We start from the raw sequence: 72,089 nt of genomic DNA on the forward strand, positions 1-72,089 counted from the left end.
CATGTCAGTCTTGGGGCACATCAGCTACAAAAGGGTCTCCACCACTGTGAGAATCTTTTCCAAAATTCAGCGGTTTAAAAGACATATCAGATGCAAAAAGAGAGACATCCCCCTCCCCCGAGATCACTTTAAATACTTGGTACATCGAGGTTAGCAATATTTACTCCTAAATTTCACCTCTGTGTATGTGAAAGATAGGGTACTTTTGCCTTTAAAAATTTAGTAGGCAACTAAACTGAACATTATACACAGTAAGCATCTTAGTATTTTATTCATTGCATCTTTTATACAGAATAAGCTTCACTGATATTTAATTCACTGCAGTATTCTGCTGATGTATCAACAAAAGATTACATTATAAACAAAGAACAAAAATTTTGACTATAAATTGGTTTTATATATGTGTAAATTTTTTTCAGTTGACAAACAGCATCACAACTACCGAAAAAAACCTGAAATAAGCAGGTAAGCTAAGGCCAATTTTCTTAATCTCCAATTGACAGGTTTTCTATATGTCTCATAAATATTGGAAGCTAAACTTCAGCAAGTAAAAATAAAAGTATCTATAATTTCCTAGCAACCAGAATTCAAATAATGGAGAAAACATACAACAACAAAAAAGTTTCTTTTCACTTAAGTTGACATCTGCGATATATTTACACTATATATGTTAAAATTCCACGAGATCACGGAGGGTAAGGAATTTTGAAATAACCTGTTAAGCTTTACTTAAAATGGCACTTTTGTAACTCTGGTCTGGGATTTTAAAATGGCTAAAACATTGAAAGACAATACACTGCAGTATGCCTATACCAATATTACATAAAAAAGACAAACTACTCCATAAAGTGTCACTGAGATGCTCAACCAAAAATAATATACATTTGTATCTTTATCAAGATAGATATTACTGTAAAAATGCTCACATTAAAAATATAGTTATTATTGTTTGGATTTGCATTAAAACTAGAAGGGACTACATGAGCCAAAGTATGAGGAATTTGTATATAATGACATGCTTCCTCATTTTACAGCACTAATAAAAATAATAATAGAGAAAGCTCTATTATAAATCTTTAATAATGATGGTATAATTTCCCAGTATCTTTTAAAAACTTTACTATGCGTGTGTATGTGCATGCAAGCCTGTGCCGTGTGTGTACACATAAACACACAAACACATCAAAAAAACCCAAACCGAAACAAAGTGTATATATTACACAGATGCACACGTATCCACATTCCTGCATAGAACACTTCTATAATGCAAACAGTATGCAGGGACGCTTCCATGTGACAATCAAGTGCCACCTGCCATGTTTTCTAATTATTTCTTCTTTATGTTTTATCCAGTAGATATAATAACACTCTCCTATTTGGCCAAATAGAAGTGTTAAGGTTTTTAAAAATCCTGAAGTGGTTTAGCCTTAACATCACATACAAGAAATGATACTACAAAAATCTTTGATCACAAGTTCAACAGGTAAATTCATCATGAAATAGACTGTAAATTATTCTAAAAATTACTATTCAAAGATCAGTTAAATATTATGGCAAACAACTTGGAATTTGTAGAAAGTTTAAAATGTAATTCACATTACAAAGACTGGAGATACTTTATAGGTAGAACTTTTAAATATGGATATGACTTGCATTTATTTGTAAGCTTCTCTTAGAAATAGACTGGCTTCCTGTACAGGTGATGCTTTGTCTATACCATATACAGTAGAAAAATAAATTCTTTAGCAACCTAGAAATAGTTTATAAAACTCTTGAAGTTCCATATTCTTTGCTAAACATGCCAAGATTAGACTGACAACTATAAATAAAAAGCCATATAGACAACAGGTAAAGTAGAACAAGTTAAGAATACTACAATTTACAGGACAGACTTTATTGTACTATTAATTCCTGTGTGCTTTGCAATAGGAATAGGGTTGACTTTTCTTTTTTGTTTATGTTTTCTTAGAAAAGATAATTACTTGCAAGAATATAACACAATATCAAGATAATTTATAATATATATATGTACTTGAAACAGCAGCTGGGTTTATGGTATCATAGTAATCTAGAATGATAATCTAAGTCGTAATTAGAAGTACAATACCTAGGACATAAGTGGGAAAGGCATTTTTTATTTTGGGAAAATGGAGCAAATCAAACTCTTAAAAGCCTTAAGTCTCAAAATCATCTATTTACTAAAATACATACAAGACGATCTTAAATCTTGTTATAAGTGAAGATTACAACAGTGACCATCAGAAAGCTTTTTTTTTTTAAACTACACAAAACATTCTAGCAGCTGAATGAGCCAAAACTGTTTTCTTCTTTGCAGGCCTAAAAAGGTACATTTTGAGCATGAAAGAAAAAAGCTGCTATGAAAAGTCTCACAGGTAGTGTTCATCTATGGTCTCCCCTTTGCTACAGTTTGTAACCTTCTAAATTTTTTAATACTAACAAAATATTTAACCAAAAGATTTGTTTAAATTAAGCAGCATTCTTTTACAGCAAAAATGGTACCAATGTAAAAGGAAAATAAACGAAAGAAAAAAGATAATTTTTAAAAATGGTGCAAAACAACCCCAAAAATCAGTCATTTGCATTTTTAGTACAACATACCACAGGAAAAAAAATATGAATACAAGTTTGTCATTTTATATATACACACTCCAAAGAGGTTAATTGTCAGTACCCAAAGTATTTATTGCTATGTATTAGCAATGCATTTTTGTATATCTTTAAAGGGTCACATAAAAATAGATTTAAAGAATAGATTAATTGAACTCCTAGATTAAAACATTGTTTGGTTTAGAGAATTTTACTACAACAAAATTCATGTTTATGTATGAAAAGTTATATAACCTTATATGAAAATGTCATGAACTATTTTCTAAACACTACATGTATTCCCAAGTGGGAAAAATTAAAATATCTAAAATATATTAGATTAAGTTTACAAGATCATCAACGATCTTTTAAACATGCAGCTGTTTACAGAATTAACAGTTTTACAAAATGCTTAGTTCAGCAACGGAACATAAAGAAATAAGTAGGCAACATCAAAATTTTTGTACAATATTCGAAACTCACTTTTACAACAACCATGTCCTTGGTATTGTGCTGTAAGAAATAATAAGCGGGTTCACTCACCCTTAACAAACTGTCCACAGGTTTACTTAACAAGTAAAGATGGATGCTGAGGGACTGTAAAATTCTCAACAGTGCATTTTGCATTCTTCCATAAACCATCCTAAGCATACCGTCACATAAGTAGCCAGGAGATTACAAAATAAACTATAGCGGGGCTTTACTTGTTTACACAGAATGCTTGAATGTGAATAAAATTGCCAAAAATAGCATGTTAAATAACAAAAACAGCCATAAAGCTGGCTGTAAGCATTGAATGTTTCATAAATGTAATTTTTAAATCATTAAATTTCTATAGAAAAATTTTATTCACAATATATTGTGACAAATGGTCACAGGAATGATATAGTGATTGCGATAAGGTATCATGCATCAGCAGCTTTGTACTTTATAGCTATTTTTGCTTTTAAAAATTAAACCTCTCCAGTCATGCTTATCACATAGTTTTTATCTGCAGTGTGTACAAATGAGGAACACAGTACGGGATATAACAAAAAGATGTCCAATCAGCTGGATGGGAATTATTTTCCATAAATATGAAGTACATTACTGTATCCTGAAACATGCACGTCTATAGCTTGACTTTACTGTCCAGTGCCAGGCTGCCTGCAATCATCTTCTATTTATATAATACCGAGAGGGTCTGCTGGTAATTGTGACTGTAGCAGCTGAGGCTGCAGCGGGGGCGGTAACTGAAGAGGTACCATTGGTTCCACCATCTGCACAGCGTTGGAAGGTGGTGGCTGACAGGCCACTGGGTTGGGTGCTTCCACAATCTCTCCATTGTAAAAGAAAAATTGACACTGTTGAATGAAGGTCTCTATAACAGATTGGTGGATTTTGGTCGTAGAAAGAAACTCTCTGTTTTCAAAATCAGGTCTCATCAAAGTAGGCCAGAAACAAATCGATAAGTTATCAGCAGTCATAAAGTTGGTTTTATATTGCTGACTAACCCTGAAATGAGAATGACATGCACAGAGGAATTAAAACCAGTATGCTATCAACTAAAAACATTTTGATAACTCTCTGTTAACATTATTATTAAACAATCTCAAGATTTTTGTTACTCTCCTACAGCTATTCATTACAACAATTGTTCTTGTTTTCTTTAAGCAATTACACAGAAGAAAATTTAGAAACCACGACTGTTCCATATTTGGACAGCTAACAAATATAAATCCAATTAAGCTTTTAATCAAGAAAGAAATACAACATTCCACCAACATTTTCATTTTCAAGTGACAATAATAAAAAAACTTCAAATATCTCAATGAGCTGCAAGATTTTGGAAAATTAAAATTTTATCTATTAAAATGTTTGGAAGAAAAATGGCAGAAATGGCTTCATACTGCAGGACAGTCAGGCATTAGCTAACATCTATGGCACTCAAAGAAAAGGGCATCACATTAGATCACGTTAAAAATAAACACACACACACACACAAAACATCAAGTGTTGATTAAGGCATATCTCTGCAAGTTTTCTTCATACTGACCAGCAACAGAATTTGACCAAACTGTAAAGACCATCATCAGTGGGAATGTCACTAATATCAACACACATTAATTTTGTTTTATTTTTCAACATATAATGCAAAGGTTTCCAATTGTGTTTCTCTTCCTAGAAGCTTCCTGCTTTTAAGCAGGTGCTGAAACAGGTTCTTCACTTATGATCTAAATTTGTTATTACAATACTATTTCCAAAAAACAAAAGAACTCCCCCAAAACCCCAAAAATCACTAAACCACATAAAAACCAATAAACAATCCTGTTACCCAATTTATCATAATGTAATATCACCATTTTATCAAGAAGTAATACTAGTGAGAGTTACATGAAAAACTGTGTGTTAATGTATCTGACAAACACCTAAGATATTCAGCTGGGAACATACAATTCCTACATTACAGTATATAGCAAAAAGGAAACTGAGCTACAGTCATCCTGCAGAAATAGACAAAAAATAAAACTTCATGGAGTTGCCAGTTACAGTTTTGATGATTAACATGAGCAGACTGCAAGAATTTCTGACAGCTGGCTGTAGTCCATAGACTCAAAAGCTGTGAAAACCATACTAAACACTAGAATTAATGCTATAAGAAAATATTTTCATTTGTTTACAATGGATATATAGTGGTAACTATAAAGGGTAGGCTTCCATTTTATCATGCGCATTACTTACTCCAAATAGTGTGAGGGTACACAAATATTGCCTCTCAATCTGTTTTGAGTAAGTTTGGTCTAAAGGATATTTAGACACTATTTCTGAGTAACAGTAATATTCATATTCTCTTTCCTAAAATAATTACACTTTAACTTCATTTATCAATTAAAAAAAGCCCTGAGAGTGTAAATGTAAGCTTATATTTTGCTTAGCATTTGTATTAAAGAGCTTTCTTCCTATACCAGATTCTTCTGTATATAAATTCCTCCTAAAGTATACCCTAGAGACAAAACAGTGAGTGTCACTGTCACCAAGAATTAAAAAAAAATTAAGTGTAAGACATTGTGATGGGGCAATGAATCTGTCAGAGTTTTGAATCAGAACTGCCACTACCTTTACCCTAAAATTAGTATAATGAAAAACACCAAAAGGGTTTTCAAACTCTATAACGATGCTTCGTTAGAGAACAAACTGCAACATGGTAAGTTATAAAATTGGGGAAAAAAAAAAAATCGCACCTGCTTTGTAAGAAAGCTGAAACAAAAGCCAGATCATCTGTTTTGGGGGCTGCTTCCTTCCTGTCATTTTTGCTCTGAACATCTTTCGAGGGGCTTCTTCAGTTGCCTAGGCTAAAATATATACCTTGCAACATCCTTAAGCACCCCTAGGATTTGATTACATGTTTGGTCTTCTCATTAACCCTTTTCTCTCCCCTTGTCATGAGTTCACTGTTTGCTGTCTCTGTCATGTTGTTCTTAAATCTAATCTGATCTAGTTGTAGACTGCTGCTGCTGTGAACAACAGGTGAAATTTCATTCTTCCCTTCTTCACCCTCTCCACCAACTTTCTGATTATCAGACCACAGGGTGGCCATAGGGTCTCTGAGATCAGCTAGTGTATGCTGTAGAAAATTGGGTTTCCCCTCTTTCTGTTTTCCTTTAGAGCATGCTATAGCTAAAGACTCATTAATTAGAGCCAACAAATGCCAAAGCAGTGGAAACCTATAGCTAGAAGTGAGTAAAAGTGCACCTCCTTCCCAGTTGCAGCTCACAAGATTAAATATAATGAAAAATCAACTTTATTCTCTTCTGTGTTTAAACTTTACCTCTGTCCTTCCTAAGAGTAAACAAAAACCTACCAACCTCTATGCCATCTCCTACCAAACTTTCCCAAACTACATCAGAAACTTCTTCTAAGTGCTTACGAAATGTCTATTCACCTCCTTTTATGTTCATTCAAAATGAAAAATGAAGATTGATTTTCTTGATCCTGCCACCTTCCTCCACTGCAAACCATTCAGGAACTTCAGGCTGTAAACTTGCTCCATGACCTGACTTAAAAAGCTATTTTCCCCAGACTTTAGAAGCATAATATGCTATATGAGCCCTTATGTATGAAGGGAGAAATTATCAGAACAAATGTAAAACAAAACCATTATCAAAAAAGCCAATGCCAATCCTACACTGTCCTGTTTCAACCTTGTCTTTTAAAACTCACTTCTGCTTCAGTTAACCAACCACAGTTAGACAGCTGATATGCTCTGAATAGTGCTTATCACACTAAAGAAAAAATCTCACTGTTGTAACTTATGATATTCTCATGGTTATTTGTCTCTCATATTTCAATAGCAAACTCATCTGGATAACACTTGTATTTTCTGTTTCAATAACTAAGTCCTATGCTTGTGGACACACCACAATTATATCAATCACCAACCGATATTAACAATACAATATCATATTTCTTACTCTAATGATATATGGTGTAAAAACTAAGCATTTAAAACACCAGTTTGTGAGGAGAACTCTTCAATCATATGGAAGAGTTTTTTACCCCATTTAACGAACAACTCAGTTGACAAACATTTCCATTTTAACTATATACTCGCAGTACTTTACCAGAAAATACACACTGCAAAGAATTTAGTTACAAGTTCTTTTTAAGACTCTGTATCCACCTATATCTACTTCTACAGAGATACCTATATGCAATTGGTTGTGCTCATGTTGCTCATGTGCTTCTTGCTGAATGGAAGGTAACTACCTGACACTGCAAATGAGACAAAAAAAAAAACCCAGCCTTTCTTACTTAAGGAAAGTTTGTTTTGCTACTAGCAACCCGCAATGTAAATCAGTCATTATTAAAAGAAAGAGGCCATGCGAGAGCAAAGACCAGACCAGTGTACATCACTTGTGTTCTCCAGTAAGTTCTATGATTAATATATTTCATTTATCTGTAGGTAAGCATGCATTACAACCTATTCAGGATTTTTTAGAATTATATTTAGCTCTCTTAATTGCAGCAGTCCAGGTACTTGACACTGTACATTCAGCTGTGTTATGCAAACAGGTGACCAGATGAAGACTTCTGCCAATTCAGAGATTGCGACTCTGCCACTCAATCCAAGTGACACAAAAAGAACTACTGAAACATTTCAGATGACTAATAACTGTGTGAAGTTTGAGATGTTCTGTTTTACTTCAGATATACGAAACATATCTTACAATTTGTAATATGTAAATGCATGGATTAATTATATCCATTAATATGATTTTATTTTTTTAGGGCTGAATTTGTATTTGGCGAGACTGCAATAGAAAAATTCATCAATTTCCCTGTAAAGGAAAATGGGTAACTTTATAAAGCTTTAGCAAGTTATATTTGTGATGGAGAGTAGTGTAAAAGTAGGTGCCTAAATCCTAAAGTTTCTCATACACCCAGTGAAAAAGAGAAGACTCCTTCCAAATTGCACCTACTTTCTCTCTGTTGACTAAACAGGTAAATTAAAAGTTCTTATTTCTGCTTCCATATTGAATGCCCAATTAGATTGTTACAAATACTTGCAAAGACACAAAAGCACACACTAGTCTGGAACAATTTAACAACTTCAATGTCATGCAAAGCTTATCGGTGTATATGAACAGAACTGTCTGGCTGGAAATCACCACTGGAAAGGAGGACCTGAAAGTCCTGGTGGACAACAAATGGAACATGAGCCAGCAACATATCCCCACGCAAAGGCGGCGCACGGCACCCTAGTCTGCACCAGGAGTGCTGTCAGCACCTCCAGGGGAGCTGAGCTTTCCCCTCTACTCTGCACTGCAAAGGGCATGTCTGGAGCACAGGGTCCAGCTCTGGGCTCTCCAGCACAACAGACATATGGACATAGTGGAGTGACCTCAATTAAGGGATATGGAGATCATTAAGAGACTAGAGACTTCTCGAATGAGGAAAGTCTGAGAAAGTTGAGACTGCTTAGCCTAGAAAAAGCTCAGGCAAAGTTTTATCGTTGCTTGTAAGTATCAGATAGGAGGGTGCAAAGAGGATGGATTGAGACTCAGAAGTCTGAGTGGTGTCCAGTCACAGGACAAAAAGCAACAGGCAATAGCAAACATGGGAAATTCTGTCTGAGCGTAAGAAAACATGTTTTTAATAACGTAGTTAATGTGATTTCAGTGGAATTCAGAAAATAATCCTCTTTTGGCTGAAAAAGAAACATGAGTAAGCTGGTCTTTTTCTTCCCATTTTTTATGACTGAATATTTTATACTCGTGCACAAAAAGGGTCAGATTATGAAGTAGCATACTAATATCAGATTATTTTAGTAAACAGAGAAATTAAAGAGAAAAATCATTACATTTCCATGCAAGAGGCAAGATTTAGGAAGCAAGTGTAACCAATTTACTGTTACTTATAGCTTTGTTCTACATTTAACTTACTCAGTGGGGTTTTGCGGTGCCACATTTTAGATTCTAATTGAAGCTAGCCCAGCTTTAAGGACTGGGGGGAGGGTTTAGGCTAAATGACTTTAAGGTCCCTCAAAACCCATATCAGTCTATAATTTTAATAGCTACTTCCTGGCAAAGGGTGGGCGTGCACCAGGAAGAGGGGGAAAAAAAGGAGGGGAGATCTGTAACTATGGTGCATAGTTATTCTTTCATGCTTTTTCGCTCTGTACATGAACCATTCTTATAACTTTATAGTAGCAATCATGCCAAATATTTATACAGCAACAGCACCTGAGGACAGAATATACAAACCTTTTCTAATCAACCTCTAACTTCTAGGTTCATTTTCCAAATTTATAGTAACACATGAGCAATGCAGCATGATTTTTTCAATTTTTGGTAGTCAATTCATTGTCATTAACATAATCTTTTTTGCAATTGTTACAACTTATACAAAATTTTAGTAGAAAAATACTAAACCTGTTCAGATGCGTTATGATATATTTGAAGACATCATAGTTCACTGGGTGGAATTTCTTCACAATTTCTTTTAACTCGTGTAGCCGTTCTGTCTTATCCGAGATTTCTATAGAAATAAGTGACATTTTGTGATACATCTCAAAGGACATACTGAAAAAAGTGTTCCTAAGTCTTTTTACTAGTATAATGGTACAGATAAGATACCCAGAGAGAAATATCAAGTGAGAAAATATCTGATAAAATTCCTATGTGCTTATAGAATTGGATAGAATAACTTCTTTGTTATAGAGGTAACTATCTAAACACAAACATTTTTCTGTATTTAAGCAGAATTATTTATCTGTGTTTAACAGGAACGAATTGCATCATTAGCTCAATGTTAGCTTCTAGAATTATAACTACCAATGTAATAGGGTAATATCTTGTTAGATTTTCCTTTGCTTGCAAGATGTTATGACTTAGATACATAAATAAGATTTAGTGAGACTGAAGTTTCATAAAGATTTTGGGGAAGGAAGACATTCACATGAACTTAGAATACCTTAAGCTTATCAGTTATTCCAATAATTTAAAAAAATACCAGTGAGCCTGGTGCAGCTATTTTCAATATATTTTTAGGGGATTTTGACAGCCCCAAAGGACATTAATTATGCTTCAAAGAGGAAATAAGCAACATGTAAGAAAGGACTATGGAATAATATAACTTTTTTAAGAAAACAACTAATGCTGCTGGTAAAACACTTGTGGAAAATATCACTCAAGTATTGTAGAACCAAACATGCTGCAGAATATACTGCAGAAAAAAGGAATAGAAGCTTAGCTCTAAAAATACTGCTAAAAATAAATTTGATATACCCTAGTACCATAGAAACAATGTTAAATATGCTCTGATATAACCCAAATAGAAATTTAAAGCAGTGCTAATGGCAGTTTAAGACAGTAAGTCCACAAGCTATTGCAGGTTTTGACTGAAATTAACTGATATACTTTTAAGAAAAAATAAAACCTAACATTAAATAAGCAATTTGTCTGAAAAGTACAGTAGAAATAGCAGAATTAGGTATCTACAGATACTGTCCAAAAATACTAATGAACTATATATTAATAAAGTCCAGGCCCAAGCATTAGGTTTACACTAGTATTTTCACGTTTTGAAGAAAAAAACACTAATACTGTGTGTCACAGCTGTATCTTGCAAAAATGCGCAGCAGTCTTTCTGAAGCAGTTTGCTGCCAATACAAGACAGACACTCTTTAAAAAAGGGAACAATCTAGTCATTTGACTTGGAACTGCTTGAAAAATGTTTGTGAGGCAAACAAAATTAAGCATTTGATCTTATAAGGATTTCAAAAAGAATGTGAAAAACATCTAAAAGCGAAATGCCACAATAGGCCATAGATGTGCCTGATTTCTAAAGCCTACTTTGAATGTAAGACTTTATGAATTCAAGGTGTTTTTCCCCTGTTAGCAACTGCAATAGTTCCAAGAGCTTTCATCACACACAGCACTAAGGCAGAATGGGAAAGAAAAAAAAAAAAAAATAAAAGATGATTTCTCCAATTAAGATTTCTAGGAAAAGTGGACCTAGTAAGCCACAACTTATTTAGAAAAAATAACTTCTGTTTAGTTCATCATATAGTTCTTTTAATTTTAAAGAATAGAGAAAAATGTACATCTGAGCAATTCTAAAAATATTTCAGTGCAGCTACTCCTTTCAACTTATAACGAAGTAAAAACTGCAATAAGGAGAATCAAGATAACATCATTAGATGAAGACAATTTATTACTTACTTGATGTTTCTAACAACTCTTGATGCAAAGAATAAGGAATTAACGGATCTGGCAGATCTGCAAAAAAAGCTTTCAGAGCCCCAGCCACTGCATTTACTGTTACTCCCATAGATTCTAGACTGATATTATGATCTGTAAAACAAAATAAAACAGCAGTGTAAGTAAAACTACACTTGTTCAAAAATGCACTAAGAGGTGAACCTAAGGATGAGCTGCCATGACTTTGACCTACATGAAATCAAATAGAAGAAAATCTGACAGTATAAGAAAACAGTAGAAAAACAGAAAAATGAAGTTATCTAATTCTTCATGCAGACTTAAACGCTTTTCTCTTTGGCATTGACTGGCCTCTGCTTAATCACTTTTGCCCAATAATCAGTTTTAAAATCTATTTCCCCAATATTTTTTTTAAAACAGTCCTTCAATTTGCAGAATTCATGTGACTGTGTTCATGTGAGCACATGAAAATGTAAAAAAGGACAACAAAAGATACCAGTGACCACACACGGACAGATCTAGTATTATGCTCAGATTATCTGAAACAGCATAGTAAGGCATAAAAAAAAAGAAATAGTACATTTATTTTCCTTATCATCTAGGAGGAATTTTACTTTTTTTCACAGGCTCAGTTTCATTATTAATATCCAAGCACTTTGAAGAAATTAATTATCAAGATTTGTCAGTCCATATTATTCAAGAGAGCTTTCAATAAAATAAGTATTAAAAAGTACCATATTCTGAGAGGATAAGGGGGGGAAGTGAATGCCTTATGCCTAGGATTGCTTATTAATACAAGGAGAAGCTAGGACTGCATTTAAACTATTTTAAACACTAGAATACTACCAAAAAATTATTTTAACAGCACTTAAAACCATCTGTAACAAGAGTCTGTCCCATCTTTGGTTTATACACAGCTTCATTGGTAATAACCTGGACTATACCAATACAGTCTACCAGAGCATTAAGTACTCAGTGCTATGGAAGTCAGTTTGAAAGTACAACCCTTTTATATTGCACTATGATAAATTCACAGAGAACTGAAGTTCTGTTTTGGCTTTCAATAATGAAATCTGCCATTACCTTGATCAAACTGTTTCTGAATGTTGTCTTGATCTGTCTTATTCCCACTAACACGGTACAGGCCTTCAGTACATAATCCTTAAAAGGGGAAGAAAAAAAAGATTTAAAAACAAGTGTATATCCTATACAGCAAATCAGAGCCACTCATAATTACTAATTCAGAAAAAAAAAGTAGAAATAGAAGTCTTAAGTGCCTAAAAAGTCACACGTTTACCATTATAGTGATTCAAGACCACCAAAACACAAAATACCACTTGTCTATTGAGTCCACTATTCCACTTAATATGAGTCAGAGGAAACCACATTGTAAGATAACAAGAACCTGACTGCAGGCATTTGTGGAATAATTTACCCAAAATTGTCCTCCTCCTCATCTCTACAAGACTGCTGTTATTTCCACCTTTTTTTTTTTTTTAATCACCAAAAAATCTCAATTCTGGGGCTTGCTACCCACAGAAATTACATGTTTAAAAACTGTCTTCACAATTTGCGTTTAGCAATTTATTATGGCAAGCAAAAACACACTAACAAAATGCTCTGTAGGAAAACCAACCATTTTTAATTTATTCCCGATTTTTTTATTTCACAGCGTAACACACTGTATAAGACAAGGACTTAATCTTCTAACATACTTTCCATTTTACTGTTTATATTTTATAAACTTTACATCCATTTCTCCTCACTTCTTTCCTGAGGCAAATTATCGCGTCATTTACAAGCCTTTCTTTACAGGGTGGGGAAAGAGAGGAGAGGGAGAACAGTGTTAGGAAGCAGAGCTTCTCCAGGTCTTTCATTATTACTTTGTTTTACTATGCGTTACGGAGTCATCATAATTACAGCAGTCATTCTAGGTAAACAATATTAAAAAAATACACCTTTTTTATGAACACACACACACATACACGTACATATACACTCACTCCACTCCAGTGATTATGCTTCCTATCACATTGCTATGTTTTTCTGCCCGCTCACTGAATGAAAGCGTCCATCCCACCGATCACACAATTACTCAAGATCTTTTGCTTTGTTAATGTAGAACCCTTTAAGGAACACGGGTAGTTTACAGTTCCATAATTCTCCAAGTCACCTTTATGGGTGCAGAATTATCTATATCATAGATCTCCATAACAGTACATGCTTCTATTTAATAATTCTCAAGTTTTAGAGCTATATGAACTCTCTTGGGTGTTTACTGTCACAGCCCAGTAACTGAATGCATTTTAGATTATCAGAGCAATATATACCTCCTCTGTCACACCACAGTCACCAAGTGTGCATTTAAAGTTACCAAGAAACACTAGGAATCCTGCTACAATGCTCGAAGTACAGAAAGCACTTAACTGTTTCATTCTGCTAGGAACTTTATACCAATTAATTTGATATCAACTCTTCTAACTCAATTTTTCCTTCTTAATGCCTCAACAACTCACATGTCTCTTTACTGGCTGCATCAAGGATATTTTAGTAAGCTTCTCTTCAATAAACTTTCATACCTACCATTTAGCTTTCCAAAGCCATAGCCAAGAGTGTTTTCCTGTAAATATATATACCTGAACAGTCCTTTCAAAAAAGCTGAGCCTCATTCACTGACATCCTCAAAAAGCACGAGGAGATATCATTTGGTGGCACATGGCAAAAAGTGGTTTCAATGATTCAGTAGCTTCCATAGCCAGAAGAGGTTTCAAACCTTTCTTCAAAAGAATGCCCTGAATGTGCTACACGCTATCACAGAAACACTTTGCATTCATCTTCCAGAAGTCGTAAATAAAGAAATACAAAAAAATCACTGGTAGATAAGAACAAGCTAGAATCATGATTCTCTTTGTTTAGTATGGGAGGATTCTCAGTTGGAGACCCTACAGCCTCTAGGTATTCTGTGTTTTATTGAAATACTATTCAACTTCTTACTGCACAAAATGAATTGAATGTGTTGCAATAGCATTTATTTTCTGAGAAGCCTGATCCAGTCACTGTTTAGTAGGAGCATTTAAACCTTGAATAGTTGAACTGGGCTACTTGAGACAGAGATGCTCTATGGCGCCTTTTTTTTCTCTTTCCTGTTTCATCACGTAGTAGACATCTCTTTGCTCAGACCAGTACAGCTCTGAGAAACAAAGGCGACTTACAGTACTTCAGAAAATTTTCAGGTTAAACAAGGAGATGCCTACTGAATTTAGGTATCTTCCAAAAATCGTTAAGTGTTGCAATTCTGGATTAAGCAAACACATTTGTCTTATAAATTGCTCAAGCAAAAATAATTTTTCTTACTTGTATGTTCTAGAAAGTAACACTTCATGAAACAGTTGGTCAACTGTCACTACACTGTTTCTATACGGCACAAAAGAGACAAGTTTCATCTGTTTGTGCGTACACACAACTACAAGTCTGACAGTATAATTTTTAAGTAATGTTTCAATTCTCTCTGCTTTTTTTATTATTATCCAAACGGGTCTCTGCAATGCTCGTTACATCAAGATCTTCATCAAGTATAAGACACACTAGTTCACTAGATTTGACTTTTAAACTTCTTGCATATTTATAACATATATTCGCATTGAGAGAGTACGCTATTTTTTCTTTCTTTTTGGCTGCTTTTTAAATAATCATGTCCTTCATCTGCAAGCCCGTTGATTTTTTTTGAATTCTTATCTATTTTCTTCTCCTGCTTCCCTTCTGGTCCAGTTGTAACTGTCAAAATATCCTGACCAGACACGATGGCTGTTTACTTTATATTTCAGAATAATCAGATCTGTTTCTCTGTCCTGCTAGCTTTACTGCACCTTTAGGTTTACAGACTTACATCCTCCTCATTTCAGGTCATGACAGCCTATGTATACTTAAAGACAGAGCGCATGTCCATTGTCTAGATCAGAAGTGTCAAACTCATTTTCACTGGGGGCCACATCAGCTCCCGGTAGAAGTAGTTACAGTTACACAGTCCTAAAATTGCATTCAGCCCTTTGAAGGCAACCGCGAGGCTGATGTGACCCCGGTAAAAATGAGTTTGACACCCCTGGTATAGACTATTCTTTTCTCAATGTACATCCTAGTGCCTAATAAATTCTCTTCTTGAGCCTTATTTTGTGCTGCCAGTTGTGATCAGGGTTCCATCCCAGCTACCTGAAACTTCACATGAGATTCAAAGCATTTCAAAGAAAATGAGCAAAGTGGATCTGCACCTATATGCAATTAGTTTGTAGGACACTTCCCTTCTTAGGCACCAACATATTTCACAACTCTTGATTCCATCATAGAACATATTAACTTCAGCATGAGACCACCTGGTACAATATTCAGTTTCCACACCAGTAGGTAGTATGTGCTTGAGAAGAGAGGTAGGAAGAGTAAGGGGAAAAAAAGATAATAATTTTTCTGTGGTATATCCTCCCAGCTTCCTGCAGATGGTGGCTTACAGAGGCTTTTGCATGAAGTGTTGCAATAGCCACTTGGGCATTGATCCTCCACTAATTCATTCAAACCCTTTTAAGTCATCTATTTGTGATCTTTACAACAACCTGTGGAAAAGGCAGTTTTGTAATTCAAGAATTTATATCATGAAAGCACACGGGGCTTATGCTCAGTATCTGAACTTTTAATTAAATTTTTTCTTGATTAACAAGACGCAGTAATTTATCTACTCTTTCCAATAACCAGTTTCCTAAATTTGTATCATTTCCCTTCCTCAGAAATGTTCTAAACTAATCAATTCAGTCTCTCTTTATCCAAGAGTTACTATTATTGTCACAACCAATATCTTTTCCACTCTAAGACAGACCGACCTGAATTGTAACCAATATTCAAACTGTGTGCATACCCTGGAATTACATAATAGTATGATTTTTCCCCATTTCATTCACTCTCATAATTCTTTTAATTCCTTTTGCTTGCTATATAGCAAGCTTTCAGACAGTTGTCCATGATGATTTTAAAGCCCATTCCTGAATGACAACAGCTATACTAATATTTAGCCTGCTGAAAAGTCACACAGAATCTGCCAACTCAGCACCTGGAGCCACGTTCCATTATCACTGTTCTGCCCACATGTCTGAATATGTGCTACCTAATCACAGCAAGTCTGTCCTCTTCCCAGTTTAAATCCTTCCTCTACAGTGACCAGTCGAACTTCTCAGGAATCATTCTCCACTACAATAGTTCAGACTATAATTTCCACACTTCATAAATCTCATTATCATTCTATTATTTTATTCCATAAATTGATCTGGTGTACATCTTCTCAACCCATATGCTACCCAGACTACACAAGACTATGGGAACCACCACCTTACTGATCCAGAATTGTAATTTCTACATACGCCTATAATGTATGTAATTACAGTGCAAAGAATCCAAACTCTTTTCAAGTAAGAAGAGTCTAGCACTAAATTTACTTAAATAAGATACATTTAAAATTCTACATTTAATGCACTCTTATCTGTGCATATCAACACTGGCATTTAAATATCCATGACATTCAATTCACACACTGAAAACCAGAACCAAAACTAAGCGTCTTACGGCTTCTTGTAATAAAAAAAAAATTATAGAATATTGAAATGTTCAATAAAACGTGTAAGAAAATAAGCAGTATGTTTAGAAAGACTCAAAAAAAAGAAAGCTGTCATCCAACACCGAATTAACATTTCTATAATTTAGATTAACCAATTATTAAACAAGCTCTCAATCACTTTATGAAGTGTCACTCAATCACATATTTCATGCCCTGTTCATTTCATAAAAGAGACTTCAATTATTATGATGTGACAAATATGCCTAGGAAAAGGTGGTGCATTCTTTACTTCCTTAGAAATGTGTAACATCTGAAGATCCTCTAATTTTCCAGGCATATTAGCTGTTTGGTCACTTTCGAGCCTTGAGAAAACTAGGGGAATAAGAGGATCAGCATAAGTACCATACATATTGACATCTTGGTCCTATCTGCATTGTTTAGGAAATCTTTACATAATTCCCATGATGTTTCCTTTGAAGAGATACCTTAATTAGCAATACAGCTCAAGTGCACAACGTGTTTATGAATATTTCAAAACATATTTGCTTACAGCTCTCAGTGATCCTCACACACAAATTAATTCACGTGCTCCTCTTCCATCCGTCTGGTAGTCTGTCTTCCATTAGGAGAAATAACTGATGCCTGTTTATCCCTCAAGTTTGGACAGGGTTTCCTCCCTGTTGATTAATTCCAAACTTGCAAAACAAAAACTACTGTACAGTTTCCTAAATACTGAAGAAGCCTATTATATGCCAAATTTGAAGTGATCAGAGAGGGGATCCTCGGGAGGTCATCTAGTCCAACCTCCTGCTCAAACATGGGTCAAGGCTGAATTCAGATTGGGTTGCTTATCTGAATCTGATTGTTAATATCTCCAAGGAGAGAGAGAGCCTAGTCTCTCTGGGCAACCTGAAGTAGTGCTTAAATAATACTCAGTGCAAGAGTTTTTCCTTTCTTTCTAGTCGGAACATGGTATCTTAATGATCATTGTCTCTAATCCTCCTGCCTTATACTTCAGTACTTTAGACTGGCTGCACCTTCTCAGTAACCTCCTCACATCTCGTCACCCTTTCCCTCTGCAAGCTGAACAAACCCAAAGGCCAGGAGCTCCAGCCCGACCCTCTTCTGCTAGACTCAATGAAGCTTGTCAACACCCTTCTTGTAGTATTTCAGAAGAGGTCTAACAAGTAAAAACAAATAATCACTTCTGCTGCTTTAGTGTCTACCCTTCTGCTGGGACAGTCTAATACAAAAGGCATTCTTAGGAGGACACACTACTGACTCCTGTTTAGCCTATTCTCTACCACTATTCCCAAATCCTTTTCAGCAGCGTTGCTAATCCAGCCAGTCCAGTCTTCAGCATGTACCACTGCAGGGGTTCAGTCCTTGCAATTCTACTTGCAGGACTTGGTGTTTGTCCTCACTGAATTCCATAAGGCTCCTGTTGTCCCATTCCTACAGCTTGTCTACATTCCCCTGAACAGAAATCCTGGGCCTGAATATATTAACCACACCACCTGGGATCAGTCACAACTTTGATGAAGGTACAAAATGTACTGTAGGGCTAGTTATGTCTATAGTATATCTATCTGTATCTATGTATCTGTACCTATCCAAAATCAAGAGCAACATGGCCTACAGCATCATGGGCAGTTGAGTCAACTGATCATTATGACTGAAAAAGATGGTCTAACTCCCTGTCACCTCAATCACTGTTTCTGTCCTTTCACTGCTCCTAGCTGCATAGTCCTGCTACCTGCCTTGCACTTGTTTTGACGTGTATTTGACCCTGAACTCACCAGCTATAATGTTAAATAGCAGGAACTTGTCCATTTTTGCTGATGTAGCTCTCCAAGACAGTGAACACTCCACTGACTCAGAGCCCTCAGACAAGCCTTCAGAATGAAAAGTGGCAGAAGTGGATCTCACTGGCTGTTACACTGTTTCTTATGAAACTATGCTGAGACTGCCAGGTGTCATACACCAGGCCGAGTGGGATGGCCACTCCTGTCCCCACCTGTTCTCTCTGTCCAACAGAACAGACTCCTAAAAGCCACTAGCTCTCCCAAGCCCTTTGAATAAAAGGGGGGATAATCCATCTTGAATTTCTGGATTTTGCAGCCACTATGAATGTCTTTCAATTATTTACCAGCCTTTTTACTTCAAGTTGTGCTGCCGACTCATTTCCTTTGCCTACTTCTACACAATACTCATTCTCTGGAGAGAAACTTTGCATTATCTATACTTCGAATGGCAACATCTGGCCTCATGGCAGATTTGGTGTAAAAGATCTGGGTATAACTTAGGTGAGAAGGAAATTCACAGAAGGCAATATTATTTCACTCAAATTACAAAAGCATTACAAAAAGGTATAAATATCAAACCCAGTAATTATTGTACACATACCGAGTAAACTATTTTTAATTTCACCTACAGCTTTTCACAGAGACCATGTGAGACATTAAATGAGATGTGGCTTTGTCAAATTCATTCTTTTTTCTTAATACCACTCCTTGTCTCACACAAAATGAGTAATTAAATTATTAAAACACATATTACTGTAATAAGCTTCTCTTTCCTCAATGGTTTCATGTAGAATTAACACTATATTAATGCTATCCATTTTCTATGAAGTATGTAATCTAAAATTTCTGATCTTGTCAAATAAGCCCATGTATATCAACATTCTACAAGGATTTTTTTTTTAATTGTTTGAAAGCCTGAAGAAAAACCATATTAAGATATTGACATTAACAGTAGAGTTGAATATGATAAATCGCTAAATTTATTAAATGGCAAAACTGTGCTAGTATTCATAATATTATTTTCATGCCTCCTTCCTTGGTAAACAGAATGAGATGTAATTTATACCAAAGTTTGTAGGCATAACAATGCATACAGAAAATAAATCCAAAACACCAATTAAAAGAATACTAAAATATTTTTCAAATCTCGTATGCTAATACTATTAGTTAGCACGACCAATTTTTTCCCAAATTACTTTAAGTTTGAGAAAGTAAAAAATAATCAACAGCAAACAAACAATACTTCAACTTATATTGTTGGCCTGTGAAACAGCATAAAAATCTTACTAACAAAACACTTGAGCTACAGAAACTTAAACCTTTTACACTTAAAAATTCGACATTCAATAGGAATTTTTACACGGTATTGCAACAAAAATTCAAATCATACCAACATTTTGCTGAAGTTAAACATTAAATTAGCCTTCAGAAATCCACATTTCTCTCAAACTATCAGAATATCCTCCTTACTCTACATGATAATTCTTATAGAAACACAGAATTCATGCTATCTCAGTTCTCCTGCCTACATTTAGAAAGCATGAGTTGTACTAAAAAAAAAAGTAATAGTCTACATCAGATAGAATTGTTTTTAAAATTAGTCATTTTTTTCTAGCACATCTTATAATAGCACTATTACTTCTATGCAAATACAGTCACTAAATTTTCCTTAAAAAAAACAAAGCTGAACTCTAGTTTCTCTGCAAAATACATTTCCATAAATCTAGTTTCCCTGATAAATACACTTCCATATATTTAGTTTCCAGAAAACCAAGTTCATTTAGAGTGATGTAACAAAATGACCTTCTATTCAGTTCATTAAAAGAAAGCAACAAAATACACCAGAATAACTGTATCATCAAAATCTTTTGGAAACCCATAACTCAAAAGAACTACCAATGTCAAAAAGTCGAATTAAGTAGCTGCCCTCAAGAGCAAGTTACATACTGATTTGCCAAGAATGCAACAGAGGTAAAAGCAAACAAACACCAGCAGCTTATATATTATGCTATGTCAGTACTGATAAAAAGTGTTTACATAGTCTGTAAAAGGTTACAGATAAGAACACAATACCTCTATAGTTTTCCTGAAAACATTATACATTTATACCAAGGTGTTTAATGGAAAACTTCGTAGCTCACCATTATCAAGTTACTTACCTGAGATATTAAAATTCTTTTGATCATCTTATTCAATGAACCAACAAGAAAGAGCTATGATAACCAACCAAAGGATTACTCATCCTGCTATAATTACAAAGAATTAAAAAATTAAAAGCGTGGATAGAGAAAAGGTCTTCCAATAATCATGGACAATCTGTGAATACACAAGCAAAGTTTGCTTATGATATTTAGCCAAGATTTCCTCATGCCTTATCCAGAAGTGACAGTATTATTAAATTTAAGATTATCTCACAATTTTTTTTTTAACCAATAGGTCCCAACAAGACAAAGTATTATGTGCCATTACTATTTGGTACTATTAGTATCAGCAACATTACACACTGTTTCCAAAATGCAGGTTCTGATACATACTGTTTATTAGGTTTAGAACTGCCTAAGTATTAACCACTTTGCTCCCTCAGTTTCTACTTTCAGTACTATCAAAAAGATTGAAAGGGATTCAAGCCCTTGGTTATCTTTCAAAAACAGTTGACTCCATAAAGCTAAACCAGTTCAGAATAAAACTTCTTGCTGGAAAATATCAAACTAAACAGAAACACACAGAAAATACCTACATCTGTAGGCCCTGGCTTAGGATCTCTTATCACAACTGTATCTCACTTTACCCTGACAGGATCCATATGGCTGCTGCAAAAGAAAAATCTATTGATTTATAAAAAGCTAGAACGTTTCAGCTCCTGGATTTAGTTAAATTTTTCCATATTGTCCCTCTTGTACTGATGCACACATTTTTTTGGTGATGATATTCCAGAACAGTGTGGTAAAACAAAAAATCTGATGGTATTTTCTGAATGTGCTCAATTCCTTAAAGTTTATGGTGGAGCAAGAATCTTCAAAGACACTTTCTGATATTATCTTCTCATCTAAGTATCCAAAACAAAGCAGAGAAAACTGTTTTTCACACAGTGTATTTCTTAGCCTCAGTCACAATTTAGATGAGCAGATACAAAAAGTGTCGTCTTGTATAATTTCATAAGACAGAGATAGGGAACATCAAAAATTAATATTAGGTCTTCAATTTGAGATTAACCATATCTTAAAAAACCCTGCAATTCAGTCACAATGCAAATTATATGTGGTAAAACACAGGGAAGGAGCTGAATTCCATGAAAGTACCTTAAAAAGAAAATCTACACAAATATGTCCCCTGTAAGGGAAATAGATCGATTAGCCTCATTCATGAAATGTTGGAAAATACTGCATTTCTTGATTAAAAAGAGAACAATACTGAACACTGGTATTCCACTCAGTACCAGCAGCAGGCTGACTTGCTGAGAGACAGATTTATCAAATAGGAATGGTACCATTGCGGACTCCGGCCTGAAACCAATAGATCCTGACTTGCCTTCTGCAGACTGATCATCTCCAAAACCGTATTTGTGGAATTTTCTCTCAGACTCACATCACTGACTTTGGGACTGTCTATCTCAGTACAGGATTTCAAGGCAATACAAGTTGCCTCTCTCAAAGGCAACAAATACATTCTGCCAGAACACTGCTTGAAACTCAAATACCTACAGAATATTAACCCAATATAAAAATCGTACACACCAAAGATAGAACTCCCACAGCCAAATATAGAGGTTGGAAAGAACAACCAAAGCTAGTTACATAGAATCCAGAGTAGGAGAAAGAAAATTGTAATGCAGACCAAAATGTAGTTCTCTCTTCACCAAGTGCTTAACAGAAACAGCAGAACTGTCTTCACAGTCACAAACAAAGCATGCAGATGGTACATTTGTCCAGCTTACATATATGGTGAGGATTAAAATTCTCCAGCTTTCAGTAGCTGCACAGTAGCTGCATCCTAGTATGAACTAACATATACTGGGACCGGCTAAAGGAAAAGCAGCACCTCCCGAGCCACCACTTTTGAGGAGCCCCTCACATTTTGAACACATCAGCAGCTTAACTAAGCATCTTATCCTTCAAAGACGGGTTATTAGAGGAGAATAAAAGTGTTAAATCTTCTGGGTGCTTGAGTTATTTGATGACTATGAGGAAAAAAAGAGAAAGAATCATGTTCCCACACTATTATAGTTCTCTTTCTCACCCCATAAGGTGGTGAAAATCCTTTGGGAGAAATACTAGACTTTACAAAGTCTACCACAAAGATAACAGATATCAGACAACATTATGTTTAAGCAAATACAATCTTCTTTACATCTGGCTTTATTGAAAGTATTCTTACTAAGTTAAATATGTTTAAATTTAAGATATTACTTCTAGATTCTACAAACTCTTCAAAAAGACCTTTAGTCTTCACTACTGGTGAATGTCTGTTTTGTATATCTATACATAGTACCTGTATGTGGCCATTTTTAAAGACGACAAATCTAGACAGTCACCCATTAAAACTATGGTGTTTTGTTTTTTTGATTTTTGCTGCTGATGCTGTTGTTTTGTTTTGTTTTTTGGGGAGGGGCATTGTTGTTGTTTTTTTCCTTACATACACTAGCAAACATATATGTTAAACTGCCTATACCACTCTGTTACTCCTTGCCCTTTTTCCTCCTTCCCCATTTTTCCTGGATGAGGTAGGAAAAACAAAAGCAAGGAGAAAAACACAACTCCTACCTTTAGGCAAGGAACCAACAGGAGGCGAATGTTAAAGCCATCTGTGACTCTCAAAAGAGCAGTGCCTGAGGTTTCACCTGATTTTTATGATTGCAATAACACAGTATATAAGTCTTCAAAAGCAGCTATTGGGCTCACCGCTTGAAACACTACTCTTACAGATGGGTGTAAAACTGAATTTTAGTTTAAGAGAGAAGACCCCTCAGTTTTACTCTTTCTAACACTGTTATTGTCATCCTACAGCCAAAACTGTATTACAGAACTAAGAAAATGTTGGAAAAAGGTGCTGTTTTACTTTGAGCTAAACAATATCAAACTGTAGACACCCCTCAAAAGATGGTCCTGCTCATGTTTCAACTCCAGTCAGTCTCACACTCTCATTTGCTTCAAATGTAGCAACACTGCATTTATGCAACTTCAGAGCAAGCAAGATCTAAACACTAACCAGAAACTTGTGCTCACCATCTCAAAAAACAAAAAAAAAAAAAAAAAAAAAAAAACAAAAAAAAAAAAAAGAAAACAAACAAAACCCAACCCCAGGTCACTCCCAAACCTCAGAACTCCCCACTCCCAAACATACTCTTCTGTTGAACCAGCAAGATCATCGTATTTGCCTCACAGTCACATAGTAAATAGTCTGAAAGCAGCAAGTGAGGGGACAAACACACAACCAGGGAGTCAGGGAGAATGGAGATGAAAACCATACTGTGAAATTTCACCCTAACGCAAACACATATATGTTAATATTTTACCTAAACTGGAAATCTGCAAGTTAAACAAGTTGCTCAATATTTTTCACATAGAACTACACAGTATTTAGAAAATAAATGTTTCCATCTCTGTAACAAGTTACAATGAAAAACTAGGTTTACCAGCAAAATAAAGCAAGCTGACTAAACAAGCCATAACCAGTTTTCTGCAATTGGAAAAAGCGGATTTCAGGGCTTTCTAATATATGAAGTAAAATAGTGGCAAGTCAGAAATGTAAGACTGAAATGTCACTGGGTTAAAAGTCACTTGACAGTAAAAAGTGAGATCAGTTCTTTAAATTACTGGAAATAAATGTTAAACTTCAAATGTTTGTCAAAAATAAATTAAATATTTGTGTAAATAAAGACCATCACACACTAAGCATATAATTAGAGAACATACTATACTTCTGAAATGTGCTCTTCTCAAAATTTATTTCTAGAATAAAATTCTAAAAGTACTTTAAAACTCCTATCTTACCTGTATCTTCAATGAATTGCACACATTTTTCAACAAACAGAGGTATCGGTTTCTCAGGCGTAACCAGATCCTGTAGGGGCATCCCAAAGTAATTACTCTCCCAGTTTCTACGGATTGGAGGATTGAATGTCTTAGTTTTCTTTTTTGGCTACAACAAAACAGAGTTATTTAAGTAATACTCAAGTAATACTTTAACTAACTCATATGTAACCATTCAGTATAAACAAACAGATCATACATCTATCAGACTTCAAAATTCCTCTATGACAAAGTGAATAAGCATACTTTCAAAATACCATAGATTAGATAAAAAGCACTCAACTTCTAATACATCTGGTTATTTTTCAATCACATTAGGAATAGGATGATCCAATGCACCACTAATTGAAATACTACAGGAACAAAAATAAACATTCTACTTGTTCAGAGTGTTACGACAAGTCTTTACATACTAACTTTCAGCAACATTCACAAAGGAATCTACATGAATCACATTTGAACCACACCTCTACAGAAATTTTTAGGATAGGATTGTGAAGTGTCATGTCACAAAAAAGGCGTCTTCTCTATGCATCTCATTAAAGAAACTAAATCATTATACTGCAAGTATTCTAGAAACCTGATGCAGAATGTATAGCAATCAATTTCAGAGTTAGAGTTGCAGGTGCTCCTATTAGGTATGATGGCTTTGTTACAGGCACAGGATTTCAGCCTAAAGGAGGTTTGCACCCAACCAAATCTAATAAGATGATGAGTTTCACATGGAGTTTTCTTGCTTGCTTTTTTTCTTTTGTTTTTCCTGATAGGGATTTTATCAGTCCACCTGATAAATCACCTTTGAATGATTACAAGAATTATATTGTATCAGACACCATGCTTCATCTCTAAATGTTGATCAAAATATTTGGAGACGGACATTTAAAGTGGTCAATTGGCTATACAGAGGCAACTGAATGTGGAAATTGAATGAACGTTGCCATTAAAATCTAGCATTTTATCTTTAAATTTTAATACAGTAAGAAGTTAAAGGAAGTTACATTTTCATACACAGGTTCTTCAGTCAACATCTAATAGCACAAAAAAAAAAACCCAAATAGCACAAGAGCCAGATTTAAATTTAATAACAAGGTTTCTAGAATTTTACTATTACAGTAAGACTACACCTCAATAAGACAGAACGTCTCATTTCTACATTTTGTATCTAGAAATGTCTTGAATGTCAATCTCTTTGTGTAAAAAACCTCAACGGGTTAACTTCTAGACTTTTGTACCACCAAATGTACTTAATCAGTACTTACAGACAACCTAGAACTTCAAGTTAGCAAGGTACATATTCATGATTGACTTGTCCACTAAGAATTAATGAGATGAAGTTTAACTCCATGGGGGACAGTGGAAACTACAGCCTGAAGAACATTTCTCCAACCATCACCCTACAGCACTTGTGGAACTCCTCCAACACTTGATAAAAATATCTGTTAATCAAAGATTTTTAATAACCTAATTAAACAAGTAAGGCTCTTGATGAGAAATGTCTTTGCAAGACAGCTTCTGCTTCTTGAAATCGGCAGTAAAGGACCTGTTATTGACCACAGTAACAGAAGACTAACAAAAAAATTAGACATCTTTCAAATTTTGGATTTCTATAAAAGGTTGGGCACTTCTAATTTATAAGGAAGGAACATTTACTGGAGTTTTTCAAAACACTAAAAAGAAATTTCCCTCCAGCAATTACTTTCCCCCCATGTTTTACTTTAACTGAAAATTTAATAAAAAAGTTTAGAGAAAAAAAAAAAAACAAAAACAACTTAGAACAAAATTTAAAGATAAACTTCCATGGCTAAAGCAGACAATATCTGAAAGCATTCTTTTCAAATGTCAACTCTTTGCATAACTTTTATTCATCTTAGGTAAGATATCAATGGTTCAACCAGTATGTGCCTTCAGATTAAAAACTTCCTTCTCACTGCAACGATCCCCTGCTTTGAAGCCCCCAGTACTCAAGCTAGTTCATTCGCCATTTTCTTTTCAGCGGCAAAGTCATATTTATTTAGGCAATAAATGTACCCAGTTCAGATGATCAGCAGCTGAAAGGGCTTATCTGAAGCTAAAGTACATGTAAAACTAAGTGAAAACATTTCTGTAAAATGTTACATGAAAGATAATTTTAGAGGTGTGTAGATTAATGCAATGAAAAAAGCAAAACCAAATTGAAATTGTTTTTTTTCCACAGTGTTCAGTGCACATCCCACCATCTTAGAATGGAGTAACACTCAGACTGTGTATTTCAGACCCAGCAGACAGAAAAACTCTGTGTGTGTCTCTTTGATTAAGACATAATATTAGCATAACATAATTCAATATAAACAAATTTTGTGGTGTGAATGGAAAGCAATCTAGTTAATGGAATAATAAACTAGAATTTAAAGACTTTTGTAACAATTATAATAGTAATTAATATTATTATCTGTGTAGAATATCTGGAAGTAGTATGAAATATCAAATACATCTGCAAAGCCAATATAATGTTTTTCTCTAATAATTGTCCTATGTTTAGAAGAATGGTTGTAAGGAACTAAGATACCAAATATTGCATTATACACTAAAAAATGCAGAAATGCTTCTTAGCTGCGATGTCCACCTGAAACAATCAGTTTAATCTCCAATTTGGAAAATTTAAAATTGTCTAAAGAATTTGAAGAAGAATAAAAGAGAAAGGAAGGAAAGGAAGGAAAGGAAGGAAAGGAAGGAAAGGAAGGAAAGGAAGGAAAGGAAGGAAAGGAAGGAAAGGAAGGAAAGGAAGGAAAGGAAGGAAAGGAAGGAAAGGAAGGAAAGGAAGGAAAGGAAGGAAAGGAAGGAAAGGAAGGAAAGGAAGGAAAGGAAGGAAAGGAAGGAAAGGAAGGAAAGGAAGGAAAGGAAGGAAAGGAAGGAAAGGAAGGAAAGGAAGGAAAGGAAGGAAAGGAAGGAAAGGAAGGAAAGGAAGGAAAGGAAGGAAAGGAAGGAAAGGAAGGAAAGGAAGGAAAGGAAGGAAAGGAAGGAAAGGAAGGAAAGGAAGGAAAGGAAGGAAAGGAAGGAAAGGAAGGAAAGGAAGGAAAGGAAGGAAAGGAAGGAAAGGAAGGAAAGGAAGGAAAGGAAGGAAAGGAAGGAAAGGAAGGAAAGGAAGGAAAGGAAGGAAAGGAAGGAAAGGAAGGAAAGGAAGGAAAGGAAGGAAAGGAAGGAAAGGAAGGAAAGGAAGGAAAGGAAGGAAAGGAAGGAAAGGAAGGAAAGGAAGGAAAGGAAGGAAAGGAAGGAAAGGAAGGAAAGGAAGGAAAGGAAGGAAAGGAAGGAAAGGAAGGAAAGGAAGGAAAGGAAGGAAAGGAAGGAAAGGAAGGAAAGGAAGGAAAGGAAGGAAAGGAAGGAAAGGAAGGAAAGGAAGGAAAGGAAGAAAGGAAGGAAAGGAAGGAAAGGAAGGAAAGGAAGGAAAGGAAGGAAAGGAAGGAAGGAAGGAAAGGAAGGAAAGGAAGGAAAGGAAGGAAGGAAGGAAAGGAAGGAAAGGAAGGAAAGGAAGGAAAGGAAGGAAAGGAAGGAAAGGAAGGAAAGGAAGGAAAGGAAGGAAAGGAAGGAAAGGAAGGAAAGGAAGGAAAGGAAGGAAAGGAAGGAAAGGAAGGAAAGGAAGGAAAGGAAGGAAAGGAAGGAAAGGAAGAAAGGAAGGAAAGGAAGGAAAGGAAGGAAAGGAAGGAAAGGAAGGAAAGGAAGGAAAGGAAGGAAAGATTTATTAAAATATCTCTCCAATAACAGATCAAATCTTCCTGGAAATATCACTATCCTCACAATCTTCACAAAAAAGTACTTCTGCAGTGAAACCATAAGGTATCTCCTGATTTCAGACTTCCATACTTAAGTTGCATGTCTAGACTTCTTAAGCGGAAAACTTGTCCTGAATGAAAAGGCATATTACTGTGAAAAAGACCTGATCTTTGTCAAAAGATCAACTGACTTCAGGAAAAAAATACAGGTCTTATGTCTAACAAAAATAAGCTTTATTGAAAGCTTTTTTTAAATCTCTGTTACCCACTCTGAGAAAACAGCAGCTTTTTCTGATCCACTCAATCATAGCATGGAACTTTAAAATCTGCTAGACACAGTATCACAGTATGTTTGGGATTGGAAGGGACCTCAAAAGATCATCTAGTCCAATCCCCCTGCTGGAGCAGGAACGCCTAGGTGAGGTCGCACAGGAACATGTCCAGGCGGGTTTTGAATGTCTCCAGAGAAGGAGACTCCACAACCTCCCTGGGCAGCCTGTTCCAGTGCTCTGTCACCCTTACTGAGAAGAAGTTTCTTCTCAAATTTAAGTGGAACCTCTTGTGTTCCAGCTTGATCCCATTACCCCTTGTCCTATCATTGTTTGCCACCGAGAAGAGCCTGGCTCCATCCTCATGGCACTCACCCTTTATATATTTATAAACATTAATAAGGTCCCCCCTTAGTCTCCTCTTCTCCAAACTAAAGAGACCCAGCTCCCTCAGCCTTTCTTCATAAGGGAGATGCTCCACTCCCTTAATCATCTTCGTTGCCCTACGCTGGACCCTCTCCAGCAGTTCCCTGTCCTTCTTGAACTGAGGGGCCCAGAACTGGACACAATATTCCAGATGGGGTCTCACCCGGGCGGAGTAGAGGGGAAGGAGAACCTCTCTCGATCTACTAACCACCCCCCTTCTAATACACCCCAGGATGCCACTGGCCTTCCTGGCCACAAGGGCACAGTGCTGGCTCATGGTCATCCTGTTGTCCACCAGGACCCCCAGGTCCCTTTCCCCTACACTGCTCTCTAATATGTAATCTCCCAACCTATACTGGAACCTGGGGTTGTTCCTGCCCAGATGCAGGACTCTACACTTGCCCTTGTTAAATTTCATTAGGTTATTCCCCGCCCAACTCTCCAGCCTGTCCAGGTCCCGCTGGATGGCAGCACAGCCTTCTGGCGTGTCAGCCACTCCTCCCAGCTTAGTGTCATCAGCAAACTTGCTGATAGTACACTCAATTCCCTCGTCCAAATCGTTGATGAATATATTGAATAATATTGGCCCCAGCACTGACCCCTGAGGCACTCCACTAGATACTGGCCTCCAACTAGACTCCGCACCATTGACTACCACTCTCTGGCTTCTCTCCCTAAGCTAGTTTGCAACCCACCTCACTACTCTATTGTCTAGACCACACCTCCTCAACTTAGCTGTGAGGATGCTGTGGGAGACTGCGTCAAAGGCTTTACTGAAGTCAAGGTAGACCACATCCACCGCTCTGCCATCATCCATCCACCTTGTTACATTCTCATAAAAGGCCATGAGGTTGGTCAAGCATGACCTACCCTTGGTAAAGCCATGCTGACTGCCCCTAATAACCCTCTTATCCTTGATATGCCTTGAGATGGCACCAAGGACAAGCTGTTCCATTACTTTCCCAGGGACAGAGGTGAGGCTGACCGGTCTATAATTACCCGGGTCCTCCTTCTTGCCCTTTTTGAAGACTGGAGTGACATTTGCTTTCCTCCAATCCTCGGGCACCTCTCCCGTTTCCCAAGACTTGGCAAAGATGATGGAGAGCGGTCCAGCAATGACTTCAGCCAGCTCCCTCAGCACCCACGGGTGCATCCCATCTGGACCCATGGATTTATGGATGTCCAGACTAGTTAATTGCTCCCTAACCCAGTCCTCCTCGACTAAAGCAAACTCCTCCATTGACCTGGCTTCATCCGGGGTCTCAGGGATACAGGGCTCCCCAGGACAGCCTCCGGCAGAGTAGACAGAGACAAAGAAGGCATTCAGTAATTCTGCCTTCTCTGTATCTTCTGCCACCAGGGCACCCACCCCATTCATCAGTGGGCCTACATTGCCTCTGGTATTAGTTTTATCTGCTATGTATTTGAAAAAGTTCTTTTTGCTGTCCTTGACCCCTCTTGCCAGCTGTAATTCTAAGGAGGCCTTGGCTATCCTAGCTGCCTTCCTACATCCTCTAACGGCAGCCTTATATTCCTCCCAAGTGGCCAGCCCCTGCTTCCATGACCTGTAAACTCTCCTCTTGCTAAACTTTAAGTTATTAATTTATTTAAACAGCACCTGGAAAAGAGGCATTTTTCTAAATTCCTAGATATTGGCTGAGAGATTATGATTTTACCACGGCTATTTTTAGTTCCGTAGTTCTGCCCAATACACCTACTCCCCATGATACAGCAGTCACCTAATCCTGCATGCAGTGAGCACTAATCTAGGAACAGTGAAAGACAATTTTCTATGCTGCTTCTACATCTTAATAAAAAAGGACTAATAGATGTCAAGTTAAGAGAAGACAAAAAACAGCACAAAAGTTTTGTTAGTTAATCCTAGCAAAAAGCTCATTGTTGCACATACCAATGCTTCATGTTAGTAATTAAAACACAAGCCCAACACCATAAAGCTGAAATCCTTCATTTTCCTACAAATCTGGTTTGGGAGGTTGGGGGTGAGGGAGTGTCTGTTTGTTTTGTTGTTGTCGTTTGTTTAAAATAATTAATTGCTGCACTAATGCTGGGCTTTCCAGCATAGGTTTCACCACTTGCTTGTTGCCAAGGACAACTTCCCTTCATACCCTAATAGAGGTTAATGCCAAACCTCCAGCTGATCTTCATATATTTTGGCAGTAAAGTATTTTAACTCTGAGAATCCCACACTTCCCTTGTGTTGCTGATACCAAAACCATTTACCTGCAATACTGCTTTAATTACAGTACTTTAATCACCAAAACATGTGTTGCAAAAGATCAGCTGAAGTCTTAATAAAAGGTAAACGTGAAAACATGTATTCTAGCACAGCACAGTATCCAAATCTTGATTTCAAAACTAGAAATATTATTATAAAAAGCACAAACCCGTGAAAATGTAGATTTAAAGTATATGCAAGATTAACCCTCTTGACTGTAGGTACCAGAGAATGAGCTAAGCAGTGTTCATCTTCCAGAGAGAAACTAGGCTGAGACTTCAGCCAGCTGTGAGTCTTGAGAGTACAATGCACTTAAATACAAGCTTTTAAAATTAACTTTAAAAAAAAAAAAAAACAAAAAACCAACACACACACACAAAAACCCCTGCCCAAACCTGTCTATCAAAGCTCTTTGTGGATGGGCTGCTCATTCTAGCACGTCATCTCTGTTGAAGAGGGGTTCCCCTCCTTTTCCTCTCACTTGCATCCCACCAGAACTACCATAATAATTCATTTAGCAAAGGGAAAATTCAGCCACTTCTCCCCCTCCCTCATGCTTCACTACTACTTTTAATACAAAGGAAATTTTCTGCCCGCTCCATTTGCAGTCAGGCCTGGGGTCATGGAGGGCAAAGTCAATATTTTCAGGACTATTAAAATACTTCATAAAACCATGTACCATGAACAGTATTCGTTTTATAAGCTTAATAAAGTATTTGTAATCTCTAATTCATGGCTAGCTCATCAGAAGCTATACAATGTATTAATAATGCAGATGATGGTCCCTAACATGGTTTCTCTTTCTTCTCTTTATGCCTTCTGCCATTTTCAGAGTTCCAGCTTGTTGCACTGAGTTTTAAACCAGAGAGGCTCAAGAAGGCATATGGTTCCAAATACACATTTTAAGACTGCTAAATTTGAACAGATGAAATAAAGTACAGATTTTGATATTTCCTACAAAACAAAACAAACAAACAAAAAACACTCACTGCACATTCCAGTCTGAAGTAGACAGTACTTTGCTAAGCCAGCCATTGAATTTATACAACAACTGAAAACATGTGAGCTGATCTCCCACCTGTCAGTTACCATACTCTTATTAAAACTGAGATCAACACACATGGGGTATACAGTTAGCGACAGTATTTCAGTAATAGTTTCAACGTAAAATTTCATATCGTTTTGAAATTACAATCAAAGTAAACAAAGTTTAAACAAAGCAAAATAGATGTCTCTACTGTACTACTTGTATTCTGAAACAAGTCAGAACAAGTTACACAAAAATTCATCTAGGTGCTAGTGGATTTTTCTTGCTGAAATACTGAGACAAGTTTTAAGATTAATTTAAATTAAAAGGCACCTTACAATTGTCTTGGTATCCAGGAAAACAGAACATAAATCATAATCTTCTTCGGAAGCAACAAATGTTGCTTGCAAACAAGGTTACAAGGCATAATGTTTAAAGCATTGTTTTTCAGATTTAATTTAACAATACAGCTGTTAACTCCAGCCACTTTGGGGGAAAAAAAAAAAAAAGTCAGACCTCAAATAATAAAACTATTGACTACTGGTCAAAAAACTTTTTCAGATTTCATAACTTTTAACAATGGCATATCAAAGAACTGTCACTGGTCAGTTAATTTACTATATTGTTCACAAGATCTCTGTACTTAGGATTTGTTTTCAGAAGTACTTCAAATAATTTCTTCCATACAAAAAAATGAAAGATGCTCATACTAATCTTATTCCTACTTTTACGAATGTATTAAAAAAATAATTCTTCTATAATTAGGCAAGAAGCCTGTAGAATTTATTTCAAGATGAGGCTCTGCCTTTTCCTTTTCAGGAATCTACTCAGGATACTTGCTGTCCTTGGGGTGCTCCGGAAAATAAAAACTAAAACAACTATACTTTATAGGAGGGAAAAAAATACAGCCTAAATTAGACACTCGAAGTGTTCACAAAGAGCTCTAAATTAGATGGGTAAATTTTTAATACTCATCAATTCCATAGTAAAGATAAATAATAAGAGTATTAATTGTAACTATATGGAACAGCTAAAGGTTTCCAGACCAGGCAGGCTTCCTGCTGTATGGGGAACTACTAAATTAAGAGAATGGTCAGAAATAACTTGCAATTACTTAATGTAGCAATAATAATAATGGCTAAATCAATAATAGTTGATAAATAATTTAAAAATATTTCTATCAAGCTTGTTTAGACATGAGAACAATGAGAAGTCAGGGAACACTTAAGTTTGGGCTTCATATCAGTGCATAAACTGCATGGCAGCTGCAGCTTTAGGGTTATTGCACACACATGAAGAGGTTCCTCCTGTCTTCTGAGGTATAAGAAGGCTTCCTCCAGCAAGATCTTTAACCTCTAGGAATGTTCACTGCCCTCTCATGTCCTGAAATTTCCTACATTTTCTCTCTGTTGCTCCATATCTTTAAACTCATCAAGGAAAACTAAAGAGAAAATTAGTTTATTATATGGCCTGTAAAGCTGCTACTTTTAAAAAGACTAGTGTGTACCAGCACACAATAATGTTCTATACAGCATTAAAGAGTCTAACGGAGATAAGCATCTACTTTCAGTTCCCTCTCAGGACTTTTTAAAAAGACAGAGAGATGAATGCACACGAATGTCAGCTGCAGAGGTCTAACTTGGCAAGGCAAACACAGCTGAGACAAAGTTGCCCACGAACATCGTATTCTGTGCTTAGTTCCTTCAAGATTGTGAACACTGGTAAGGAACCAAATAATCAAACATGGAAAGCATGTTGATACAGGGGAGAACTCCCCCTGGAAAATGCATTTAATCTGAGAGAGACCTTGCAGAATAATAGCAGAGAAAGACCAGGTGCTTTTTCATAAGAGGAACTTTTACAGAAAAAGTTCTGTAGGGTAAAGAAAAAGAACATCAGAGCTTGACAAATACTGGTATACAAGGTGCACCTGAAAGCTTTCAAGCAAAGTGTGCACATGCAACTCCACACCAACTTGGCTAAAACGTACTATGATTCTGAGGCCACCCTGCTTTCTTTTTAATCCTTCTCTCCACTTTTCTTCATATACTTCCCTATCAGAACAAGTTTAACAGTCAACTTGTTAACAGCACATGCAAGACCATACAATAGTATTTTAAGAACATTTAGAAACATGGTAGTAACATGAAACAGGATAAAGGTGGGTGTACGGTAAGTTGGACTATGCTAGACTGATTCAACCTTCTTCAGTGAAAACATGTATTCTTTTCTAGAGGCAAAGAAACCAAACACTCGGTTTTACCAATCTGGACTTTAGTAAGGCATTTGATGGTGACATATAGAAAACCATTGTGATGACTGGACAACTGGAGGATGATATTCAACAAAAAGGACAAAGTCATAGGCTAATGGAAAAATCATGCACCGAAATGTGCATGTACTATAATGTATTATACATGTACTATGTGTATGTACTAAATGTGCTTGTATGTACTATAATGTGCATGTACTATAAACCACCTGTACTATATGGTAGGAAGTCATTACCTGGAAATTAACAAGGATAGGAATAGGCCAAGAATAGGTTCCTAAGGTAACAACAAACATTATTATATGATGCATCACTATAACATTCTTTGCCATACCATAAAGAGTTTCAGTCATCCTCATTCAAAAGCATAAATTCAGAGTGAGTTACAAAACCTTTTTTAATCTTTTAAAACTCAGGTCAAGAAACAGCCATATTCTGTTCACCTGTTTGGAGGTGGCAGACATCACAAAAGGAAAAAACACTTCAGGAGAAAAGTTACCACAAGGAAAGGTGAAAAGCATAAATTGCAAAACAATTCCTCACCAACAGAGAGGAAAGAGAAGTTCTGGAGGAGTTTCACAGAATAGCGAGAACAAAGGGATGAAAGTTTTCAGAAGAATTATTTCTGTGATAGCTGAAAACAGAGCTCAAGGATCGTTCTTCCAGTTCCAACTATCACTATATAGAAACAAGATTTGAGAACACAAACATGGTGTTCTCGACAACAACAATGGGCAAATAATTCAGGCCAAAGCACACTTATTTAAGATATCTCAGTTTTAAATGGTTTAATTTCCTTGGGAGGAGGCAGTGTTAGAGGACCTTACAAGTAACATTACCCACTCACCATAGATTTGTCATTGCTATACTTTCCACATTAAAATATTTTAATTTATGCTTCCTAACAGCAACAAGTAAAATAATTCTGAGTATTTAGTTCTGCCTTCAGTAACATGTTCTTAATAGATTTAAAAAAAAAAAAAAGTACAGGTTGGGGACATATCAGCAGATCAGTCAAACTACAGGGTTGTAAAAAGGAATTATTGTTTTTCCTATTGTATTGTTTGCTAAAACTCACTTCCTCCTTCCTACCCATCCAGCTCTTGCCTCTTCCCTTTGATTTTTTAGCTGAATCACTCTACACACATCCCCTCCCTCCCTGTATCTGTCCTCATGCCCATAGCTTTCTATGATTTCATCTGGTAAATTGGCAGACCAGGGTCTGAAAGCATCAGGACAGAATGAGCATCCTTCAGCAAGGTCACGTGTCTTTCTTGAAACACATTATCTTTAAATGTTTTCTTATTCTGGGCCTGCCTTTACAACATTTTCCAGAACCTCTAAGAGGAAAGTAAACACCACTTTAAGAAACTTTCACTGTGTTTTAACTTCAAAGTAATTACAATAAATGAGGGGGTCGTGGGGGCTTGAGGGGGAAGCCAAACCCAAAAAAGCACCAATGCATCACAACATAATTTTAAAAAATAATTATAAATGTAAAGATCTGCATAGGCAAACATCCCTCATATGGAATAAATAGCACTCAACAAAGCAGGTATCATTTGCATAATTTTTTAGTTTTGGCAATTAAAAACTGCTAGCTGCTCATCTAAAACAACACAGGAAAACATGGTGAATAAGTTCCAAAACTAATAAAACTGCACCTCTCTTAGGAAGAAAAAAAAATAAATAAATAAAAAATCAACAGTTGAAAAAAACAAAGTAGTATACTACAAACTAGAATGACACATTAAATTAAATGGAACTACTCTCACTTCAACATAATGCAAGTCAACACACACAGAAGCCCCTACTTACCTAACGCACTCAGTCTTCATAGATATTTTGAGTGCTTGCAAACATTTTAGCTATCAAGTTAAATTTGCTTTCTCCATCATTACAATAACTTGTACTTCTACTATTAGAAGTTGTCTCTGATTAACTTGAAAGTATCAGCCTTGGACCACAACTTGGAAGCAAAAAAAAAAAAAAATCCTTGAAACAACTCTTGTACTCCTCAAGAGTCCTAAACACCACAAAAATTTAGAACAGCCTGAAACTTCTGATTCAGGCTGCCAAAAGCAGAGGCTTTGGTAAAGATACCAAGGGGTTTCCTGACACAATGCCAGGAAGAGAAGATTTCACTATAGTAGGTCTATACAGTTTAAACATAAATATCCAACTCTGAATTCTCTGTACACTCAATGCAGCTGAGACAGTAGGAGGATTAAAAACACTATATTTCAATGTCTGTGTAGCAAGATTATTTCCATCAAAAGTATATAAATTATTGTTTTTAAAAACATTCAAGTTTCCAAAAAAAATAACTTCAAAGTATTTTTAACCATATGATTTTATACCCACAAGACATCATTATCTATGCTTATGAGTATGCCTTAAGAATATTTAGTGCCCTTTAAATCAGTCATGTGTAATTCAAATCACAGCTGCATACCATGAAGTACAATTCAGAATTTCATCCATTAGTAAAATTTAACTAGGGTCTACTTGAACAAAACTTACTTCTAAATGCTATTTAAGTACTATCAGATTAAGCTACAAGGCACATTTTTTAAATGCTACAAAAGACAATAACAGAAAGGTAGATTTATTTTGAGACAAGAAAGAAAATAATCTAACTAACCAGGAATACTCCTGATATAATGTTCAACAAAAACCTTATGCAATGTAATAATTGCTAAAATTAAAGTCTAAACTATTAAGAGTACACATCTAGTATCTATACCACAAAAATACCTCGATATAATATTTTTTGACTTGCTGTTTTAAAAATCAAGTAACTATCAAGCATAAAAATAAAATGTCTACATTTTTCAAGCAGAATGTCACACTATTATTTAGAAACCCACACTGGGCAGGCACTTCATTCCCTTTACTTTGTTTGAATAGAGAATTGTACAGGTTGCACAGCTTTCAACTTGATTATTTGCTTGCCCACACTAGGAACATGCAGCAGTCGGTAAAACCACAGTACAAAGTTTCCTTCTCAGGCTCTCATTTCAGAGTTCCAGGTGGACAATTAAGAATTATAAAGAAACCACTCCTTTATTCACCAAGTGTAAACTTCATTCCAACAGCCAGAACTGCAAGAACTGAAAGAACCAGTTCTACTCAAGAACTCATAAAGCATTTTTTTTCCTTAAAAAAAGTTATGATTAACAAAGGATCTGTGGACCAAATTCTGCCTTAACTTATTCCTATGGGAGTGACACTGCACATGTACATACAGAGGTGAAAAGAACTGAAATTTACTTGAAACTTACTGAACAGCTGATTAGATAGACAAACCACCTCATTCCCTCAGGTCTGCTAGCTCTGAACAAGTCAAGTAGAAATTGGACAAAAATCAAACAATGCTACGCCAAAATTTTAAATAACCTGTTCTAAAATAGGGTGCAACTCTTGCATATATTGACTCATCCCTCCTTACAATGCACCAGAAGTTCTAAATAAAATTAAATCAATTGACTTACCTTCTTATCTTCTTTTGCTTTGTGGGTCTTCTTTTTCAATTTTTTATCATCCAATTCTTGATCCGATGTAATTGCAGGGTTATCTATACCACCCTTCCATGTTTCAACAGGTGAAAGAAGCGGGTCTTCCTCACTTCCACGATGTCTTCCTTTTCGTTTAGTTTTAGAGGTGGTGAAAGCCTCATCATCACTTGCATCTGAATGTGTTCTCCTATAGTAAGACTTAGCTTTGCTGAACAGAGTCTTAGACTTATATTTGTATTTTGAAGGCCTTCTTTCCCCATGACTTTTGGATATTCTATCAGAAAACCCATTTTCTTCCTCACCTTGGGTATTTATAACAATTGAGTTTCGAACTTTAATAATACGATTCTGGCTATCATCTGGAACCGCGTAGATATCATCTGCAAAGCCTTTATGTTTGAATATAGTGTCAATAGGTTCAGCATAGTTGTCAGATTGGTCTACATCTTCTGGTGGTGCCGCAGGCACTCGAGAAGGTTGTTTCCTGGGGTTTTTGCCAATACCTGCCTCAATTGTTTTCAGGAGGTTAGGGTCCAGTTTTTTTACATTTGTTCTTGGAACAAGTGGTTTCGGTTTTATTGGAGGAGGCACTTTATGGTTGCGTTCATGGTCATGACAATTGAGTGGTGTACTGTGAACAGGATACTCATTTCCTTCCAAATCCAGTCGGTACTTTGAACGGTCACTAGGCGCTGGGAGCAACCTTACATCATCACCAATTGGACTGTAAGGTGGTGGTCCTTCAGTATCATCCTCAGAATCTGGATAATTATAGTCAAGGGAACTTCCTCTGGGAGATCGTGGAAAAACATCTTCACTTGTATGCGTTGTTTCCCTTGTGCTGTCAGACAGGTAAGAACTTTCAATCATGTTTTTCTTCTCTAATACGTCACTGAAGAATAACGTGAAAACCTCAGTTTGACGATGATATTGAGATAACGAATATAAAGCTGTGAACTTAGCAGTAATCTCTGTTGCTATGTGTTCTCCTTCAGTCATGAGTTCCTTGATTGCTTCATTCTCAAAGAAATCTGCTTGACTATCAGTAACAGCCACTAACTGGACAGGAATTGTATCCTGAACTTCAGAAAGAAATGCCCGAAGCATTCCCATGGATGCCTTCCGCTTCGCAGAGTAGACCAGTATGTATCCGTGAACAAGTTCATCTTTTCTTACGCCAATTGAAGAATGATATGATAATATAGTTATCTGTATTCGACGCCTCTTTTCACCTATTATTTTATCAAGCATCAAAGAATTATTCTGGCCAGCCTGAGCAGCACTGCACAAGTGAGAGTCAAGGAAGGGTGAAAGAATAAGATCCACACTAAATGGATCACCACACATGGCACACATGACAATCCTTAAGTCAGCTTCTGAGAGATCTTTAATGGTGGGAACTGGACTCACAACATCAAAATTGTGTTTAACTGCTTCCAGTACGCCCCTCAGAGCTTGTTTTATTTGTGTCTCATTAAATTTGCGTGGATATGTACCAGCAGGCACATCCACAAAAGGACACTGTAATTTGTTGGCCAATTGCTGTCCCTGATGTCTCAGAATGGGTAGATTCTTGCTAACACTGTCCCTCTGGTTAGCCAGTATTAATGTGAATGGAAGATTAGCCATGTACTTGTCTCTCCTTATCTGAGATGCTTCAGCCCTTATTTTTGCAATGCATTCCCCAATAAAATTCAGTGATTCAATAGAGTTAAACACACAGAAACAACCGTGTGGTTTGAAGGTTGAGGTCCACAACTGAGTCAACAGGTATGGGGATTTTGCATCCACTGGCCTAAGATCTAGTTCATATATTTTTCCATCTAACGCATATTCATCATCAGTGGATTGTGTCCGAATTTCATTTGCCAATTCTTGTGCAAGGCCATCTTTGCCCAAAATGAAAAGATTGACTTTATCAATGTTGGCACTATCATGGTATAAATTTGAGCGGCCATGATCTAGTTGCAGAAGTCTGTTGGCAAGTAACTGCTCCACTTTAATGTCCATGCAATTTTGGCCACTGAGACAAGTTTCTTTAGTAGGGTGATAAACAAATCCTATGTGTTTAAGCAGAAGAGATTCTCTATCAGGTGCAAGTTTCTGTAAAGCTTTGTATCTAGGTTCTTCACTCAGAACTGCATGAATTTCACTCATTTTATCTGAACTCGGTGTTGCATTAAGATCCAGGTCATAAAACAGCTCTGAATGTTCAAAAAGCATTTCCTGAAACTCCTCTTTGGCTTTTTCGACAATCTCCCTCTGATGTCGACCGTACACTTCCTTACTATCTGCATCAGTGATGTATTTGAATGCTTCATCCTCCACTACAAAACATATAACTTCTTCCCACGGCTGTCCGGGTGAAATGAACTGGATTTTCTCCAGAGTTTTTTTGAATTTCTCCTTCATTTCAACCCTCCTTTTTTCAGATATGAGATGCTGCACATGGTTTTGATAAACTTTTTCTGCCTCTAGCGTAGTGAGAAGGTCAAATGGAATCCTTCTGTCATTCACTTTATCTATATGGTCAGTTTCATCCCAGGGTGTTTTTTCCAGCACTACAAAACAGGACTGGAAGTCAGGCCTTTTCTCCATTAATTTCAAGGCTTCTGACCAGCTCAAGTGTTCAATCTCATCAAGATTTGACAGAAGAGTATTAAGGGCTCTTGGCAATGCATTAATGTATTCTTCTTTTCTTTTTCTAATATGTTCCTGTTTAAGCTGCTCTATGTGTTTTGAAAACGTATTTTTTGCCTTTTTTGTTCCTTCCAAATTTATGTACTCTTCATAATCAGGATGGTTTTTCAGTTTATTACTAACAGTTTTCCAAGTTGCATGATAGTCTCTCACAGTTTGGACAAGTTTTTCAAACTTATCTGTTGCTGTAACAACTAACTGTCTTTGAGTTTTATAGGCATCCAGATAAGGGATTATTTTAGGTTTACCACGAGTTTTATCCATCATTTGTACCAGTGCAGTAAAACATGTTTCAACATTGACATTGAATCTTGCCGATGTTTCCACTACCACAAGGTTCTTCTTATTTGAAGCAAAAGCCTGAACCTCTCGCAGATAGTGATCCACACACTCATCACATTTTGTTGCTGCTATTATTATGGGTTTTTTAGATTTTGAGAGCTGGATATAGAGATTATTCACAAATTTCAGTTGATCATCAAACTTCCTATTGCATCCTTGGCTTACGTCAATGCACAATAAAAACCCATCTATGCTTAATTTCCCTTCAGGCATTTGTTTTTGCTCAAAGTCTTGCTCCAAGCCTAGCTGATCTGTGCAAATGTACATTAGTTTTTCTGCTGACTGCAGTTTGGAGGCAGCTGCACGTTTTATATATGGTTGTAAATTCGTACTCCGATGAGGCAAGAAAGTCTGATCATCAATGAACTCAGTCTGTTCAATTACATGAATTCTGCACTCAATTCCATCCTCACCACTTTGTGTTACGTCACCCCAGTACAAAAAGTGATCATTGTTAACAACTCTTCCTCCAAAGTCAATTGTGCTAAGCACAGAGGTATGCTCAGGATAATATTCATCTGCTTTTGAACGAACAAATCTATTGCACAAACACGACTTCCCAACTCCACAATTACCTTTATCCTTTTCAGTTCCAGACAGTCCAACAACACTAACAGCATAAGATGGGGGACGTGGCTCTTTGTTTTTTGCCATCATAACTTTCCTCTCATCCTTTTGCAATTATCAAGGTAACTGTATGTGGTTTTCATTCTGGAAAATATCCTACAAATTTAAGTTGTATATCCAGGGCTCCAGAAATAGCTTTCAGTTGTTCTTGCGTTAGCTTGTTGTTGAGAGAACCTCAGATAACTAGGATGAGGAGCATCATCTTCCTAATGAAAAGAAAGAGGAAAAAAAAAAATTTAGAGATTGCAGGTATTTCAAAAAATCACGAGAAATTTTGAAAAGCACTTCTGCACTCTCACCCTAAAATTGCTTTCTATGTATATGAAAATTTTACCACAACTTTAAATGAGATCTTAAACTCATAATTCATTCATATTAATGTTATTTATATTATAAATTTTAAGATAAACAGCTTTCAGGTGCAGTTTAGTAAAAGATCATCACCTATTTCGAGAGGTGATCAGCAGATGTTTAAAAAAATTTAAAAAAAAACCACAAAACTCACCACACCCAAAATCCCAAATTACTGGTCTCCTTCACAGCTTATGGGCAGTAGGCACCAGAAAGCATTTTCCACTACAATAAATCCAACACAAAACCTCTAAACCCAACCCAATATTCACATACACATACTTTTATTCACACTCATACTTCCACTATATAGCACGTTTACCTGCATGAATAACACTATTTTTCTGTGCATTTGTAGGTTTGGTTTCAGATTTCAGTAAAGAAAATTTCAAAATAAGCTGTAGAATCAGGAAGTTGGCAATGTGGCTCAGCCGCCACCTACTCGCAGAAGTAATCTACTTTATCTGTATGCTAAAAATAAACTCCTTTTAAGAAGTTTCTAACCTGAATTCTACAAAGAAATACAAATATTGTCATACAAATACTTGGTACAGAAAAATAAGACTTATATCTGAGATTCAAAGATTACAACGTAGTGCTGCAAATGTAAAGACAGTTCCTGTTTTAGAACAATTACATTAGAAGGAAAACATTAAAAAATTGAATGGCTGAATAACTGGGCCCAGCAGATTGTGATCAGTGGCATGACACCTAGTTGAGGGTCAGTAACTAGCAGTGTACTCCAGGGGCCACTACTGGGTCCAATACTATACAACATCTTCATTGGTGACTTGGACGGTGGGATCGAGAGATCCCTCAGCAAGTTTGCTGATGAAAAAATTGGGAGGAGAGGCTGATGCACCAGCAGGTTGTGCTGACATTCCGGGAGACCTCGACAGCCTGAAGACACAGGCTTTGCACACTGCGAAGTCCTGCATCCAGGGAGGAATAACCCCATGTACCAGTACCATGTATTCAGCTTTCTTTGTTATGCATCTCAAAAATCTGCTTTAATACTTGTAAAACTACTTCACAACTGCTAAAACATATCTGAGTTTGAGAAGTATTCATATCACTAAAAGTTGCAATTAAAGGTAAAAATACTGAAACCTTAAATATCTTATATAAAATCAATGAGCTTTTCAACTTGAATATCCTGATCAGAAACACAGTATTTACCTAACAACATCTGTAACAAAATTCAGTGACAGATGTATAAAATAAAACCCACATACATAAAACCAGCTTTCAGTTATAGAAATTACAGTCAAGGAAAGCATCTTTTTTTATAACGAAGCCAATTTCATTACAAAATGAAGAGAAAAGTAAACTCAGTCTAATTTTTATACTTGAGAGTTTTTATATTGCAAGAACTGAAACTTTTTTGCCGTGTTTTAAAACAAAAAAAAAAAAAGAAAAAATAATTCCTTAAATCGGTTTACTTGAAGACATTCAGAAAGAGAATGTGTATTTTAAATTCTGCTTTTTACTGTTTCCACTGTGTTTTTTATATTCTTAGAACACAAAATTTACAGCAAAAGCAGTGTTTATATTACTACAAACAAACGCAGTGTTTTCTTTCTAAAGCAAAGCTTATCATAGTAGCATCATTCAAACTACTAGAATGAGAAGTTTAGTCAGCACTTCCACTATAAAACATGTTCTGTTTACCATAGCACAATACAGATTTGACGTGGGCTAAACTTGAACAGAAAAATCTTAATCCATGGGATTATCTCGTTTAATCAGCAAGACGCTGTCAATTTGCAACTAGTTGATAAGGAACAATCAATACTTTCAGATACTCCACATCCTCATGTAGCACAGATTCTTACTTTTTCAACAAAGGTTTTGTCAAACCAATACATTTTTAACTGAGTAAGTACAAAGAGTAAATTGAAACAAGACACTGACAAAGTGGAAACAAACACAGCTTCTCACAAAATTTCTGACATGGAAGATTTTCACCATAGTGGGAGTTGAATCACTGAAGATATTTAAAACCAGTGTGGTTTTCTTTTCATTTTTTTATACAGTTTCTATTCTGCAATGATTGTACAAAGCAAAGACAGAACAAAATCTATGTTAATTTAGCAATAAACCTGGTAGAAACCTGACATCATAATGGCTTCACATGTAATATGTAACAATTACTAAATTGCTCCCGAAATGGAAGGTTATTCTTTTCAGTACACCACTAATTTAAACATAATTTATAGTTTTTTACAGTTTCAAAATATACACACTGGAAATTCATGGTAAGTTAGTTCAATTATCTTACTTCAAACTGCCTAATTCTGTTAAAACAAATTGAAAACAGTGCAATTCATTGCCCCCTGCCTTCATCTTTGTTACAGATTCAAAGGAGGGGTTGCTTGATTTCCCCAACTAATTTCAGTCTTTGAATTAAAATAATAGAGCATTTCTGTGTTTAAATAGAAAAATTCCAAACAACTCCTGAAGACACAAAGTATATGACATCACTGCAGGAACAATCTGTGACCTTCTGCAGTCACACCAAAGGACCTTGTCTCTACAGCCTTAGATTTCCAAACAAAGTTATAAAGAAAATAAGGTGTATCATCTTTTACTTAGTCACCCAGCTCCCTCCTTAAACACAAGATTTTTAAAGACCTAAAGCGCAAACTTACCTGCAGGAAAACAAGGTGCAAAGCAAGATGATTATCCTGCTGTGATCTTCCTGCAGTAATGTCACACATTTAAACAGTGTCCTTCAGTAAGTCCTTCCTGAGAGATCTGGAAAAAAAAAAAAAGTAAGAAACGTTAATAACTTTAAAATTATGAAAGCAGAAGCTGCCAGAGAAAGTACAACACTTCTCCTTTGCACGAGGATTGTTTTAAAAAAGCCACAAACAACTCAAAGCTCAAGCTGGTCTTCCTCTGAACTTAGAGAGGGTTTAAATCCTGTAAGCACAGCTATTAATACTTGGGACAAAGCAGGCACAGTTCTTCTTAAGTGACTGTGATTTCATAAGTTCAACTTGATATTTAACAATACCTAGGTTGCAGAAGCCTCTTCTGAAAAAAAAAAAAAATGAATATAGTGTCTCAGGTAATACACAAAATGCAAGCCATAAAAATCACTAATCGCTTGTGGAAGAACTTGGACTTTTAAAATATCTAGGACATAGTTCTGTAAGACGAAGTCAGTATAGTCAGTAAGTACAAAATACATAAAAATCAATGTATGTCTAAACACATGTATATAAACTTTATTACCAGAAAAAAAGTATGGTCTACCTCAAAACCCTTTTATCTGTAATACAGTATTTCTAAATTAAAAGGTCTCACAGACTGCGACAAATCAGACATTGAAAGCATAATTATATTTTAAAATTGTGAATTCTCAACTAGGATACAAATTATTAGCATAACCTTGATAAGTGTTGATTTTATGGCAGGGATGCTGCTACAAAGTAACCAAAAATGGAACTCTCTTCTACAGAACTTCTTCAGTTTGCATCCACACAAAACCCAGACTTTGAATGTCAGGACAGTGATGCATATATCAAGATGCAGAAAAGGAAAGGAACTTGAGGCACTTGCACTGGATCATGATGTAAGCCACTTTTATCTAAGGAAAGGTGTCATTTTTAAGCAAGATGCAGCAGCATGCTGTATGCGTGCTAAACATAACATCAAGAAGGTCTGGCAGAGCTTTTTCTTGTTTTGTCGCTTATGATTATATTCTTTGTAATTTCACTTTGCTTTGAGAACAGTATAGCTAATTGAAGAAAATCTAAGCTTTAGCAAACTTTCTTCTGGATGAAAAAGGTTCAACAATGGTGATAAACAATGGATCAATACCTCAATAATAATGTAATTTTCAACTTGTGGTACCAAACAACATCAAAATCTTTAGGCAGCAGACTATCAGTCCTGCACTAAGCCTGGCCTAGCTGCAAAGCTAAATTCTGTCACTTGAAAGACAGGAGGTAAACCATACTCCCTGCCCTTAACCTCCTAGCTGTGGAATTCCTCTTTGTCCACAGCTAGGTGAGCAGAGTGGAACATGAGGAAACAGGCTATGCAAGTCTAATCTAAATACCTTCCAAAATTGCTTTCTGAAACTAAAAATGCTTACCATCTGCAGACCTAACATGGTTGAAGCAGAAATTTTGTCTGTAACACTCCACAGAATTGCTCATGACCATAATTTAAGCAGCTACCAACAATGCCAACAGGGAAAGTAAGAGTGTTCTCCTGCAGTCCTTTACTCACTCTGTAATGTTATCTAGATGCAACAGTTCATGGACCCATATTTTTCAGCGTTAGTTTCAAATACCACATTCTTGTGATAGTGTTTGTGAATTGGCTGGTCAAGTAAAGCAAAGCACACATGAAAACAAGGGCGATCGCAGTCTAGTCTGCTTAGGAAGGTATATGAATATACCAACAGAAAGTTACTGTAACCTCTACAGCAGATCACAAAGTAAATTCAAACACATTAGACATCAGTGAAATTGTTTGTAGGATTATTTTTGAATGCACAGCACTTTAAAATACCAAAGACCATAATTCCAAGGAAGTTACAGCTCTGGATTCAGGTTACTACTGACAGTAACTTTTTATAACGAGTCATCCCTCACTTCACACTTTCTGAGAACCAATACTTGGCACTGGAAAATATTTAGTATGGTGTCTGAATTCCCAGACCTATCAGCACATCAGTAATAACAGCTCTACCCAAAACATACCAGAATAATAATTCAACCATTTTCACTTCAAGAGCCAGTAAATAATCTAATGTTTATGTAGCTTAATGTTGTTGTTTCTCATTCAGTATTTACCAAGAGGTATCGTTTTCACTCAAACAAGCATAAGAAATCTCTTCAAATCACTTTTTAGAAACTAAACCAGATACAAAGTATACCAATGTCATTTTACCAACAATTTCAATTCACCAAAGTCTGCTGAGGTCCTATCCTCTTTAGTACCATGCCAAAATTGCACCTGCCTTTAGAAGTGCTGGTAAACTTATTTATAAACAAGATTTTAAGTATGGTTATTTAATTAAGTGTAAATACAATGCTCCCTGGTAAAATTCTGCAAATACCAGCCAACACCAGGAAAAAAAAAAGACTGAGATTGCTTATCAGGAACTAAGATCAATCAAGCAATAACAAGACAATAAAGGACAATGCCTTGTAATGTCTTCAGTAATGATACTCTGACTGAAAAGGAATACAGTTTAACTGGTATGGTGATTAGTCATGCTAGGTAAATGAAGGATGAGAATGGATTACCCCAACCACTGTTTATTTCAGATTCAGTTAGTATGATGGCCAACTACCATCCCTAAAGGAGTTACATAGCCTGGACAGTTCCTTGCATACAAAAGCATAGTAATCAATTTATAAAAAAGAGGGGAAAAAAACAAAACCAAAAAAACTGCCCAACTTCATATTACAGAACAATACAAAACTGTCTTTAAAAACAGAAGGTCAAAGCTCTTAGTTCAAAGTTTACTAAATTTCTGCCATTAATAACAAGTACTCTTAAGACCTCCAGTGCCTTACCCAAAATTAAAATCAAGGCCTAAATATTATTTTTAAATTCAAAAGAAAATATAATTCTTTAGGTGGAGCCTAGCATTCCATGGGGCATCTATTATTGCTGTTGTTCACAAACAAAAACCACCAACGTACACCAACTAGTTCAAGGTAATATAAACAGGTAAACTGAAAAGATTTGAATCATCAGCATTGCACTAGTCTGAACTGAGGCCTCGCGAGTTACTTATCTACATATTTCTGAATATCTGAGAGCACTCAATATAGCTTCAAAGCCTATACTTCAGCAGCAAAGGAAATAGTACAAGTTCACAGAAAAAAATAAATCCTTAATTCTTTTTGCACCAGAGAAGGACAGGCTTACTGCTCAGAGGAGCTTCTTACTGTGTGAGTACCTGATCAGGCTTATTTACCAAGTTATTCAAGAAGAACACAAAAGAACTAATGGAGAAATTTTACAAATGGGATCCAAGAAGGAATTTATAACAATGAACAAAAAAGAAGCAGATGAGGAAGGAGGGATTAAGGTAAAGACAGAAAAAGAGCTAAAATGCCTTTCCTGCAAAAAAGAAAAATTTACATATTGGCAGCAGCAGCTTCAACACATTTCATTGATCCACATATCTGGATCGTTTCACATCATTTTGCCTGATGAGGAACTGCAGTATAGAATCCAGGATCTGACACCATAGGTTTTGAGACTTAATTTAAACAGTGGTTTATTGTTTGACCTTGTACAAGCCATACGTGTCATTTTTACCTGTGTAAAATGAGAAGACTGCTTATCTACCTCTTTTTTAAGCTATGAAATGAGCAAGTGATAGCTGCATGTAAGCAGCAAATAATATGCTGCATGATAATTAGCCAACTTAAATGAATCTCTGTCAAGATGCAACAATATACGCATCTCCAAAATTGTGCATACAGGTATTCACTCAATACCTGTAAAAAGTGTTACTTATATGTCAACTGATGCAGAATTGCAAAAATAGGTGGGAATTGTAACTCAAAGTCAAAGAAACAACTCCAATTTACCAGAAAATGTAATGTCCAGAACTAGCTACAGATCAATTGAATCAGCTTCCGATTGGTGTTAGTGACTAGAAGAGCACAGTTAATGCTCAAATTCAAAATAACTTCACTATAATTGCTTCAGATTTTCCTGTGAGGATTTTAAATGCATTTTTCTGTAAATATTTCATCAAAATCCATAAATATAAAGAAATTATGAGAAGGTTCAAACAGTAATCCATAAAACATAATACTCTTAAAAGTACTTTTTAAAACTGATGGAAAAACCCAAGGATATTCCAGCCACTTACAATGACCTTTAAGCTAAAAATTCTCAGGGAGGGGTGGTGCAAAAAAACACAAAAGAAACCAAGAAACTATTAAGAGCACTATTGTGCACCAGTTAAGTTAGAAATAACACAGATATGGGGGAGGGGGGGAGGAGAGGGAAGTATTCCCAGTGTTATTGGGACTACCTGAATCGAAACTTTTTCTCGTAGCTACGAGTAGGGTGGAGGTACTTCAAAACCAACGGGAAGCTTAGGTGCAACGCTGCGTTTTCTCCCCCGCACGCCCAGTTAAAATGGAGAGGAGCTGAGCCGGGCTGCAGCAGCCGGGCCGGCCGACCCGCCCGCCCCGCGCGCCTGCGAAGCCCCCTAGCGGCCAGGCGGGAGCGCGGCCGCGCAGCACCCGCCGCGCAGAACCGCGGTCCCGACAGCTCCGGCAAGGACGCGCCCCACACACCGGTACCGCGCGGCCCGGCTGCTTCCCGCCCGCTCTCCGGCACCGTTGTGCCAGCAGAACTTCGTGCTGAGTACCTGGCGATGCAGCTCCCATTCTGCCAGCGAAGGTCAGGGTATCATCCCTGAAGGATGCCCTGGATCTGGGATCTTGAGGACGCATCAGCCTACCAAAAGTAGTGATGGGGAGTGTTTTGAAGTTTTATGCAACATATTCCTGAAAGATGTCAGCACATGGGACTTATCTTCTGTTAAAAAAGTACTTTTGGAAGTCTTAAGATACCTTCAGCATCCTTTGAATATCTTTATTAAACAGAATGGAACTATTTTTGCACCATCTACTCAAGTAACAAGTAGTCCCAAAGGAGAAACTTACACAAAACCTATTATTACGATCAGTGCTCTTCTTTCCTACAAAGTTTGCACATGGAAAAACACCTACGGCTTTAGGAAAGCACATTTCATCTTTAACCTCAAAAACATGTTCAGTATTTGATTCTGTTAGCGCTAAAAATAGCACGTTAAAAGAATTTAGTCTGAGCTTAAAGTAGTTAATTGGATTATGTTACACATGCAACACCTTAGCTAAAATAAAGTCCAACACCAGGGAGTGGTAGGAATTTAGTTGCAATTATTTACATTTTTACAGCACTGGCAGCTGCTTTGTATAGAGATGCTTTAAAAAAATGCATACTATTTAAGCTCAGTATGTTCCAAGCTTAAAAGTAACTTGTTATACTAAAACAAGCTAGGGATAATGTAACAAATGCTTAAACAACTTCTGATACTTTAAGTCCTATAGACTCTTTTAAAAAGCTACTGCATTTACATCATACTTCCTAAGCTTCAGCAGCATTGAGTTTTTCAGTAGAGTACTGTAAATAGAATTTTAAGTATTTTAGCACTTCTTAAGAATATTTTTTTCAAAAAAGCATAAAGGAAAATAAACCCTTACAAAATGCACCTGGATGAATATTTGTACTATGCTCTGTTTAGGTATGTACTATAAATGTTAAATATGTACAGGTTCTTTGAGAAAGCACTTAACTCTGGTCACTGATGTCACTGCTGAAAACAGCTCTCATACTGAAGATCCATAGGAAGGTAAGACAGCACAACAAGAAAAAGCCACCTATTAACTCCTCATTCATTTATGAAATAAGTATACAAGTATCAATGCTGTAACTGGCTTCCGTGCACAGGTTTAAAATGGATGTCCAATTGACCAGCAAACGCTCTTCTCTCTTCCCTGTTTTTACTCTGCAGTGTGGTTTTTACATTTCTGTCAAAGATCTTTGTTAAGGAAAAAAAAAAAAATCCTTCAGTTATCTGCATGACACTATTCTAAAGAATACACACATACCCCCACAGGCCTATTTTGGACTAGATTAAAAATGTTTCCCTCCTACTTATTAAGGAAATATTCCACACTGATATCAAAAGTGATACAGGAGAGGGCAAAAGGGGGGTACAGAGGAAGGGTGGGGTGGATTCTGGGGGAAGGTGACAAGAATGTCTTCCTTCTGTAAGTGGTCTTTCTTCTATTTTTAATTAAAACAGTGTTTTATACTCCTTATGCCCTATATTTACAACGCTGTAGCATTATATCTGTATATCTCTGGTGCTTTCCTTGGGTAGAGAGAGTCTAAAGGTTATGCTGGTTGAAGAGATTCAAAATGCTTGAAAGCTGCAACACTGCAACTGGCTACCCTGTTTCAAAGCCTTAAAATCCACCTGGTGGAAAAGGAGAAATGCACTCACATCATTAGGAGAGCGAAGTTTTCTCAAATTTAATATCGAGCAATATTTGAAGGTGAAAGCAAGGAGGAGAGGAACTGACAACTGTTCAAATTTAGTAGAGAAGAAAAAGAACAGATAAGACGAGAACGAGTAGAAGGGGGCGATGAGGAGGAAAAGAAGTACAGAGAAAGGAGAAAAGGGGGGGGAGGAAGGCAGTGGGAATGAAGGAGGGAGGCAGCTAAGGGAGTAGGGGGAAGAAGGGAATGAGGAAGGAAGAAGAGAGGAGCAGGGAAGCTCCCCTTCCTGCCTTTCTCCCTCCCTGGAGGGCCGTGACCAGCTGGCAGCTTCGTACAGCAGGCTCAGACCCTCCCATTGCTCAGGCCTTCATCACCTGTCTGGGACCAAGCACTGCGCTCCCTGCCCTTCCTGCCTCCCCTTCCTCCCAGGAGGTGCCGAGGGGGCCGAGCGCGGGGGCGGGGGGGCCCGGCTCCCCTCTCCCCACGCCAGCCCCAGCCCCAGCCCCTTGAACTGGTTACAGCCAGCGGCTGCCGCACCAGCTCGCCGGGCTACAGCCGCCTCCTCCCCCCGCTCCCCTTCCGCCGGCCGCCCCGCTCCGGGCCGCGGGGCCGGGCCAGGTCCCACGGGACCGAATTCCTCCCCTCACCTCGCGCCGTCGGGATCCGGCTCCTCGGCGGCGGCGGGAGCGGCAGCATTCCCGGGACGCTCTCTCCACGCCGGCGCCCCCGGCGGCTTGTCCTCCCCGCGGGGCTCTCTCGGCTCTCCGGCCCGCAGCTCCCGAGCGCTCCCGGCCGCCGCAGCCCCGTCCCGCCTCTCCGTTCCCTCCCCGGCGCTCTCGGCTCAGTAATGGCGGCCGCCGAGCTTCCCCGGCTCTCGCTTGGCTGACGGAGTCTCTCTCTCCCCCTAACTTTACCTCAGCAGCTTCCCTCCCCTCCCCCCTCCCTCCCGCCGCCGCGGCTCAGCGCGCGCCCGCCCGGCCAGCTGCGCGTGCGCGGGGAAGCGCCTCTTCCTGCTGCCGCTGGATTCCCTGGGAAGCCTGGGAGGGCGCGCGCGGCCGGCTCCACCTCCCCTCCCCGGCCCGCGCGGGCGCGCGCGCCGGGCGCCTCGCTCGTGCCCCGGTGGCCGCATGGGGAGCGCCGGGAGCCGGCGGGGTGCGGGTTCTAGTCCCGCCGCGGACGGCGATGGGGGCCGGGACGGCGATGGGGGCCGGGACGGCGATGGGGGCCGGGACGGCGATGGGGGCCGGGACGGCGATGCGGGCCGGGACGGCGATGCGGGCCGGGACGCCGCGGCGCTCGTACGTGAGAGCGGCTGCGAGGTGTGGCCGTCCGCACGGCGCCCGGGCGACCGTGGGACTTGTTGGCCGGCGCGGCAGCTCCGTGAAGGGCACGGAGGCAGCTGCAGCCCAGCCTGCTCTCAGTCCGCAGCCGTGCCTCCAAGGGAGGTAAATGGCAGTTGGCTGGGTTGGAATTAAAAGATGCTAAAATGCTGCATTGGACAGCCCAGACCCCACACCTTCTTTCTTGCCAGGCTGCCTGTAACTTTTCACAGTGTTTCCCAGGTTCAGCGGTGTAACACCGCACTTCTTGCATTTTTTCCATCGTTAAAAAAAGTGAGTACTGGCAGTGGAGCCCACTCTGTGGCCTCCAGACATCTGCCCCTGGGGGAGGTGTAGGACGCGGCTTTGCGACCTGCACCAGCTGCCTGGGCAATTCCGGGGTCAGATGCAGCAGCCAGGTGTGATGCATGCTTTGCAGCCTGAGCCCCACATGCCACCGTTATGCAGGTAGCTGGCAGGAGGTAAAATCCCTCTCCCCCTCTCAGCACAGCGAGTGAATTAAGGCCAGTGAAACACTCCTGTGGTGATGCTGTGGTGGAGTGGCTGACTGGGGATTTGTACCTGTGCCTTTGGAGTGCGGTTCCACAGGCATTGGTAAGCGGGGCATGGGGCACAGCAAAAACTAGTAAGTAGGTCCTAATCTGTTCTATCCACTGCGAGGTACAGGGTGTCTGTGGGCATCGTGCACATACACCTGATTTCTAGGAGTGCAAAAATGCATATTCTACACAGCATTTAATGCTAAAGATCATTTTCATGCATACATACAAAGGAACAAATATTTCACTAGAAGCCTTATTTCTGGCACAGTCCAAGTTTTGAGTGTTTTAATTGTAACCATAATATTTGGTAGCAATATGGTTCTTCTGTGCAATTTTACACATTGCGTGCACATCTTAAAACTTTAAGTTTTTAAGTTTTTCTGAAAATCAGGAAATTAAAAGGTTAAAGAATTCAGATCCTTTATAAAGACACATTGCCTGTAAACTTGAATTTTTCAGAAAATTCTAAATAGCTCAACCTTTTTGTGTTAAATTTGAGCAAACAGTCTTGTGTGGACACTACCTTACAGCAGAGTATTTCTAGGAATATTCATCTTGGGTAGGTCCATGCTAAAGAGATGTAAAATGATTTGCCACTGTAATTGCAGCACCTGTTGAAGTGTTTTTGCAGTCACATTCTAGTTGTGAAAAAAAAAAAAAAGCTAAAGAAGACTAAATTCAGAATTTAATTTTAATTTGGATTGCCTGATTTTGAGTTTCTTGTATTTTTCTTTTGTTCAAAATACATACCCCGGGGTATTAAAACTGTATTTGACGTTACCGGAATCAAAACATTATATTCACATGGAAAAAAAAAATCTTTAGAGATTTCTCAGCTTAATAAAACAGAAAGTTGAAGGAGTGAGATCTATATCCTTCTGAAACTCTGCATAGGTATTAATTACCTTAAGCAGTTAATGAATTTTCATGTTCCATCATGTAGAAGACCTTTCATGTAGAAGACCTCTCATTTAGGAATTGATTGTATCACCTACTTTGATCCTGATCTGAGTCAAAAAAAAAACAAAAAACAAAAAACTCAGCAAAGTGAGTCAGCTTACACAGGTATAGATGTGTAAAAAAAAAAAAAAAAGAAGCAGGACAAGAGCTTGTGAATAGCAGGAAGCCTTTCCCAGCAAGCTCCAACCTGAAGTGCGCAAAGACAGCGAGCAGTGCTTCAGTTAGGAGCAGATGGCAACACCATTCGTTGCAGGGGGGTGGGGGCACCCTCTTCACCAGAAGGCACAGCAAACAGATGAAAGGCAACTGGCACAAGTTGCTTCCTGTGATGTGGGTCCCCAGTAGACACACCATCAGCTCCAAAACTGATCCTCAGTGAAAGAAACGAACAGGTTTCCAGGTAGAATTAGATCAGCTAATTCTTATTCCTCTGACCCTAAGTATTTCCTCCAAAATTAATATGATAGCAGAAGACTGTAAAGTCAGAAATTTATTTTCATACAGATTTCCTCACTTCAGTTCAATAAGATGAAACTGATGTACAGAAACTCCATTTGCTCATTACCTTCCAGGAAGCACGCAAAGTTCTGGCAGGCTACAGTGCACAGCTTGCTATGATTTTGCAGAGCTTATTAAACCTTTTGACTTTGGATAAAGCTACAAAAAGTCAAGAATTATGGCCAGTGAACCAGCAAGCAGGGTTATAAACAGATTTATGACACAATGGTTTTCATAGACTCTATGAAATATATAAGCTTTGCAGTTTAATGTTAGCTATTGGGTAGAGATATTTCAGATGCATATTTTATAAAGTTTCACTGAGAAAGTGGGGAGAAAATTGCAAATCCATGAGAAAACTGTAGATATACAGGTAGTTTTATGCCCTGTTAGAGCTATAGGGCATCTTAAAGATTTCATGTCACTAATGAAGCAATAAGAGAAATGAAAACAACTTGATCAAATTATTTTATTATTTATTACTTTATTTATTATTTTATTATTTATTATTTTATTAAAATGATTCAGAAATATTTGTGGGTATTTATCAGAAGAAATCTTTTGAAAATTCTTTTCTCTGATGAGAATACAGGGAGCATTATAACTTAGAGAAAGCATAAAAATAATCAAATTGAATAATAATTTCACTAGTTTAGCCTTTTGTTAATTTTACAGTAAGACATTTCAGATAAATGTTTCAGTAAACCTTGAGAAACTCAGGAGAAAGTAATTACTGATGTGCAACATTTGTTATTTATAGTGACTATTGTTATTTGAGCCCTCTTCTGTAGCAGATTTCCCCTTACAAACACCCTCATACTTCAAGGGCTGATTATAAACACAAATAAAGTAAGCACCTTGTAGATACCTGGAAGCCTACACAAGGTGGGCAAAGAATGCATACTTTGCGTGTTGTTCCTTTTGGACAGCAGGGCCCTAGGAAAAGAAAACAAGAGGAGCAGCAGCAATCCACCATTTCCCAGTCTCTTTCTGTCTCTTTTACTAAGCAGGGCCAAATGAGAGAAAAGTTCATATTTCCCTGTGCTTATGGAATTGGGGGATTTCAAACCTGAAATCAGATCAGCAATGCACACACTTCTCATGGGGACAGCATTTTCCTAATTGCCTTCACTCTTCCATCACTGCTTTCTTTACACCACTTGGAAGTGCAAAGCCAGCGATCTTACCAGTGTACTGAACCAAAAATCAATGTGCTGTTGTTGGTTGTAGCACATGAAATTTGCACATAATATTGTACCACAAGCTGTTTTTCAGACCGCTTCCTCAACATCCCTCATTAAACAGCAGAACTGCCAGGTCTGTCTCACTTCAAAGAAAAGGCACCGTTTTGCATAAAGTTTAAGAATCGATGCTACAGCACCTTCTCTGTGAGAAAAGCTTCACACACTTTGAAATTGTTCTACTATTTACGCTCATGTTAATTCATTGCATTGCATGTAAAAGCATTTGTATACAGGAAAGGAGGGCAAAATAGAAGTGTAAACACTGACATCATCGTCTCCAATTATTAAGGAAAACCTGATCGGTTTCTAATAGGAATCATTTAGATAAATGCATTCACTTACTAAGAGACCCACATCGCTGCATAGTTCCATGATGTTAAGGGGAAAACTCACCAGCATTACTGGTTTCCTGATCAACAGTACACCTGACAAAACAAATAGCAGGTAGAACATTCCCCTTTCTTTACCTTTCTCCTAATCTCCACCCTTGTTCTTTGGAGGTTCATGTTTGGAGGTTCATGTCTTGGGGTTATGTTTTTTCAAACAAATCTTTTATTCATTTTGAAATTTAATACTACATTGATCACCATTTTCATTAAGTTGGATCATGTACCATTTCAAAAAGAACATCAGGAGCATGATCAGTGATTGTACTGAGCCTGGCTTATGCAAAATCAAGTGTTTTTTCCCTGCAGTACTCTTTCTCTTAAGGATTCCTCACATAGATACAAAAAGCTATTAATAAACAATCAGTTAGCCATAGATCACTGTTTGGGTTTCTAGAAGTCAATTATTTTTGAAATAAATTATGCAAGATTTACTTCCCTCACATTTTTATTGACCTTTTGTGCAGGAGAATGCCATTTTATCTATTGAAAATTGAAATGTAAATAGATATTTGAATATGTCGATGCAATGCTTTATACGAGTTGGCTGTAGGCAACAGTATTTCCTAAAATCATAATTTCGTTTAATGATTTCTGTGTCAAGTTTATGATTATGTGTACTCACAAAATGATGTACTTTTTTCTCATTCTGTGGCTTCATTATGGTTTGATTAAGTATGAGTGACAGAACCATCATTCTTTCTACATCTGTAAGAAAATCAGGTAGCATCCAAAGGGGGTGGGGGTTTGTTGGTTGTTTGGGGTTTTTTTCATTTATTTTTTTTTTTTTTCTTGCCACAAAATCCATTATTTTAGTTGATATTGCCTAATAGTGGGCAGCGTGTAGGCAAACCATGGGAAAAGGAACTGAGCATCGTCAGTATCTCTGCTCCTATGTCATGGATTTTTTTGTATTCTTCTTATAGATGCCAACCACCACATGCTTATCATCCTGATCACTCCTGTGGACCAGCATGCTGCTGCATAACCCTGTTTCTATGTACTACCAGAAAAATGCTCACTTTGTAGAGGTAAAGAAAAAAGCAGTTTTGAACTGCACTTTGAGCAGACCATGTTGTACAAGAAAGTTCGTTTTCCTGTCCCCCTATACTCCTGAGCAAGGCACAAAACATTCTGCCTGTGAAAGAGCAGTAAATACTGCTGGTGAAGAAAGAGCAGTAAACTGGAATCTGCCATACAAAAGAAGTTGTCCCATGATTTAAGTTGGATCAAAACATCTGTATTACACTCCAGTACACGAATGACAGCTAGCAGATTCACAGAATCAGCTCTTTGTGCCTTGAGTCCTTGCCTTTTTCTAAGTCATCCATGTTCTACTCTGCCAATATGGAGCCAGTGACTCTTAGAGACTGGAAAATCCCACAGGAGTCTAGAAAGATCCAACAGAATATACAAGACAGTGTGTGAAGACATGGAATCCAGTTCTACCTCTAAGAATTAAATGGCAAAGAAAATTAGCCAAACACCTTACTTGTTTTAGTTTAGACAAAGAAAGAAAACACTTTCAGGAGAAGTTTAGCACTTTTGTACATATTAAGAAACCTAAACACTCAGGGGAGAGCTACTGCTCAGCTCTACACAGAGAAGGAAATAGCCAGTTGTTTCAGTTTGTTTTACTTGTGATGAGCCACTTTTAACTCTTGCTCAAACCCCTGGCTGCTCTGGCCCGGCCTCACAGAAGTGTTGGCTTCAGCAGGGCACCCAGCCACCCGCAGCACCCACAGCCCTGGCCGGGGGCTTTTGACAGCAGCGTCCTCTCCAGCCAACAGAGGCTGCTGCCGAAACTCACACAAGTTTGGGTATCAGTTCCTATGGACTTATCACTCATTTCAGTACTGGCGTCAAGTTTGATGAGGGGGGAGGAGGATAGATTTTTATGAACAACACTTCCTCTGTTGCTTGCTTGCTTGTTGAAATCAGTGAGTGAAGCATTGGGAGCTGCTGAGAAGAGATTACACTTATCACAGGTGAACAAGAAAAGGGCTGCAAGGAGAAGATACCAGAAAAGGCTCCTGGGGACAAGGGCATAAAGGAGGCTTGCTTTTGCTATCATCGTGTCTCCCTGTGTGCTTTCAGACAACTCAGGCTTTTCTGTTTAGAGGCACACTGGTTGCAGGAGTAAGGGAAGAAGAGAGAGTTGGGAGTAAGAAGATTTTCTTGATTGCTTTCTGCAAAGTAATTAGTATTGATATGTTTTTGTTTCAGATGCCTCAGGGATAACAGAGCTTTAGGAAATGGGTGGATTTCAGTTGCCTGTTTGCTTTACAGTTATAATTGAGAATTTCTTTTTCTAAACAGGGGAAAAAAAAGGTGCTAAATGTGCCTCAGGAGAGGTGATGGAAAATATTATGACAGTAGTCAAGATGATTGCAAACACGGTAAGGCTGAAATGTGTTCAGTTGACCTAACTAAGCATGAATAATACATCACTTCATTTGACTACAATATTACTGGTCAAATTCCAAACATATCAAGGTGATTTCAATAACCAAGTTGTTGTAGTAGCAGATACTAACAGTTGAGATGTTAGAATATGCTAAAATAGCAAGTTTCCAAAGAAATAGTACGGAGCATTGCTTTTCAAAGCAGTCTTCCTTAAAAAGCAAACACCTTTCCTTCTTTAATAAAAAGTTGTCAGAGACTGCAGTTTTTTAGTATCACAAGAAAAGCAGTTTCCTGCAAATTCCAAACATCTGAGGAGACTTAAAGGCAACAAATTCTATGGGAAGGAGCAGGGAGGACATCCAGTTTACCAACAGATTACAATTATAAAATGACCACACCATTGATTATATTGACTTCTATTATTGAAACTATCCTTGTAAAGATATTTTACTTATTTAGAAATTGTCTTGAATAGCAGAACTAATAGAAATAATGACCATTCACCAACTACCAAGAATTTGATTATAGGCTGCAATACTTTCAAGCCAAATTGCACTTATAGGGCTGAACGTCCCTGTGTCCTCCCTCCCCGAACGTAAAGGGAGAGGAGGGAAAGAAGTACCAGAAAGGGTTACCAGACCTTGCATTAAAGATTGGAGGGGCTGAACAGGCTTTTCTTTTGTATATGTATCAGAATCCTGGGCAAAGGCAAACACACAGATACAAAGTAAGTCTTCTGGAAAGCTACCGTTTGTGCATGTGTTCTGTTGTTGTTTTTTTTTTCACCAGAAATCTATGTGCCTCTTTTTTCAGTGTGAAGAACACAGAACAGCCGTTACTTTCCTAATAGCTGTTAATCACAGTTTTGTTGCCCAGTGGTATGAATCCAGTATGTAGCCAGATGAGACTACATTAGGAGAATTCAGGCTGTTTGAGCTCATAGAAGGTTAACAAAACATTAAGAACATTTACTCCTAAAACCTGGATTCTGAGCTATGACTCTGAAATGGGTTCTATATTTCTGTGCTAAATACTTTACATCTAAATCACACACTAAAACACATATGCATTAGAATAGTCAGTTGAGCAAACATGTCTTAAAAGGTGTTGCCAAATAAAAGCCTAAATTTTTATGCACCTACAATAAACAGGAAAAGATCTTTTGTTGTCATTGTAAAATGAGTCAATGGATTCATCTGAACACATTTAAATGCAAATGTAAATTTATTAACGTAACAGAATTTTTGACATTATGTTGTACACTTCAATTTTTTAAGGTAATTTCTGCCCAAATGTGGAAGAAAAGAGACAAAACCTTGGGATTGCTAAATCCTTGGTATGAAGACTGTGTTTTGGAGTCCTGGATAACAGCAAACAAATACAACTATGGACTATATCCTCTAGAAACCTGTTTTTCTTGCACTTGTGTTTTATTTTTTCACCAAAACTTTATGTGGCTCTTTAGCCTGTGTGGAGAATGCAGTGCAGCCATGTTTTCATAATAGTTGCTAATTGCCTTGAACAGATATACAATTTTGTCCTTTTGCCCAGTGGTATGAATCCAGGATAACAAGCTTATTCTTCCCATTCTCTGTATATAGACTTTACAGAGTGCAGTCAAGAGAACTACTCTACTGAGTAGGAGCAATTTACATGGATATACACTTATGGGAACTGTTCCAGTGAAGAACAACATAGACATTTTTCTCATTTGGTGCCTGGAAGTCATTCTTTGCTATTTTTTTCAGGTGCATTATTTTCTTTGCAATTTTCTTAGTCTCACTGTTTCTTCCTTGGTAATTTTTACACTGTTTTTTCCAATTGCATTATTGGGGGTTTTTGTTGGGTTTTTTGTTGTTGTTGTTGTTGTGTTTGTTTGTTTGTTTTTGTATTAGTAAAGCTGAGAGAAGTCATAGGGTAAAATTTTTATCTGGTTGATATGAATGGTAAAATTTCCATTAGCTGTCTGGAAGCCATGGTTTACCTGACTGGGTGTTGCAGAAACAGAAGTAGTGGCAGAGACCCTCGTGTAGACATGCTATGCTGACAAAAAAAAGTTTAAAAGGAACCAGAGGAAAGGTGTCTTTTTGGTGCTTCTTTCGTAGTTAAAATCTTAAAATATTTCCTATTATAAAAATGGCATATTTACCTGTTAATATAACAGTCAGTGCTTCCACTGTGATTTTTTTTCTGCATTCCTGCCTTTCCAGTTACATGCGCGTGTGCACACATTCTCACAAGTACCACGTCAAATGGTACAGCAAGTGGTTGAAAGGCGCTGCTAAGAAGGTTTTGTTACTAAACAGCTGCTCTCCTCCTTTCGCATTATTCATGAGCCTGCCAACTCCTTCCTCTTCTGACAGTGAATCTGTTGTGCACATGAAAGAGGTGGGGCACTCCTCTCTATCTTTGAACACATAAACAAGGGAAAATACAGTGTTTATTAAACGGCAGCTATCATTACTACAATTTTGTTACCTTATAATCTACTCCTTCTTTACAAAGTTTCATCTTAATAAGACTGAAAGGAAAACAGAAAATAATCTTGTTAAGTGACAGATGTATTTATGAACTATTAGCTTTATTACATCAAGCAACTAATATAGCACCAAATGACTTTTGCAATTAGGGAAATTTTTCTTTTTAGTAAAACAGAAAATTAAACACATTTCAGTCATTCTGGGTGTTTTGAGGTAAATCAAGCATTTGAGCATTATTCATAACTTTTATATAGATTTGCCTATGTAAATCATTTAAATTACAGAAGCTACAATGATGCTATCTTGTTAAAAAAACAAATTTAAGAAAAAAAATCAGTCACTCTTCAACATTCATGTGTTTGAAATTTTGGACACTGTAGCTATAAGCAAAAATAAGCACATTCCTCAGATTCCTTCTCACAAAAGTCATCTCTGCTCCTAGGAAGCTCCTTGGACTTCTGTTGTGCATGGCAAACAAGTCAGATTTTTTAACACAAAGAGTCAAATTACACAGGAAGTGGTTTCCATGATCAAAAAATTTAATAAATATTATTTACTCATAAAAATATATGGAAGGAATTTCAAAACTGCTAAATGCAATTTAATACACTCCAGAAGTGAAGTAATTAATATTTTATAGAAATGTCTGTATTTCGAGACACATTAATCACACAGATTGCATTCAGAAAGCTGACTAGTTGATTTTGCTCTTTGCTTTAAAAAGAACATTTATTTTCACTTTTCTAAAAGTGTCATTTTAGCTCTGTCTGAAAAATAAAAGTTCATTTCTTTTTCCAGTTACATACATTACCTGGAGTACTCAATCAGTTGTTGGGATAGGTAATAGTTGCCTTGTTTCAGAGGCTTGCCAGCTACAGAGCAGGTCATTTTTTCTGAGAAACCCCCCACAGGAATCCATCCATGTCTTCACTGAGTTCAACGAAGTCCCCTGTTTAGTCAGTGGGATGTTTGCCAGTAACTCCACTAGGATCGAAATTTCTCCCATCATGCATATATACAGTTCATTAATACGATAAGATGCGAGCCGTGAGTGGCAAATAATCCCCAGCAGAGCTGAACCAAACCTACATCAAGAATACAGATATAGGGAGAACTCTTGCCCAGATACTCATGGTTTCCCCACTTTATGCTGGGATATGAAACCCATTGTGGCCAAATAATGAACAAAATCAACTCTTCCATTGGCTGTCAAAAACCCCTTTCTCCCTCAGAAGAGGTAACCAGATTCTCTGGCATTTGCCAAACCTTTGTATGTCACATGAATTACTGACAGCTGCCTCAGGCTTTTAAAATGTCTTTCAAGAGAGCTCTGCAGGAGCTAGAGTTGCTGGTCATGGTACGGAAGTATGTATTAGTCTTGCCGTTAAATTATTATGTGGAATCAACAAATTGCTTAGGGCTAGATTTAAAAAATAGCAATGTATACATAAAGCAGGACACAAACATATCTAGAAAAGCCCTATCAATCTACTGCCAGACCACTCCATGTTGTATTGCCCAGTGCATTCCCCTAGGAGCAGGAAATCCTGGGCTTTGCTTCCAGCTCTGTAAACTGTTTTGGTTCTTTTTATTTTTCTCTAGCAATTATCTAATGGAGGATGGATAGAAAGACCAGCTTTTCAGCACCCTCCCTTACAGCTGGTGTCCTAATCACGGGGTTAGATTCATGCTCTTCTTTACACTCTTAGTAGTCACGTGAGTCTTTCTTTCATCTCTGCCCCAGTGGCACAGCTCCAATAGAAAACTCCAGTGGAAACACTTCCATCTTGCCTCTTGTCTGTGGTTTGGATCTTTCCACAGAAATAAAAGCTACAGGTTTGAATACTCTCCATCTGAAGAGAAAAGGTGAGGATGACATTGAACACATTTTCTGTTTCCCTAGATGATTTTTCACTGTGCTCAGCTCTTTTAACTAAGAAGCGTGGTTGCACATCCTCTAGGATGGCTTCCCTGACTTCCTTAGGGCATCTTTACATCATTCTCCATTCAGCAGAAGGTTCTTTGTATAGCAAGTTATTACTAAGGGCAGTCTGAGCATCTAGTCTGGTGTTGGATCCCATTCTTAGCACCAAATGCCTTAAACTTACAAGTTATGACACCTAATTTATAGGTGCTTTTGCCTTTTACTGTAACTAATTCTTCATTTTTAAAGCTCAGATTTTCACCTCAGATCCACTAACAAATTGCAATGTCATCCTTCAGGTTATCATTAGGCTTCATTAATTTCAGATCTGTAAAAAGCATAGAAATCATCAGAAAAATGCAGGGTAGTACTCTTGGTATCGTTCATTTTCTTCAAGTTAATAGGTCTGAACATCCCTGTACATGTTAAGCAACATGTTCAGCCAAGTTTGACACGTGAAGTTTGTAAAGTTAAGCATATATTTCAGTGATTACAGTGTCACAACTTCTCCCTGTGTGATGGATAAGAGGAAATGGCATTAAAAGAAATAACATCCATCATTATTTTTCCATGCTTTTATTTTTCTGACATGCACTTAAATTCCAGGTAGGCACTTAATAACTAGATAGGTAGATAAAGAGGCTTTATTAATCTATGCCATGTATAGTTTCCATTTGTACATTGTCTATAGTAAACAAAAATACAAAAAGTTGTACCTATTTTCTAACAAGGAAGATTCCTACTTTTACTGATTTAATTTCAATTTGGTATCTGTAAATTATAGACTGTGCTGTTAATATCTTTAACAATCCTGACCAGACAATCTGAATGAAGAAAAGCTAGAATGAATTTTCTTTAAAATAATTTGCAATAATTCATAAATGCATGTCTTTCACTGCCTGTGAGACTATAGGAAAACTGATTCCTTTGCATATAGGTTTATAATGATATAGCATTCTTTTGGGCTTGTTTTTCACTGAGTGTTTACTATATTCCATTTCATTTGCTCATAGTTAGAGTGAGAATACTCTGAAAAGAAGTTGCTCTATTGCATTTTTCATAAATCTCGGAAAAGTTGTGTGCTTAATGTAACATTCATACCTCTGAGTAAATCAATAAGAAAATCACTAGTGATTGTTTTCATTTCCAGAGTTACAGTCAACAGTAACTTGAGAAGTTAAGTCAGTAATATTCTAGTTTATCTTTCTTATTTAAATAAATGTAATTTGTCAAATGATTGCTCTATATTCTCCTGTGTCACATAAAGTTTCTCCTTGGCTCTTTGTAGTTTGTAAAAATATCATAGTCATCTTCTTTTTTCTTCCTTTAGAAGTGGGCTTTTAAAAAACTACCAGAAGGACGTAAATCTGTGGGGTTTTTTGAAGCATGATCATCTTAGGGCATTTCAATAATGTATATACTGTTCTTATAGCCTTTTACGTTTTAATATAAATGTCAGTAGTTTAATTCAGTCCAGACTATCTGTTTCTTTTTATGCTGTAATCTAATTGAGTATTTTCACTCCATTTCCTCTCATTCAGATTCCTCGACCACTCGTACTACGGAGAGAGTGCTACCTTGATATGGATACTCAATCTTCGCTTTATTTATTTGAAACATAAGCTGTTTAACTCTCTTCCATATTTTCTAATTTAAGTCTTCCAGCATGTACTTTCTAAGGCTGAAGAAGTAGATCCAGGCCTATTATTAGAAGATATAAACCCAGATCTAGACACAGCCTGCCTGGGCAGTACTGCAAAAACTCACCAGCACTTCCTCAACGCTCAAAATGGTGCACAATTCTGATGAGTAAGCCATTCTGATATGCGGCACAAGTAAAACTGAAAATTACCCAGAGATAGGACAAAATGTTCATTTGTAGGAGTATTTCCTGTTGCTGAAATTGTGATCACAGGGATTTTAAAGTGAGATAGTTCAGCTGTTCAAAATCTCTTGTTTCTCCCCACAATTAAGATTTTGAAGTGAGTTGATGTCATTGTCAATACGCTTTGAAATCCGTATGTTTTTTAATAAGGTTCATTCTGAAAATAGATTGATGGACTAGGTAGCAGAAATACAATCCTAAAGAACTACTTGACCCTAAAGATTTCCTCAGTCCCTCCACATACATTGAGGGCCCTGTGACCGCAGGCCGCTTGTGCCCTTTAATATGTTGGCAGAGTCAGCAGAAAGTGCAGAAACTCAGCACAAAGTGATGTAGTGTGAAGGAACCTGCTTTTGCTGTAAATTAAACTACCATTTTCCTGAAAATGAAAACAGCAGTTTCACTGGTCATAACACAAAACCAAAAAGCCTTTGGTTGTCAAATCCATGGTTTAGGGCCAGGACTATTAACAAATACCTAGATAGATCCATAGATTACATAGGACTAATGACTTAGCGCCACATTTTAAATATTTTAACAGTACATCAGTCATCAGCTTGCAACTGACCATGAGACCATTGTTAAGGTAAGATTCGGCCAATTTTGGAAAAATTTTCTTTTCCTTTTAAAAGGCCAGACAATACTGTAGATGAGTAAAGTAAAGCTATGTTCCAAAGTTCTACAAACAGATTTTAAAGAATTTTTTCCACAAGGATTGCTTTTAAAATGCTAATAAAATTAGGTTTCTAGTGGGATTGCTTAAGACCTTCAAGGATCTATGCTGAACAAAGAAAACCTATTTTTTTCAAGAATTAATATATCGGGAAAGGAATTTCTATTCTTGTTTTTTAATCACTTTCAAAAGTTACACAAGCCTGTAAAACCACATTCTGATACTGTCACCTCTAGCAGTTTTTACCCAGTATTTGACATTGACATAGTTTTCACAACTTTATTTTCAAAAATAGAAATAGTGAATGTCTCAAAAAAGAATAAAAAACCCCACCTGGCTCAGGCATAACCTGCCGAAGACGGCAGCACAGAAGTACACTAACAGATAAGAGCAAAACACTTGACTAAAACCTGATTTGAACTCTACATAGGACAACGTTCTTTTATTTTTTTTGTTGTTTTGTTTGTTTTGGGGGTTTGTTTGGTTTTTGTTTTGATTCGGTTTTGTTTTTTAAAAAAGCGGTTAACCGAGGAAATTAATATCTCCTCCTGATAACCAGCAAGACAAATAGTAAGAAACGTTTTCTGTTGTCTCCAGGTTCCTAGAAGAATGTGCATATTCCTTTCATATGAGGACTTTTCAGCCATGGTGTAGAAATGTGACCTTTTTTGCTCCTACTTATGATTTTTATTCAAGAACTCTTTAAACCTGCAGGCAGTGCAAAATGCTCAGCAGCTGCTTTTGAAAGCACTTCACCTGGGCTGCAGGGAGCTGTGTATTTTTGAGTTCAAACAATTTTTTCTTGCAGCCCCCATAGCCTGGCAGTTGGGCTCCGTCCATGACCTACTGCCACAGCAGTATTTGTCAGGTTGGATTCTTCAGTGCACTAAGCCTGGATTAAAGGTTTGCAAGTGACTAGGCTAAGGAGACTCCCTGGCCTTGTTCCAGGCACCCCTGGAAGTCAGCAACCAATGGCTCCCCTTCTTCCAGGAGCTACCTGAGGTCAAAGCAAGACCCAACACAAGCTCCATAAAAGCAGAAAAACTACCGATCTTGCAGCAGCTATCCCCAAACTAATCCTGACCAGTCCCTGTGTCAGGGACAGGGAGGAGAGACATAAAACTGCCTTTGGAGCATCTCAGGATTCCTTCATGCCAAAGGTGCCCTCAATAGTGCATTTAGAAATGCATTTGAGTTACTTTACACCATTTTAACATGCACTGGGGATCTGTCACACGAGTGTGGAGATCACATCCGAAAAGTCAGCAGACCTAACCTATTATTTTCTTAGCTGTCACTCACTTACTTGCCAGGAGTTGACTCAGAAGAGGGATCAAGGTTCATGGCAGATAACATCTGAATACAAGTTCCAGTTCAATGGTTTAAGGTAATCTTTGTACAGGCAGGGGATTACCTTCAGTTACCTGCTCTAGCTGGCCCTGCTTTCAGCAGGATGTTGTTACAGACAATGTCCAGAGATCCTTTCCACACGACATGATTCCCCAATTTTATGAATATCAATCAGTGTAATAACGTTGCTAGTACCTCTGAACACATTTGGTAACAAAAGTACTAGAAAATCTATATACCCTTTCAGAATTTGCATTTTCAATCAGAAACACTTCGGAAAAGAGTCACAAGCTTGGGCAGAAGTTTGGAAAGCCTGTCTTACTGTACATTTTACTTCTCCATTGTACTTCAGAAACAGAGTAAGAGCAGACTTGTTTATGCCCTCTGTGTATTTGCACTGGAGAAGATTTGGATAGTAGAGGACTCCTTAGGCTAGTAGTCAAGACAATAATGATTATAGGTTGCTGGCTTTTTTATTTCAGTAATCAGTTCATTTGATTTGAACTAGTATTTCAGAAGAACCAAGAAAAATAGCACATTTCAGTACAAGGTGGCAAATGTATCTGACAAGAGAGAAAGAAGATCAAAAGGAATGTGGAGAATTTTTAAGATATAAGAATATTTCATTTCAACGTTTGCTAGATGTCACTCAAAATTGCTTCAATTTTTTCATTAAGGCTTTTTAAAATGAAGGTTTAAGCCTTTTCTGTAGAACTTCTAATGAGAAGTTGAAAATTGGTTTAAAAGAAAAGAAGCTGAAGAGTTTATTTAACCAGTTGAAGAAATAAATTCATTTTCTTTATAGAAAAGACATTATGAATTAATCTAAATTTTTCTTACATTTTTTTGTCTCTTTGAAAATAAAAGCCAATCTATATTTTCCCAACATAAGCTTCCACTCACATTTTATGCAGACTGGCTGGCACATTCATGGGGTGCTGGATGGATTATTATCCCGTATTTATTGAAAGAAAAACTCCACCCCTTGCCCAGCTTAAGTAAGAGACACAGTGGATGAAAATTATCAAACTAGATAATTGGTAAGAGAAACAACTTGCAGATATTTAAATATAACAATATTTAATCTTTCGAGTACCTTACCAAAACCTGTGGAGTTTTCTATGCAAACAAGATTTTATTGTTCTTTAAAATATGCTCTAATTCAGTAAAAGTTATAGTTGGTGCTATGAAGGAGCTGAGACCAAATGATACTATTCTTCTCTAGTCTTAAAAATTCAATGAATCTGGCCAATAAAATTCAGCATCAACGGATGTGCAGCAATCAGCCACAAGCGCTGAATCACTTACTGTGAAGGACTAGAGCAAGTGCTTCTCTGTTGATTTTTGCATCAAAAATTGATGCTGTCAGCATAAAATCTCAAGCTTTCATTTCTAGAAAAGAATGAAAATGGAACGCAGTGGAGACAGAAGAATAAAAAAGTTTATTTTGTGACTAAGCATTAAATTAGTAGCAATAAATACTTACAGCAGCCTAGTCCTGCAAAGATTTGATGCTCTATGTCAGCTGGAGACTTTGTTTCAAAGCAGAGTTATGAAATTTCACACTCTACCTTCATTTATTCATGCAAAAATGACTAACATTACCGTTGCACCACGGGACTTCATTGTATTTTACTGCAGATATTTATATTCATTTAGCTCTGTTCATTATTGTGGCATTCTAATGTATACTTTTGAATGTATTAATCACAGCTATTATAGGACAGAAAGGAAACAGAATATGTTCCTGTAATAATATGTTGGAAGTTTAATTTTAATTTAATATGCTCTAAAATCAAACAAATTATAGATACAAAGCATTTAATTAAAATGATTACTCTGGCTGTGCCCATTCTATCTCTGTTAATAGCACACAGATGTGTATATCATTTGGTAGACCCAATCTGGTGCCCTGGCCTGGGCCAAGCCCATTAGGATGTCCATCTCATGCTTTGGTAGGAGCACCCTGAACTATCCCACTGGTCTTTGCAATCTACAACCAGAAGCTTTCCTACTATGTAAAAGTTCAATAAACTCTCCTGCCTCAGATATGTCTTGTGACCACCCCAGCATGCTTTAAATAATCTAGATCCCATTTTTTGCTGTCCTTCAGGTTCCATCCTGAAACTGAGTGGAAGCCAGCCCACTCTAGGGCCCCCCTCCATCTCCACCAGATGGCCAGGCAAACTGGGGAGGAACTAGCATGCCTCACCTGCCCTGTACCCATGTACAGGAGAAAAGCAGCCCTGCCTCTCTCTGTAGACCAGGTTTCAGGTATAGTCCAAAACACTCCCACTTTTTTAGAGTGCCAGGCATGGACAAGAGAAGCTATCACCAACCACACAGCACTCCAGACCTGCCATGGCCAGAAGTCTTTGTTAGATACTGCAGTGCCTGCACAAGAACGAAGCACACATGTGCACAATGTGAATTTGGTGTTAAACATTCCTCTCTGCAGGAAAACAGAGGAACCTACTTTCACATTTTACCACTTTCAATGTACACCTACAGCCAAGTTAACAAGCCAGTATGGGATGCCTCCAAAGGGTCCTTCGTGTTTTCTCACTTTCAAGTGGCTCAGGTGCCATGACCAGTTATACTAACCAAGTTCACTTTCTCCTGTCCAGGTGTTCTGCTGTTTTTCAGCACACATAGGGTGGCATTCCCTTCCTAACAGCAGAGACAGAGAGACATTCATGATGCCAAGTGAGCTACCAGCCCTGCAGATGGTACATACGGGCTATGGATCATATGGCTCTAACTAGTCTGTCAGAGTCCACACAGGGAGTTACCAACAACACTCCCTTCCCAAACTTCCTTATTCTCAGAGGATGCACATTTGTGAGACATACTAATGGAGTGCTTCACCAAGGACCTGGCAGCATGGGAAGTTAGGATACAAGTGAGTGGGACATGGCCATTACCCAAACCTGGCACATAATTCGGCTATTGTCCCCTTGCCTGGTATTACTTTCACAGAAAGAAAGCAGCAGTGACCAACTTGTCCTACTGTCCCAGCAGGAAACCCCTTTCTCCTTCTTAGAGTTATCTGATATTGTGCAGAGCCATTCCCTGTTTTCCTAGTGGGCCAGCAACAAGAAAGTGAAGCAACCAGAATATGACCAGAACCGTGCATAGAAAATCCCCAGGGGGAAGCATGCTAACTTGTGCCTCAACCAGCCCATGACTCAAGCCAAGGCCGGAAGAAGGTGGAGGTGCCTGAGAGGATGTCTAGTTAGGGTAGGGAGGGCCTGATCATGACTAGATCATGCCATGTAATCATAACAGAATCCTGCCAGGTAATTGTTTACCCATCTGAATGGTTTGTTTGCATTCAGCAGTTGCGTAGAGCAACTTGAACATGCTGCCATGGCAGCTAATCCAGGCTGGCATAGAAGGGGGAAGGAGGGTTGTGTGCACAAGCCACCTGCAGATGCCTGGGAAGGTCTATCTCCCTCAGAGAAGAAATGTCTTTCTAGCACTGCAGTCAGCACAGCAGTAACCTGGCCGTGGCACAGCTTGCTACCAGGTGGAGCTGCCAGCCAACCTGCTGCACCTACCACTGCTTCTCCCCAGCACAGAGAATGGATCCATCGGTGAGCAGTCCAGAATTCCCCCTCATCCAGGAGAAGGGGAGAGCAGATGGATAGGGAAGGGATGAGCTGTTTCTGAAAGGCTCCCTTTCTCCACAAGAGTGCTATGTCCTTTGTCTTTGCCTTTGTCTGGCTAGAACTTGCCCATCGTTATCAGATGACCCAAATATAAGCAGAATAGTCCCTCATTACCTACAGAAGCCTTCTTCCCCACTCTCAAAACATAAAACATACCACAGCTCAGCTCCTCTCCAGATGTTCAGCTGGTCAACATGTCCTGGTTTCAGCTCCTTATGAAGGGGAGAGGAGGATAAAGCAGCTACAGGTGGGTCTCCTGGATTCTAGAGACTTGTCTGTCTGCAAAGGTTAGTGTCGTCTGCAGAGGTTAGTCTCATCTGCAAAAGTTAGTGTCACAGATGTGGATACTTCTTTGGATTTGAAGTGTAACTCTTCCTTGCTCTGTGAACAGCCAGTGTAGGGCAGCTCTGCCCTGCTCAGGCAGCCTTCTTGCCACAGTAGTAATGAATCCTCATCTCAGTTTGTACTGATGAGTGTCTGGACCTCTTCTGACCCCAGACTGCTCCTTGCTGTTTTGCTGTGATGCCAAATAGCTGGGACTGAATGGCTTTTTACAGTGTTTACCTGAGGATGGTGAACATGTGCAAGGTGTGAGGGCATGGTGGGATTCAAGGAGCTATCAAGACTTGGCAGACTTGCAAGTGAGCTGCACCCACTGTTATATTACCCTGTTTGTAGGGAGCACTGGGATGCAACTGTGCATGATGTGCAGCACCTCTACCTGCACAGGTTGCCTTGGAAAGGGACTCCAGCACACCTTGTTGCCTGGGCGATGCAGATTATCAGTGGTCTGGCACTCACAAACGAAGTCCACAATGGTCCAGTTTGGCAAAACAGATGAACTCTGAAAAAAAGTTGTTGCTAAAAACATAGCACACCATCATTGGAAAAAATAAGCCTGACCACAAACTCCAGGTCAGACTAGTCTGTCTCTTGCCAGGTGCCTGCTGGCACCTCTTCAAACCGTGCTTTAGATTCTGGATGTGAGCTAGGAAGTAGGAAGCGAACAGGCCTGACACTGAGGAAGAACAACTTATTTTGCATTTCCCCTCTCATCCTCACTGTGCGAATTATTTGTATTTCCAGAAAGAACTGACAAAGGAAATGAAATGTTGGGATGAAGTGAAATAACACAGGAACTTATAGCAGACTGCTGTTCAGTCACAGCCAGAACTAGAAAGATCTCCAGAATTAGTATATTGTGTTTGAAGAGAGACATGCTAATTCCTTGCTTATATGATAGGCAGAGCTGTAGCAGAGCTCCAGATGAAAATAAACTTCTAGGTTATACTGATGTTATATATACAAGCTATCAAAAACATAATACCAAGAAAAGCATGATACTATGTGAAACCAACCCATATAAATCTTTCATAGTGTATATATCCTCCCTGGAAAGAGTACAGAGGATATGTGGTATGTCTAATCTATTGCTGAATTG

At 37.6% G+C, this 72,089-nt stretch overlaps 1 protein-coding gene across 1 annotated transcript; it reads right to left on the minus strand.

The window, feature by feature from the left end:
- Positions 1-252: 252 nt before the first annotated feature.
- ARHGAP5 (Rho GTPase activating protein 5) lies at positions 253-52,218 on the minus strand. Its single transcript, XM_082057990.1, has 8 exons — positions 51,937-52,218; positions 44,899-45,004; positions 38,204-42,102; positions 24,695-24,842; positions 12,390-12,467; positions 11,310-11,441; positions 9,519-9,624; positions 253-4,101 (listed from the first exon to the last, which is right to left on the minus strand). Exons 3-8 carry the CDS (start codon positions 41,924-41,926, stop codon positions 3,771-3,773), a joined length of 4,518 nt encoding a protein of 1,505 aa, XP_081914116.1. The 5' UTR covers positions 41,927-42,102; positions 44,899-45,004; positions 51,937-52,218; the 3' UTR covers positions 253-3,770.
- Positions 52,219-72,089: the final 19,871 nt, after the last annotated feature.

The sequence above is a fragment of the Streptopelia decaocto genome (genome assembly GCF_964273445.1).
Source record: "Streptopelia decaocto genome assembly, chromosome: 7".
Lineage (NCBI taxonomy): Eukaryota > Metazoa > Chordata > Aves > Columbiformes > Columbidae > Streptopelia > Streptopelia decaocto.

Bases quoted from the DNA above. Each gene is read 5' to 3' on its own strand.
- ARHGAP5 (XM_082057990.1), bottom strand. From the start codon at position 41,926: ATGATGGCAAAAAACAAAGAGCCACGTCCCCCATCTTATGCTGTTAGT. The intron at 12,468-24,694 runs GTAAGATAGGAG...TCCCCTTTTAAG, and splicing joins GCAATTCATTGAAGATACAG to GATTATGTACTGAAGGCCTG. The intron at 9,625-11,309 runs GTAAGTAATAAA...TTATTTCTATAG, and splicing joins AGAGTTGTTAGAAACATCAA to AAATCTCGGATAAGACAGAA.